This window comes from Triticum aestivum, chromosome 4B (genome assembly GCF_018294505.1).
Source record: "Triticum aestivum cultivar Chinese Spring chromosome 4B, IWGSC CS RefSeq v2.1, whole genome shotgun sequence".
Lineage (NCBI taxonomy): Eukaryota > Viridiplantae > Streptophyta > Magnoliopsida > Poales > Poaceae > Triticum > Triticum aestivum.
The window spans coordinates 481,521,198-481,593,286 of NC_057804.1; positions in this window are offsets into that span (position 1 = coordinate 481,521,198).

The window sequence follows — 72,089 nt, forward strand, 5'->3', positions numbered from 1 at the left end:
AATTAACAAGCGTTGCTTAACGCATATGAACAAAGCTTCAGCGTACAGGATAACAAATGCGAGTCTACTCAAAAATTACATCTTTGGAGCACTCATCCGCTATACGGCGGGCACCCTTCAGAACGCCATTATAATACATCTCGGGCGTACGATACTCCTTGCCCGGCGGTGGCGCGTCCGTCAACAGCTTCTCCGCGTCTAGCTTGCCCCAGTGCACCTTAGCACGGGCAAGGGCCCGACGGGCACCTTCAATACAAACGGAGCGCTTGACGACCTCAATCCACGGACACGCGTCCACCAGCCGCCGCACCAGACCGAAGTAGCTCCCAGGCATGACTTCTCCAGGCCACAGCCGAGCTATGAGGCCCTTCATGGCCTGTTCGGCCACCTTGTGGAGCTCGACCAGCTGCTTCAGCTGGTCGCTCAGGGGCACCGGATGTTCGGCCTCAGCATACTGAGACCAGAACACTTTTTCCGTCGAGCTCCCCTCTTCGGCTCGGTAGTATGCGGCGGCATCAGACACACTACGGGGCAGATCGGCGAACGCTCCTGGAGAGCTCCGGATTCGGGTAAGTAGCAGATAATTAACTTTTATATTTTTGCTTTGCATAAAGAATGCCTTACCCGCCGCTATCTTCTTCATCGCCTCGATCTCCTGAAGGGCCTTCTGGGCTTCGGCCTTAGCGGTCTTGGCACTCTCAAGAGCCAAGGCAAGCTCGGACTCTCGAGTCTTCGAGTCACGCTCCAAACTCTCGTGTTTTTCCACGAGAGCCTGGAGCTCTTGCCGCACCTCCGCCACCCGCGCCTCCTGCTTCTCTCGCTCGGTGCGCTCCAAGGCCGCACTCTTTTCGGCCTTGGAGACCGCCTCCTTCAGGGTCGCCACCTCGGTCGTGGCTCCTGCAACATTTACGTTGGTCCTGTTATTATTTTGCAACCAAGTATTTCTATATACATTTACAGGAGGTACTATGTACCCTCTTTATCCTCGAGCTGCTTCTTGGCACGGCCGAGCTCGCTCTCGGACCGCTCGAGGCTTTCCTTCAATACATTGACCTCTGCAGTGAGTGCGGCAGAGGTCAGCAGCGCAGCCTGCATTCCCATACGGACATATTTCTATTAGACTCTTGCGTATATCTTTTTAGATCCTCAGCTCGGCTTTTCTTTCCGAACACCGAACTGAGCATCAGGGGCTACTGTCTATGCGGTAATATTTTTTATATATGTTTTTGAACACATACCTCAAAGCCCGTTAACAGGCTTGTGCAGGCTTCCGTCAGCCCGCTCTTGGCGGACTGAACCTTCTGAATCACCGCACTCATAATAGTGTGGTGTTCTTCCGTTAAGCGCCTCCAGCAAATTGTCCGGTGCCTCTGGGTGGACGGAAGTCGCCGGCGTCGCAGGCTTGCCCTTCTTATGAAGGCGCCGCCTGTCGGACTCTGGAACCGCTGATGGTTCCGGAGCAGTGTCCGGCCCGGGGCCGGACTTAGATCCCTCCGGGGCTTTACCCCCTTTGGGCCTGGAGTCCGGAAGGTCACCCTGTGGCGCCTCCAGGACCACCTCCTCCTGGTTTTGTCCCCTACGGGACTCCACCTCAGCATCGTCTGTAGGGAGAGGGGAGGAGGCCGTCGGAAGTGAAGCGCTATTCACGTCCGACGAATTCAGAGATCCGCTCGACGAATCGCCAAGCTGAGCTCTGGGCGGACTGCATGATTAGCTTCGGCGTTAAAAGCTATCGAATAATAAAGGAGTGCAATAAGTCATTCGGGTAGCCGGACACTTACGATTTTGCCAGGGGCTTGACCCTGGATGGCTAGTCCCCCCTGCCGTCTTCGGCGTCGGGGGCGTAGTCCGGCAGAAGGGTCTTCCCCTTCTTGGACCCTCCGGCTTCCCCAGTTGGGGCGGCCTTTCTCTTCTTTCCTCCCCCCGTTGGAGGGGGAGAGGCATCTTCTTCTTCTTCCTCCTCCTCGTCTTCGGAGGTGGAGGGTGCGTTGGGGCCGTCGGGCAAATCCGACGACACCGGGTCCCGGGAACTCTTTCGGGTCCCCGTGGCCTTCTCCTTGGCCTTCTTCTCCGGCACCACGTGAGGTGCCGGAACCAGTAGCTTCGCTAAGTGTGCGTCTACTGGGCCTTCGGGCAAAGGGGCCGGACAGTCAAACTGTCCGGATGTCCTCTTCCAGTCCTGTCAAAGGAACGGGAGTTTAGATCCCACATAAAGTCACACTATGAAATTCGGGTATCCCGTAAGGGACTAAATGTAAGCTTACTTCGGAGGCTTGACGTTTGGCGCAGAATCCGCGATCCTCGGTGACGGGAGGGGAGACCTCGGAACTCTTGAAAAGCACCTTCCAGGCGTCCTCGTGCTTCGTTTCGAAGAGCCGGGATAGAGTCTGGTGCTGGGCCGGGTCGAACTCCCACAAATTGAAGTCCCGTCGTTGACACGGGAGGATCCGGCGGAAGAGCATGACCTGGACCACGTTGACAAGCTTGACCTTCTTGGTCACCAGGTCTCGGACGCAGGTTTGGAGTCCGGTCACCTCTTCCGGATTGCCCCACGACAGGCCCGTCTCTTTCCAAGATGTGAGCCGGGTGGGGATGCCGGATCGAAATTCGGGGGCCGCTGCCCATTTAGGGTCACGCGGCTCGGTGATATAAAACCACCCCGATTGCCACCCTTTGATGGTTTCCACGAAGGCACCCTCGAGCCAGGTGACGTTGGCTATCTTGCCCACCATGGCACCTCCGCATTCCGCCTGTCGGCCTTGCACGACCTTCGGCTTGACGCTGAAGATCTTCAGCCATAGGCCAAAGTGGGGCTGGATGCGGAAGAAGGCCTCGCACACGACGATAAACGCCGAGATATTGAGGATGAAGTTCGGGGCCAGATCGTGGAAGTCCAGGCCGTAGTAGAACATGAGCCCCCGGACGAACGGGTGAAGAGGAAAACCCAGTCCGCGGAGGAAATGGGGAAGAAAAACAACCCTCTCATGGGGCCTGGGGGTGGGGATGAGTTGCCCCACATCTGGAAGCCGGTGCGCGATGTCGTTAGACAAGTATCCGGCCTTCCTCAGGTTTTTGATTTGCCCCTCCGTGACGGAGGAGGCCATCCATCTACCTCCCGCTCCGGACATGGTTGGAGAAGGTTGAGGTGGGAAGTGCGGGCTTGGGCGCTGGAGCTCGAGCGCGCAGGGACGGATAAGCAGAGGAGGAAGAAGGCGTGAATGGAAAGGGCGGATTCTTATCCCCTTATATGGGCGGCCAAAACTACGAGCCCCCCACCGGCCTAATAAAACTCGCTTATCTCCCAAGCGCCGCGGTTAGTGGCGCGGTTGGGTTACCCACACCCGTATTGATGAGAATCCCGGAATAAGGGGACACGATCTCTGCTTTGACAAGACGTGCCAAGGAAACCGCCTCGCTAAACGCGCTGAGGTGGAACAATAAAATGAATAAAAGCCTGGCCGTGGCATGATGTCACGCCGCGGAATACGTCAGCAGATCCGATTGATACAAATATTATTCTCTCTACGATGGAATGTGGAACTTATTTTGCAGAGCCGGACACTACCCTGGTGTTCAACATCTTCTATGGAATATTCGGAGGAGGAACCCGCCTTGCAATGCCGAAGACAACTTGCGCGCCGGACTCGTCGTCATTGAAGCCTGGTTCAGGGGCTACTGAGGGAGTCCTGGATTAGGGGGTGTCCGGATGGCCGGACTAAGACCTTTGGCCGGACTCCCGGACTATGAAGATACAAGATTGAAGACTCCGTCCCGTGTCTGAATGGGACTTTCCTTGGCGTGGAAGGCAAGCTTGGCGATACGATATGAAGATCTCCTCCCATTGTAACCGACTTTGTGTAACCCTAGCCCTCTCCGGTGTCTATATAAACCGGAGAGTTTTAGTCCGTAGGATGAACAACAATCATACCATAGGCTAGCTTCTAGGGTTTAGCCACTCCGATCTCGTGGTAGATCTACTCTTGTACTACCCATATCATCAATATTAATCAAGCAGGAGTAGGGTTTTACCTCCATCGAGAGGGCCCGAACCTGGGTAAAAACATCGTGTCCCTTGTCTCCTGTTACCATCCGCCTAGACGCACAGTTCGGGACCCCCTACCCGAGATCCGCCGGTTTTGACACTGACAATCTTCATCATTATTTTCATGGAAACTAGAAGAACACGCCTTTATAAAGTTATCTTTCTTAGCACACAATCTAGCGGTTCTTTCTTTGCACTCGTCAATGGAAATTCTCATTACTTTGAGAGACTCATTGATATCAAGCTTAGGGGAAGAAGATCTAAGTTTAAGATAATCAACATCAAGCGAAAGTCTATCAACGTTCCTAGCCAAATCATCAACTTTGAGCAATTTTTCTTCAAGCAAAGCATTAAAATTCTTTTGGGAGATCATAAATTCTTTCACACTATTTTCAAAATCAGAGGGCATCTCATTAAAATTACCATAAGAATTATTGTAGGAATTACCATAATTATTAGAGGAATTACTAGGGAACGGTCTAGAATTAAAATTTCCTCTATAAGCATTGTTACCGAAACTATTCCTACCAACAAAATTCACATTCATAGATCCATTATTATTCTCAATCAAGGTAGAAAAAGGCATATAATTGGGATCAAGCGGATTATTTTTAGTAGCAAACATTTTCATAAGTTCATCCATCTTGCCACTCAAAACATTGATTTCTTCTATAGCATGCACTTTTTACTAGAAGATCTTTTGGTGTGCCATTGACAATAATTAGCCATAATATTATCAAGAAGTTTTGTAGCATCTCCTAATGTGATTTCCATAAATGTGCCTCCTACGGCCGAATCTAAGAGATTTCTATAAGCGAAGTTCAAACGGGCATAAAATTTTTGTATGATCATCCATAAATTCAAACCATGAGTAGGGCAATTGCGAATCATCAATTTCATTCTTTCCCAAGATTGGGCAACATGCTCATGATCAAGTTGTTTAAAATTCATAATATCGTTCCTAAGAGTGATAATCTTAGCAGGAGGAAAATACTTAGAGATAAAAGCATCTTTGCACTTGTTCCAAGAATCAATACTATTTTTAGGCAAAGATGAAAACCAAACTTTAGCACGATCACTAAGTGAAAACGGAAATAACTTCAATTTAACAATATTGTTATTCGTATCTTTCTTCTTTTTCATATCACACAAATCAACAAAGTTGTTTAGATGAGTAGTGGCATCTTCACTAGGAAGGCCGGTGAATTGATCTTTCATAACAAGATTCAACAAAGCAGTATTGATTTCACAAGACTCAACATCATTAAGAGGAGCAATCGGAGTACTAAGCAAATCATTATTATTGGTATTCGAGAAATCACACAATTTGGTATTATCTTGCACCATGGCAACAAGTAATCCAACACACCAACAAATAGAAAAAGGCAAGCGGAAAGAGAGGAGGAGATTGGGAAAGAGAGAGCGAATAAAACGGCAAGGGTGAAGTGGGGTAGAGGAAAACAAGAGGCAAATGACAAATAATGTAAATGCGAGGGAGATGGGTTTGTGATGGGTACTAGGTATGTCTTGACTTGAGCGAAGACCTCCCCGGCAACGGTGCCAGAAATCCTTCTTGCTACGTCTTGAGCTTTCGTTTGTTTTCCTTGAAGAGGAAAGGGTGATGCAGCAATAGTAACGTAAGTATTTCCCTCAGTTTTTGAGAACCAAGGTATCAATCTAGTATGAGGCTCCTCAAAAGTCCCAAGCACCTACACAAACAAACCAAGAACTCGCAACCAACGCAATAAAGGGGTTGTCAATCCCTTCACGGCCACTTGCGAAAGTGAGATCTAATAGAGATAGTAAGATAAGATAAATATTTTTTTGGTATTTTATAATATAGATGCAAAAAGTAAAGATGCAAATAAAATTAATTGGAAGCAAATATGATAATAGATAGACCCGGGGGCCATAGGTTTCACTAGAGGCTTCTCTCAAGATAGCATAAGTATTACAGTGGGTGAATAAATTACTGTCAAGCAATTGATAGAAAAGCGAATAATTATGAGATTATCTAAGCATGATCATGTATATAGGCATCACATCCGCAACAAGTAGACCGACTCCTGCCTGCATCTACTACTATTACTCCACACATCGACTGACTCCTGCCTGCAGCTAGAGTATTAAGTTCATAAAGAACAGAGTAACGCATTAAGCAAGATGACATGATGTCGAGGGATAAAATCATGCAATATGATATAAACCCCATCTTTTTATCCTCGATGGCAACAATACAATACATGCCTTGCAACCCTTTCTGTCACTGGGTAAGGACACCACAAGATTGAACCCAAAGCTAACCACTTCTCCCATGGCAAGAAAGATCAATCTAGTAGGCCAAACCAAACTGATAATTCGAAGAGACTTGCAAAGATAAGTCAATCATACATAAAAGAATTCAGAGGAGATTCAAATATTTCTCATAGATAAACTTGATCATAAACCCACAATTCATCAAATCTCGACAAACACACCGCAAAAAGAGTTTACATTGAATAGATTTGCACAAGAGAGGGGGAGAACATTGTATTCAGATCCAAAAAGAGAGAAGAAGCCATCTAGCTAATAACTATGGACCCGAAGGTCTGTGGTAAACTACTCACAACTCTTCGGAAGGGCTATGGTGTTGATGTAGATGCCCTCCATGGTCGATTTCCCCTCGGGCAGAGCGCTGGCGAAGGCTCCAAGATGGGATCTCGCGGATACAGAAGGTTATGACGGTGGAAATTGTGTTTCGGTGGCTCCCTGGATGTTTTCGGGGTACGTAGGCTTATATAAGAGGAAGAAGTACGTCGGTGGCTGTCGGAGGGGCCCACGAGACAGGGGGCGCGCCCTGTATGGGTGGGCGCGCCCTACCCTCTCGTGGCCACCTCGGCTGCTTCTTGACTTGCACTCCAAGTCCTCTGGATCACGTTCGTTCCAAAAATCACGCTCTTGAAGGTTTCATTCCATTTGGACTCCGTTTGATATTCCTTTTCTTTGAAATACTAAAATAGGCAAAAAAACAGCAATATGGGCTGGGCCTCCGGTTAGTAGGTTAGTCCCAAAAATGATAGTGTAAAATAAAGCCCATAAACATCCAAAAGGGGTAATATAATAGCATGGAACAATCAATAATTATAGATACGTTGGAGACGTATCAATCACACACAATTTTCCCTGTTAAATCGCTTGTGATGGCGTTCCCATCGCACACAATATAAAAAAAATTATTTGCTTGCATTATTGAATGCATCGCACACGGTGCGTAGAAGAAACTGTGTGGCAAAGGCTATCCATCACACACAGTTTTTATGCGGTAAACGTTTGCGCAAGGTGGCCTGACGCAAACAGTTTTGAAGAGAATGTCGTGTGTGATTGTTCATCGATCCAACACATTTTATTCCTAGAAACTGTGTGCGTTGCCTTAGGTCATCACCCGTGGTATTGTCTCAATAACCGTTTGCAATAGCAAAAACCAATTAGCAGGCTAATTCGCCATTAGTAGGCTAATTTCCCTATTATTAATAATCCATATATTAATCTAATTGACATTCATATTAAACACATAATATATTTCATTCCCATATTAAGGAAGCATGATTTCATAATTGAAATACATCAGAGTACAACATGATAGCTTCAGCACTCAGCTACCCCATTACACAACTGCACCAGCACAAAGTTTCACATGACCTTTCAAAATTAGCATCATAGACGGTACATAGACAGATGCATCTCATCAGGAAACTGTTGAAGCGGAAGGAGAGTATTGAGCCTTCATTGATGTTGAAGGTCTTTGCAACTTTAGGCCAGTGCCTGTGGATGATTGATCGTCCATCCTTCATCCTCTTCAGGAACACTTCAATATTGAACCATGGGTGTTGTATGAAAACCTTCCTCGCCTCCTGACCTGAAAACAAGGATGTGCATAAATATCTTCTCTATATTGGAAATGGGGCAAAGGAATAAAAAAAGGCAAGGTATAATAGTTAGTACCATCTTGTAGTGAACTGATGTCTTCTTCATTGTGCAGACAAAGATCTTGTTGTCTTTTGTCGCCAATTTCTTTATCCTAACAATCTTTTCTGAGTTTCTTGACTTGATTGATATTCGTGGTCAACTCATTTCCCCATATGCAAAAAGGGTCAAACAGTGGGTCAAACCTCCGACAGCAGGACCTACATGTGCAAGACCAAATTGTTAAAAACCTAAGTATTAGAATGGCTCCTGCAATTGCACAATAATGTGCTATTAGACAACGGACCATGCACATGATAACCACGATTGTAAACCTTAGTGCTTCCCATTATATTGTTTCCCTGCAACACATATAAGGTAGTTAGTCATCAGGTTAAGTAAGGGTTCGCATGCTATCAGTAAGATATGTTAATGAAAAATAAGCACATTGTAGATTCATCAGATTAATTCAAGCCACATGGAAAACCCATTTATGCAAACCAAGCAATATTAAGAACTAGGAAATATAGCACTTGTATACGTTTCTCATGTATTAACTGCAGCCAAATTCGATTTATTCCTCACATGCACAACAATACAAAATTCCAACCATGACAATTGGACATCGCATTGCAGAATTGAACCAAGCAGTTAACTAAACACCACAACAAATGAACCAAACATTAACTGAGCACCACATTGCACAATATAACATACTCCTAACAGAAGATCAGACAGTTAACCAAACCAAGCATGCTTAACAACTTGGAAATATAGCAATTGTATTTGTTTCTCATGTATTTAGTACAACCAAATTCAATTTACTTCTCACATGGTATACAATAACAGAATGCACCCACAACTATTGAACATCTCATTGCAGAATTGAACCAAACAGTTAGCTAAACACCACAACACAAATGAACCAAATGTTAATTGAGCAACACATTGCACAATGTACAACCAAACCAAGCATGCTTGACAACTTGGAAATATAGCAATTGTATTTGTTTCTCATGTATTTAGTACAGCCAAATTCGATTTACTTCTCACATGGTATACAATAACAGAATGCACCCACAACTATTGAACATCACATTGCAGAATTGAACCAAACAGTTAACTAAACACCACAACACAAATGAACCAAATGTTAACTAAGCACCACATTGCACAATGTATAACCAAACCAAGAATGCTTGACAACTTGGAAATATAGCAATTGTACTCAGTGGCGGAGCTTTGTGGAGAGCAACCTGGGCCATTGCCCCCCCAACCCATGAGAAAGTTAGCAAATATCCTCTAGTATTCAGCCCATATGTCGAGTTAAAATCAGCCTAAAAGCATGTTTCTTGCCCCTCCAGCCAATTTGCCCGTCCATAAATTCAGCTCAAGCTCCGCCATTGATTGTATTCGTTTCTCATGTATTTCGGAAAGATAAATTCGATTTATTACTCACATGGAAGACAATACAAAATTGCAGCCTGAATAATTGAACATCACATTTGCAGAATTGAACCAAACAGTTACGTGAAGACGCCAACTAATTAACCAAACAGTTAATAAGTGAGCATCACACTACACGATATATAGAACATATACACAGGAGCAATAGATTGCATGATAAAATTAGATAGCATAATTCACTAGAATTTGTTAAGGAAAGGCAGGAGCAGCACACGCAACGAGTAAACCGAGCATGCTTAACCGGTGTAGCTAGCAAATGTCAAGCGGCTCCTCCAAGATCTAGGGGTCGGCACGAATGGTAGCCATCATGACCTCATCCGCGCGTGCGGCCTCAATTTGCTTCTCCTCTGCCAAATGCACCTTGAGATCCTGGCTGTACTACATGCACGATGTCTTAGGATGGCACTTATTTGGTGTAGGGGTTGGTGATTTGGGTGGAAGGTGTCGCGCTCACACCGGCGGTCGGGGCATGTGGGATGTGGAAGGAGGAGGAGGACGGGGTTCGGGTGTGGATTACCTGCCTGGATAGGCGAGGCCAAGCAGCGTGAAGGAGGGTCGCCGATGAGGAGGCGGCGCTGCAAGCAAGGAGTGAAGGTTTCAACTTGGTAAGGAAGGCGGAAACAGGGGAAATCTGGCTTTTGGTAAGGGGGAGGGGGCGGGGAGGTACATATTTCCGCGGAAGCCGAAAATTTGGAATCGCTTCAGTGAAAAGCTAGCGCGCAAAGTGTCATCAGACACGGTCCCTTATTCAAAACTATGTACGATATGTGAACATCACAAATGGTTCGGATAGCTTAACTCGTGTGCGATGAGTTTGAACATCAAAATTTTTTGTTCCAATTTCCCTGGTTACAGTGCTCATCCACGTCATTGCATAATTTGGGTACACAAAGGAGTAGCTAGCCTAAGCATTACTCTAACAAATTAAAGACCGACGCTCTTACTTAAACAAAACAAAGAGTACTAGTACGGCTGGTGCTCGTCGATCTCTGCCGCCTCTTCGATGTCCAGCTCGTGCCCGACAGTCTCCAGGGGAAGGAGCTCCATGGTATCCATCGCACCATATTAGGCAAGCATCTCGCCATCCATGTCCGCCATCTCTTTGGAAAAGGATGCCATGAGCTGGGCGTGGGCGGCCTCGACATGGTCATGGGCTTGTATGGGATCCGTCGTCGCAAGGTATGCGATAGAGGAACGGACGGCTACTCGAACGCTCTCGGCAATTTCCAACTCTTCGACCGTGGGTTGCCGACCATTGTCGGAGAAGCCTTGTTCGATTTGTGCGGTGACCACCACAAGCTGGGCGTGGGCGGCCTCGACATGGTCATGGGCGGCCTCCATCAGGGCTAAGGCCGCCGCTGTGGAACGGACAGCTGCTATGCCGCTCTCGCCAGCTGCTATCCCCGAGGCAGATGTTGCCGCCGCCACCTGAGAAGCAACAACGGCCGTTTGGGTTGCCATGGCCGCCCGGTCGCAGATTACGGCCGCGCTCAAGTGATACGACCATTTTGCATCATGCTTTTATATTGATATTTATTGCATTATGGGCTATTATTACACGTTATGTCACGATACTTATGCCTATTCTCTCTTATTTTACAAGGTTTACATGAAGAGGGAGAATGCCGGTAGCTGGGATTCTGGGCTGGAAATGGAGCAAATATTAGAGACCTATTCTGCACAGCTCCAAAAGTCCTGAAACTCCATGAAAGTCACTTTTGGAATTAATAAAAAATACTGGCGAAAGAATCAAGGTCAGGGGGCCCACACCCTATCCACGAGGGTGTGGGGCGCCCCCCCTAGGGCGTGCCCCTGCCTCGTGGGCCACCTGGCAGCCTTCCGGTGACCATCTTCTGCTATATGAAGCCTTTTGCCCTGAAAAAAAAAATCATAAGCAAGCTTTCGGGACGAAACTCCGCCGCCACGAGGCGGAACCTTGACGGAACCAATCTAGGGCTCCGGCGGAGCTGTTCTGCGGGGGAAATCATCACCATCCTCTCATCGGGAGGGGGTCGATCTCCATCAACATTTTCACCAGCATGATCTCCTCTCAAACCCTAGTTCATCTCTTGTATCCAATCTTTGTCCCAAAACCTCAGATTGGTACCTGTGGGTCACTAGTAGTGTTGATTACTCCTTGTAGTTGATGCTAGTTGGTTTATTTGGTGGAAGATCATATGTTCAGATCCTTAATGCATATTAATACTCCTCTAATTATGAACATGAAATGCTTTGTGAGTAGTTACGTTTGTTCCTGGGGACATGGGAAGAAGTCTTGCTATTAGTAGTCATGTGAATTTGGTATTCGTTCGATATTTTGATGAGATGTATGTTGTCTCTCCTCTAGTGGTGTTATGTGAATGTCGACTACATGACACTTCACCATTGTTTGGGCCTAGAGGAAGGCATTGGGAAGTAATAAGTAGATGATGGGTTGCTAGAGTGACAGAAGCTTAAACCCTAGTTTATGCATTGCTTCGTAAGGGGCTGATTTGGAACCACATGTTTCATGTTATGGTTAGGTTTACCTTAATACTTCTTTTGTAGTTGCGGATGCTTGCAATAGGGGTTAATCATAAGTGGGATGCTTGACCAAGAAAGGGCAGTACCCAAGCACCGGTCCACCCACATATCAAATTATCAAAGTAATGAACGCGAATCATATGAGCGTGATGAAAACTAGCTTGACGATAATTCCCATGTGTCCTCGGGAGCTCTTTTCTCCATATAAGAACTTGTCCAGGCTTGTCCTTTGCTACAAAAAGGATTGGGCCATCTTGCTGCACCTTATTTACTTTCATTGCTTGTTACTTGTTACAAATTACCTTATCACAAAACTATCTGTTACCGATAATTTCAGTGCTTGCAGAGAAAACCTTACTGAAAACCACTTGTCATTTCCTTCTACTCCTCGTTGGGTTCGACAGTCTTACTTATCGAAAGGACTACGATAGATCCCCTACACTTGTGGGTTATCAAGACTCTTTTCTGGCATCGTTGCCGGGGAGTGAAGCACCTTTGGTAATTGGAACTTGGTAAGGAAATATTTATATAGTGTGCTGAAATTTACTGTCACTTGTTACTATGGAACATAATCCTTTGAGGGGCTTGTTTGGGGTATATTCACCCCGACCAGTAGAGCAAAGAGTTTCTCCTCAACCTACTGAACCTACTGAAAATGTTTACTTTGAAATTCCTTCGGGTATGATAGAGAATCTGCTAGCTAATCCTTTTATAGGAGATGGAACATTGCATCCCGATTTGCACCTAATCTATGTGGATGAAGTTTGTGGATTATTTAAGCTTGGAGGTATGCCCGATGATCAAGAAGAAGGTCTTCCCTTTATCTTTGAAGGGATATGCATTGACATGGTTTAGGCTATGTGATGATATGGATCATGGAACTACAAACGATTGAAATTGGAATTTCATCAGAAGTTTTATCCTATGCATCTTGTTCATCATGATCGTAATTATATATATAGTTTTTGGCCTCGTGAAGGGGAATGCATCGCTCAAGCTTGGGGGAGGCTTAAGTCAATGTTATATTCATGCCCCAATCATGAGCTCTCAAGAGAAATGATTATTCAAAAAAATTATGCTCGGGTTTCTCTCAACAATCGCTCCATGCTTGATACTTCTTGTGCTGGGTCTTTTATGATGAAGACTATTGAATTTAAATGGGATTTATTGGAAAGAATTAAACGCAACTCTGAAGATTGGGATCTCGACGAAGGTAAGGAGTCAAGTATGACACCTATGTTTGATTGTGTTAAATCTTTTATGGATACCGATGTCTTTCTTGAATTTAGCACTAAATATGGACTTGACTCTGAGATAGTAGCTTCCTTCTGTGAATCATTTGCTACTCATGTTGACCTCCCTAAGGAGAAGTGGTTTAAATATAATCGTCCCACTAAAGTAAAAGTAATTGCACCTATTAAAGTTGAAGAAAATAATATCACTTATAAGGATCCAATTGTTCCTACTACTTATATTGAGAAGCGACCTTTCCCTGTTAGGATAAAAGATCATGCTAAAGCCTCAACTGTGGTTCATAAGGGTAATACTAAAACACCTACACCACCTGAGTAAATTAAAGTTGAACCTAGTATTGCTATGGTTAAAGATCTCTTGGCTGATAATATTGATGGGCATGTTATTTACTTCTATGATGAAGCTGCTAGAATTGCTAGACCTGATGCTAAAAATAAACATAGACCTATTGTAGGCATGTCTGTTATTTCTGTTAAAATAGGAGATCATTGTTATCATGGCTTATGTGATATGGGTGCTAGTGCTAGTGCTAGTGCAATACCTCATTCCTTATATAAATAAATTATGCATGATATTGCACCTGCTGAGATAGAAGAAATAGATGTTACAATTAAGCTTGCCAATAGAGATACTATTTCACCAGTTGGGATTGTTAGAGATGTTGAAGTATTGTGTGGGAAAGTTAAATATCCTGCTAATTTTCTTGTTCTTGGTTCCCCACAAGATAGCTTTTGTCCCATAATATTTGGTAGACCCTTCTTGAATACTTTTAATGCTAAGATCGATTGCGAAAAAGATGTTGTTACTATTGGTTTGGGAGATATGTCTCATGAGTTTAATTTTGCTAAGTTTCATAGACAACCCCATGATAAAGAATTGCCTAGTAAGGATGAAATTATTGGTCTTTCTTCTATTGTTGTGCCTCCTAATGATCCTTTAGAACAATATTTGCTGGACCATGAAAATGATATGTTCATGAATGAAAGAAGGGAAATAGATGAAGTATTCTTTAAACAGGGACCTATTTTGAAACACAACTTGCATGTTGAAATCCTAGGGGATCCTCCTCCACCCAAGGGTGATCCCGTGTTTGAGCTTAAACCATTACCTGATACTCTTAAATATGCTTATCTTGATGAAAAGAAGATATATCCTGTTATTATTAGTGCTAACCTTTCAGAGCAAGAAGAGGAGAGATTATTGAGAACTCTGAAGAAGCACCGTGCTACTATTGGATATACTCTTGATGATCTTAAGGGCATTAGTCCCACTCTATGTCAACAGAAAATAAGATTGGAAGATGACGCAAAACTAGTTATTGATCACCAACGATGGTTAAATCCTAAGATGAAAGAAGTCGTAAGAAAGGAAATACTAAAGCTCCTAGAGGCAGGTATAATTTATCCCGTTGCTGATAGTAAGTGGGTAAGTCCTGTCCATTGTGTCCCTAAGAAGGGAGGTATTACTATGGTTCCTAATGATAAAGATGAATTGATCCCACAAAGAATTGTTACAGGTTATAGGATGGTAATTGATTTCCGCAAATTAAATAAAGCTACTAAAAAGGATCATTACCCTTTATCTTTTATTGATCAAATGCTAGAAAGTTTATCCAAACATACACATTTTTGCTTTCTAGACGGTTACTCTGGTTTCTCTCGAATACCTGTGTCAGCAGAGGATCAAGAAAAGACTACTTTTACTTGCCCTTTCGGTACTTTTTCTTATAGACGTATGCCTTTTGGTTTATGTAATGCACCTGCTACCTTTCAAATATGCATGATGGCTATATTGTCTGACTTTTGTGAAAAGATTTGTGAGGTTTTCATGGATGATCTCTCCGTCTATGGATCTTCTTTTGATGATTACTCTAGCAACCTTGATCGAGTTTTGCAGAGATGCGAAGATACTAATCTTGTCTTGAGTTGGGAAAAGTGCCACTTTATGGTTAATGAAGGCATTGTTTTGGGGCATAAAATTCCTGAAAGAGGTATTGAAGTTGATAAAGCTAAGGTTGATGCTATTGAAAAGATGTCGTGTCCCAAGGACATTAAAGGTATAAGAAGTTTCCTTGGTCATGCCGGTTTCTATAGGAGGTTCATTAAGGACTTCTCTAAAATATCTAGGCCTCTGACTAATTTATTACAAAAAGATATTCCTTTTGTCTTCGATGATGGTTGCGTAGAAGCCTTTGAAATACTTAAGAAAGCTTTGATTTCTGCACCTGTTGTTCAGCCACCTGATTGGAATTTACCGTTTGAAATTATGTGTGATGCTAGTGATTATGTTGTAGGTGCTGTTCTAGGACAAAGAGTTGATAAGTAACTAAATGTTATTCAATATGCTAGTAAAACTCTAGACAGTGTCCAGAGAAATTATGCTACTACTGAAAAGGAATTTTTAGTAGTTGTATTTGCATGTGATAAGTTCAGACCTTATATTGTTGATTCTAAAGTAACTATTCACACTGATCATGCTGTTATTAAATATCTTATGGAAAAGAAAGATGCTAAACCTAGACTTATTAGATGGGTTCTCTTGCTACAAGAATTTTATTTGCATATTATTGATAGAAAGGGAGCTGAGAACCCCGATGCGGACAACTTGTCTAGGTTAGAGAATGTTCTTGAATGAGCCCAGTTTTTCTTTTCTTCCAATAAAAAAGTATGCTACGTGGTGTCGGCTTAGTCAACAAACGATTGTGCCAACCTTGACCATTGGATTGACATTCAACGTTTATCGTGTTTCTTCAGTATCTTCTTCCTCCAGCCGCCAAAGCCAAACCAGTGCTAGCGGGACTGCCTGCTCCCGCCTCCCACGACTGGCTGCGCTGCCGCGCATACATCGCGGCCACATCGCACCCTAAAACTCTGTGCATCTTCCCTGGCTCCTGTCCGTTCCTATCTAAGGCCTCACCATCGTCCTCCGCCTTGGTTCATTCGCCGCGGCGCCACCATCTGGTGTTGTCAACATGGTCAACAACCAAGAGGAATAAGAAGATAACTGTACATGGTAAGGATGACAGTACGGACCTACCAAGATCATGGTAGTAGGCAAGCAAGTGCCTCCTTTATTACAAGAAAAAAATGGTTCGTCCAAATGGCTTCCTGACATCTGGGTTGCACAACATTGTCAATGTATTCAATAAGCGAGATAACTGCACAAGGAGCGGCTGACACCTAGGACCCAGCAGCTCGTGCAGTATTTTTTTGTTTTGATGACAAAGCAGGGTATCAACTGGGTTGTGCGGGAGCTGTAGCCCGTCTAGCCCATACTTTTATTTCATATGTTTACCACATGACTAGCCCAGTTTGTTTTTTCTTTCTAAAAATGGCTAGCCCAGCTATTTTGTTTTTTGCAGAATAACTAACGGAGGCCAACTTGCTTTTCTAGGCCCTGCTGGGCCTGAAATCTCTCAAGACAAGGAGGGATGCATTCGACTTGCCTAGAGAATGGGCTATAAGTAATAAAAAATGGGCTGCAAAATGAAAAATACAACAAACATGCAATTACTTTTTTCTTTCTGATTTTGATATTTTAAATTTCATTGTTTTTTTGTGCAGGTAAAATTTCATTGGATTTTACATTAATGTATGTTTATTTTTTAAATTAATTTGAATCTGGCTAAAAATTTCAGCTGTATGCTGTTTGGGACAGATTTGCAGGCGGGCTTGTGGATCTACAATGTTAACGTGTACAAAAGCTTTGTCAACCTAGTCCACAAACGATTCTAGCAGCAGTGACCATTGGATTGTTAATCCAACAGCCGTTCTGCTTCTTCAACCTGTGGTCTGCTTGCTCTAGCCGCCCAAACCAGCGCCGGCCGTACTGCCTGCTCATGCCTCCCGTGGCCGACTATGCTACTGCGCAGGCCTAACTGCCACACAGTACTCCCATCGCTGGCCTGGCCATCCCTCTACGCACCCACAGTTCCTGTTATTCTTTGGTGATGGCAGATGAACTAGTAAGAAACAACTGCCGAGTCTTCTCCGGCTCCGATTCCTTCCCTTCCTAGGCCTCATCGTCATCCACTTCCCTAGTGCTCTCGGCGTGGCGTGCTCAACACGGTCAACGAAAGACATCCATCGAAAGAGGACTTCGTAGAGAGGATGACAGCTGGGTCCACATCCACACGCAAGGAAGTGCCTCCTTATTACATGCAAAATAATGATTCCTCCACCTAACAGCTGGGACCCACCGGAAGTGCCTCTGTATTTCGCAAAAAAAGTTCCTTCCGCTGACAGCTCGGATCCGCTAGGCGCCAGCTATATCTTTGGACGCTAGTAAGTGCCTCTTTATTATGCACAAAAAAATGAATACTCCCCCTGCTAGTTGGGACCCACCATATTTGGAGGCTGACTTCTGGGCCTACTAAGTTGGCATGGACGCATGATTTGTCAACTTAATCAATATAAATGATTCTAGCTATAGTGATCGTACGATATCCATCCAACAACCGTCGTGTTTCTTCAACCTTTGGTTTTCTTGCTCCAGCCGCCCAAACCATCACAGGCCGTGCTGCCTGCTCCCGCGTCTCGTGGCCGGCTATGCTGCCACGCAGGCCTCGCCACCCCACCCTACTCCCATCGCTTGGCTGTCCATCCATGTACTCACACATACCTCCTGTCATTCTCCAGCGATGGCAGCCTCACACTACACCTGAACCAGTAAACCCTCATACCCCCGTCCAAGTGGGAAACAACTGCAGAGTCTTCCCCGGCTGTGGGGCATTCCCTTCCTAGGCCTCGTCGTTGTCCACTTCCTTGGTGCTCTCAGTGCGCGTGGTCAACATGGTCAAGGAACGACTTCCATCAGAATAGGACTGTATGTGGAGAGGCTGATGCTACCTCTTGAGCATGCGTTGGTTTTTTCCTTGAAGAGGAAAGGGTGATGCAGCAAAGTAGCATAACTATTTCCCTTAGTTTTGAGAACCAAGGTATCAATCCAGTAGTAGGCTACACTCCAAGTCCCTCGTACCTACACAAACAAACAAGAACCTCGCAACCAACGCGATAAAGGGGTTGTCAATCCCTTCACGGCCACTTGCGAAAGTGAGATCTGATAGAGATAATAAATATTTTTGGTATTTTTATGATATAGATTGGAAAGTAAAGAATGCAAAATAAAGTAGATCGGAAACTTATATGATGGAAAATAGACCCGGGGGCCATTGGTTTCACTAGTGGCTTCTCTCAAGATAGCATAAGTATTACGGTGGGTGAACAAATTACTGTCGAGCAATTGATAGAAAAGTGCATAGTTATGAGAATATCTAGGCATGATCATGTATATAGGCATCACGTCTGCGACAAGTAGATCGAAACAATTCTGCATCTACTACTATTACTCCACACATCGGCCGCTATCCAGCATGCACCTAGAGTATTAAGTTCATAAGAACAGAGTAACACATTAAGCAAGATGACATAATGTAGAGGGATAAACTCAAGCAATATGATATAAACCCCATCTTTTTATCCTCTATGGAAATAATACAATATGTGCCTTGCTGCCCCTGCTATCACTTGTAAAGGACACCGCAAGATTGAACCCAAAGCTAAGCACTTGTCCCATTGCAAGAAAAATCAATCTAGTAGGCCAAACCAAACTGATAATTCCGAAGAGACTTGCAAAGATAACCAATCATACATAAAAGAATTCAGAGGAGAATCAAATATTTCTCATACATAAACTTGACCATAAACCCACAATTCATCGGATCTCGACAAACACACCGCAAAAAGAGTTACATCGAATAGATCTCCAAGAAGATTGAGGAGAACATTATATTGAGAGTCAAAGAGAGAGAAGAAGCCATCTAGCTAATAACTATGGACCCGAAGGTCTGTGGTAAACTAATCACAACTCATCAGAGAGGCCTTGGTGATGATGTAGAAGCCCTCCGAGATCCATTCCCCCCCCCCCCTCTGGCAGAGCGCCGGAAAAGGCTCCAAGATGGGAGCTCATGGGTACAAAAGGTTGCGGTGGTGGAACTAGGGTTTCGTGGTGCTCCTGGATGTTTTCGGGGTACGTAGATATATATAGGCGAAGGAAGTCGGTCAGGGGAGCCACGAGGGGCCCATGAAGGTGGGGGGCCCGCCCTGGACCCTCGTGGCTGCCTCGGTTGCTTCTTGATGTCCACTCCAAGTCTCCTGGATTGCGTTTGTTCCAAAAATAATTCTCCCAAAGGTTTCATTCCGTTTGGACTTTGTTTGATATTCCTTTTCTACGAAACACTGAAATAGGCAAAAAAAAGCAATTTGGGCTGGGCCTCCCGTTAATAGGTTAGTCCTCAAAATGATATAAAAGTGTATAGTAAAGCCCATAAACATCCAAAACAGGTAATATAATAGCATGGAACAATAAAAAATTATAGATACGTTGGAGACGTATCAAACATCCCCAAGCTTAATTCATGCTCGTCCTCGAGTAGGTTAATGATAAAAACAGAATTTTTGATGTAGAATGCTACCTAGCATATTTCTCAATGTAATTTTCTTTATTATGGGTGAATGTTCAGATCCAAATGATTCAAATCAAAGTTCATATTGACATAAAAATAGTAATACTTCAAGCATACTAATAAGTAATCATGTCTTATCAAAATAGCATAGCCAAAGAAAGCTTATCCCTACAAAATCATATAGTTACGCTATGCTTCATTTTCGTCACACAAAATACTCCCATCATGCACAACCCTGGTTTCCGCCAAGCAATTGGTTCATACTTTTTAACGCGCTTCAACTTTTTGAACTCTCACGCGATACATGAGCGTAAGCCATGGATATAGCACTACAGGTGGAATAGAATATGATGATGGAGGTTGTGTGGAGAAGACAAAAAAAGGAGAAAGTCTCACATTGATGAGGCTAATCCACGGGCTATGGAGATGCCCATCAGTTGATGTCAACATGAGTAGGGATGTCCATGCAATGGATGCACTAGAGCTATAAACGAATGAAAGCTCAACAAAAGAAAGTAAGTGGGTGTGCATCCAACTTGCTTGCTCACGAAGACCTAGGGCATTTTGAGGAAGCCCATCATTGGAATATACAAGCCAAGTTCTATAATGAAAAATTCCCACTAGTATATGAAAGTGACTACATAAGAGACTCTCAATCATGAAGATCATGGTGCTACTTTGAAGCACGAGTGTGGAAAAAGGATAGTAACACTGTCCCTTCTCTCTTTTTCTCTCATTTTTTATTTTGGTGGGCTTCTTTGGCCTCTTTTTTTTATTTGGGCTTCTTTGGCCTCTTTTATTTTTCATAAAGTCCGAAGTCTCATCCCGACTTGTGGGGGAATCATAGTCTCCATCATCCTTTCCTCACTTGAGACAATGCTCTAATAGTGAAGATCATCACACTTTTATTGATTTACAACTAAACAATTACAACTCAATACTTAGAACAAAATATGACTCTATGTGAATGCCTCCCGCGGTGTACCAGGATATGCAATGAATCAAGAGTGACATGTATGAAAGAATTATAAAGGTGGTCTTGCCATAAATACGATGGCAAGTACATGATCATGCAAAAGCAATATGACAATGATGGAGCGTGTTATAATAAATGGAATAGTGGAAAGTTGCATGGCAATATATCTCGGAATGGCTATGGAAATGCCATAATAGGTAGGTATGGTGGCTGTTTTGATGAAGATATAAGGAGGTTTATGTGTGATAGAGCGTATCGTATCACGGGGTTTGGATGCACCGGTGAAGTTTGCACCAACTCTCAAGGTGAGAAAGGGCAATGCACGGTACCGTAGAGGCTAGTAATGGTGGAAGGGTAAGAGTGCGTATAATCCATGGACTCACATTAGTCATAAAGAACTCATATACTTATTTCAAAAATTTATTAGCCCTCGAAGCAAAGTACTACTACACATGCTCCTAGGGGAAGGGTTGGTAGGAGTTAACCATCACGCGATCCCGACCTCCACACATAAGGAAGGCAATCAAAAGAGCACCCCATGCTACAAATTTGTCACACAACTTTTACCATACGTGCATGCTATGGGACTTGCCAACTTTAACACAAGTATTTCTCAATTTCATAATTACCCAACTAGCATGAGTCTAACATTACCAACTCTATATCTCAAACCAATTATCAAGTATCAAATTTATCATAGTATTGAATCCACTCTATATGATAGTTTTTATTATACCCAACTTGGATGATCATCATATTAGGACAAATTTTATAACCAAAGCAAATACCATGATGTTCTAAAAGACTCTCAAAATAATATAAGTGAAGCATGAGAGATCAATAATTTCTACAAAATAAAACCCCCGCCGTGCTCTAAAAATATATAAGTGAAGCACTAGAGCAAAATTATCTAGCTGAAAAGATCTAAGTGAAGCACATATAGTATTCTAATAAATTCCAATTCACGTGTGTCTCTCCCAAAAGGTGTGTATATCAAGGATGATTGTGGTAAACTGAAAAGCAAAGACTCATATCATACAAGACGCTCCAAGCAAAACACATATCATGTGGTGAATAAAAATATAGCCCCAAGTAAAGTTACCGATAGACGAAGACAGAAGAGGGGATGCCTTCCGGAGCATCCCCAAGCTTAGGCTTTTGGTTGTCCTTGAATTTATCTTGGGGTGCCTTGGGTATCCCCAGGATTAGGCTCTTGCCACTCCTTATTCCCTAGTCCATCAAATCTTTACCCAAAACTTGAAAACTTCACAACAAAAAACTCAACAGGAAATCTCATGAGCTCCATTAGTGCAATAAAGCACACCACTACTTTAAGGTAATGTAATGAACTCATTCTTTGTTTATATTGGTGCTAAACCTACTATATTCCAACTTCTCTATGGTTCATCCCACCCGATACTAGCCATAGATTCATCAATATAAGCAAACAACACATGAAAAACAGAATCTATCAAAAATAGAACAATCTGTAGCAATCTGTAACTTTAGAATACTTCTGTAACTCTAAAACTCATACAAAAATAGGAAGTCCTAGGAAATTTTTCTATTAATCTACTTCAAAAAGAATCAACTAAAAAGCATGTTTGTGTTATTTATTAAAATTATTCTCGTGCACACAAAAGTTTCTGTTTTCAGCAGGATTAAATTAACTATCACCCAAGATGATCCTATAGGTTCTACTTGGCTATATGAATTATTTATTACTAAACCGGAGCAAAAAGCAAGGAACAAAAATAAAATTGGGTTGCCTCCTAACAAGCTCTATCGTTTAACGCCCCTAGCTAGGCATAAAAGCGAGCATAGATCTAAGAATTGCCATCTTTGGTATTCAATTCATAAGTGGCTCCCATAATAGATTCATAAGTTAATTTGATTTTATTCCTAGGAAAGTGTTCCATGCCTTTCCTTAATGGAAATTGTAATATAATATTTCCTTCCTTCATATCAACAATTGCACCAATCATTCTAAGGAAAGGTCTACCAAGAATAATAGGACATGAAAGATTGCAATCTATGTCAAGAACAATAAAATCTATGGGCACATAATTCCTATTTGAAAGAATAAGAACATCATTAATCCTTCCAATAGGTTTCTTAATAGTGGAATCCGCAAGGTGCAAGTTTAAAGAGCAATCATCAAATTCACGGAAACCTAGCACATCACACAAAGTTTTTGGAATCGTGGAAACACTAGCACCCAAATCACAAAAAGCATAGCATTCATGATCTTTAATTTTAATTTTAATAGTAGGTTCCCACTCATCATAAAGTTTTCTAGGGACAGAAACTTCCAATTCAAGTTTTTCTTCATAAGATTGCATCAAGGCATCAATGATATGTTTAGTAAAAGCATTATTTTGACTATAAGCATGAGGAGAATTTAACACGGATTGCAACAAGGAAATACAATCTATTAAAGAACAATTATCATAATTAAATTCCTTGAGATCCAAAATAGAGGGTTCATTGCTATGTCAAGTTTTGACCTCTCCAGTCCCACTTTTACCATTTTTTGCATCAAGATCTAAAAACTCCGAATCATTGGGACACCTTTTAACTAAAGTTGACTCATCTCCAGTCCCATTATTATCAAGATTCATATTGCAAAACAAAGATTTAATAGGAGACACAGCAATCACTTTTAGATCTTCATCATTATTATCCTGAAAACTAGAAGAACACGCTCTTACAAAGCAATCTTTCTTAGTACGCATTCTAGCGGTTCTTTCCTTGCACTCATCAATGGAAATTCTCATGGCTTTGAGAGACTCATTGTTATCATGCTTAGGTGGAATAGATCTATGTTTCAAAGAATCAACATTAGGAGAAATTCTATCCACGTTCCTAGCCAATTCATCAATCTTAGGCAATTTTTCTTCAAGCAAAGCATTGAAATTCTTTTGAGAGATCATAAACTCTTTAACACTAATCTCAAAATCAGAGGGCATCTTATTAAAATTTCCATAAGTGTTGTTGTAGGAATTTCCATAATTATTAGAGGAATTACTAGGGAACGGCCTAGGATTAAAGTTCCTCTATACGCGTCGTTACCAAAATTATTCCTACCAACAAAATTCACATCCATAGATTCATTATTATTCTCAATCAAAGTAGACAAAGGAATATCATAGGATCAATAGGAGCACTCTTATTAGCAAACAATTTCATTAGTTCATCCATCTTTCCACTCAAAACATTAATCTCTTCTATCGCATGAACTTTTTTACTAGTGGATCTTTCGGTGTGCCATTGAGAATAATTAACCGTAATATTATCTCGGAGTTTAGTAGCTTCTCCTAAAGTGATTTCCATTAAAGTGCCTCCCGCGGCCGAATCTAAAAGATTTCTAGAAGCAAAATTCAATCCGGCATAAAAATTTTGTATGATCATCCATAAATTTAATCCATGTGTAGGGCAATTGTGAATCATTAATTTCATCCTCTCCCAAGATTGTGCAACATGCTCATGATCAAGTTGCTTAAAATTCATAATATCATTTCTAAGAGAGATGATCTTAGCGGGAGGAAAATACTTAGAGAAAAAAGCATCTTTGCACTTATTCCATGAACCAATACTATTTTTAGGCAAAGATGAAACCCAAGTTTTAGAACAATCTCTAAGTGAAAACGGAAATAAGTTCAATTTAACAATATCATTATGCAAGTCTTTCTTCTTTTGCATATCACACAAATCAACAAAGTTGTTTAGATGAGTAGCGGCATCTTCACTAGGAAGGCTAGAGAATTGATCTTTCATGACAAGATTCAACAAAGCAGCATTAATTTCACAAGATTCACCATTGGTAAGAGGAGCAATCGGAGTGCTAAGGAAGTCATTATTGTTGGTATTGGAAAAGTCACACAATTTAGTATTATCTTGAGCCATCGTGACAAGCAATCCAACACACAAGCACACAAGAGGCAAGCTAAAAGAGGCGAACGGGAAAGAGAGGGCGAATAAAACGGCAAGGGTGAAGCGGGGGAGAGGAAAACGAGAGGCAAATGGAAAATTATGTAATGCGAGGAAGAAGAGTTTGTGATGGGTACTTGGTATGTCTTGACTTGAGCGAAGAACTCCCCGGCAACGGCGCCAGAACTCCTTCTTGCTACCTCTTGAGCATGCGTTGGTTTTTCCCTTGAAGAGGAAAGGGTGATGCAGCAAAGTAGCGTAAGTATTTCCCTCAGTTTTGAGAACCAAGGTATCAATCCAGTAGGAGGCTACACTCCAAGTCCCTCGTACCTACACAAACAAACAAGAACCTCGCAACCAACGCGATAAAGAGGTTGTCAATCCCTTCACGACCACTTGTGAAAATGAGATCTGATAGAGATAATAAATATTTTTGGTATTTTTATGATATAGATTGGAAAGTAAAGAATGCAAAATAAAGTAGATCGGAAACTTATATGATGGAAAATAGACCCGGGGGGCATCTGTTTCACTAGTGGCTTCTCTCAAGATAGCATAAGTATTACGGTGGGTGAACAAATTACTGTCGAGCAATTGATAGAAAAGTGCATAGTTATGAGAATATCTAGGCATGATCTTGTATATAGGCATCACGCCCGCGACAAGTAGATCGAAACGATTCTACATCTACTACCATTACTCCACACATCGACCGCTATCCAGCATTCATCTAGAGTATTAAGTTCATAAGAATAGAGTAACGCATTAAGCAAGATGACATGATGTAGAGGGATAAACTCAAGCAATATGATATAAACCCCATCTTTTTATCCTCGATGGCAACAATGCAACACGTGCCTTGCTGCCCCTGCTGTCACTGGTAAAGGACACCACAAGATTGAACCCAAAGCTAAGCACTTCTCCCATTGCAAGAAAGATCAATCTAATAGGCCAAACAAAACTGATAATTTGAAGAGACTTGCAAACATAACCAATCATACATAAAAGAATTCAGAGGAGATTCAAATATTTCTCATAGATAAACTTGATCATAAACCCAAAATTCATCGGATCTCGACAAACACACCGCAAAAAGAGTTACATCAAATAGATCTCCAAGAAGATCGAGGAGAACATTGTATTGAGATTCATAGAGAGAGAAGAAGCCATCTAGCTAATAACTATTGACCCGAAGGTCTGTGGTAAACTAATCACAACTCATTGGAGAGGATTTGGCAATGATGTAGAAGCCCTCCGTGATCGATTCCCCCTCCGGCAGAGCACCGGAAAAGGCTCCAAGATGGGAGCTCATGGGTACAGAAGGTTGCGGCGGTGGAACTAGGGTTTCGTGGTGCTCCTGGATGTTTTCGGGGTACGTAGATATATAGGTGAAGGAATTTGGTCAGGGGAGCCATGAGGGGCCCACGAGGGTGGGGGGCGCGCCCACCCCCCTTGCGCGTGCCCTGGACCCTCGTGGCCGCCTCGGTTGCTTCTTGACGTCCATTCCAAGTCTCCTGGATTGCGTTTGTTCCAAAAATAACTCTCCCGAAGGTTTCATTCCGTTTGGACTTCGTTTGATATTCCTTTTCTGCGAAACACTGAAATAGGCAAAAAAACTGCAATTTGGGCTGGGCCTCCGGTTAGTAGGTTAGTCCCAAAAATGATATAAAAGTGTATATTAAAGCCCATAAACATCCAAAACAGGTAATATAGTCGCATGGAACAATAAAAAATTATAGATACGTTGGAGACGTATCAAGCATCCCCAAGCTTAATTCCTGCTCGTCCTCGAGTAGGTAAAACAGAATTTTTGATGTGGAATGCTACCTAGCATATTTCTCAATGTAATTTTCTTTATTGTGGCATGAATGTTCAGATCCAAATGCTTCAAAATAAAAGTTTATATTGACATAAAAATAGTAATACTTCTAGCATCCTAACAAGTAATCATGTCTTGTCAAAATAGCATAGCCAAAGAAAGTTTATCCCTACAAAATCATATAGTTAGGCTATGCTTCATTTTCGTCACATAAAATACTCCCATCATGCACAACCCCGGTTTCAGCCAAGTAATTGGTTCATACTTTTTAACGTGCTTCAGCTTTTTTAACTCTCACGCAATACATGAGCGTAAGCCATGGATATAGCACTATGGGTGGAATAGAATATGATGATGGAGGTTGTGTGAAGAAGACAAAAAAGGAGAAAGTCTCACATTGACGAGGCTAATCAACGGGCTATGGAGATGCCCATCAATTCATGTCAACAAGAAGAGTAGGGATGGCCATGCAACGGATGCACTAGAGCTATAAACGTATGAAAGCTCAACAAAAGAAACTAAGTGGGTGTGCATCCAACTTGCTTGCTCACGAATATCTAGAGCATTTTGAGGAAGCCCATCATTGGAATATACAAGCCAAGTTCTATAATGAAAAATTCCCACTACTATATGAAACTGACAACATAAGAGACTCTCTATCATGAAGATCATGGTGCTACTTTGAAGCACGAGTGTGGAAAATGGATAGTAACATTGTCCCTTCTCTCTTTTTCTCGCATTTTTTTATTTTGGTGGGCTTCTTTGGCCTTTTTTTTATTTGGGCTTCTTTAGCCTCTTTTATTTTTCATAAAGTCTGAAGTCTCATCACGACTTGTGGGGGAATCATAGTCTCCATCCGGTTAATAGGTTAGTACCAAAAATGATATAAAAGTGTATAGTAAAGCCCATAAACATCCAAAACAGGTAATATAATAGCATGGAACAATCAAAAATTATAGATACGTTGGAGACGTATCAGCTTACAGCTACGTCCACGGCCACAGAAAGGAAGTGCCTCCTTATTACGCGGAAAATAATGATTCCTCCACCTGATAGCAGGGACCCATCGAAAGGGCCACCGTATCTTGCAAAAACAACGTTCCCCCTGACAGCTGGGACCCACCAGCTAAATATTGGCACGCAAGGAAGTGTGTACATATTACGGGCAAAAAATGATTCTCCCCCTGACAGCTGGGACCCACCAGCTATATCTTTGCACGCATGGAAGTGCCTCCTTATCCTCCCTCATAGCTGGGACCCACCGGGTCAAACCGTACATAGGGTTGTTTGTCTGGTCGCGAACGTGCATGTACATACTAGTCGATCGCTCTCTCTGAAGTGATGAACCGTAGCCGAGTAAGGAGATGCACGTGTTTTAGTAGAGGCGCCAACGTAGCATGTCACGCAGTGCCGTCTATATATATCATGTACATGTACGTACAACCATGCTGCAAGAAAGTAAATACGGCTAGGTACGTACATATGGGCGGGGTCACGAACATGCATGCGCGCATACTTACAGCCAGGGCTCATGTACATGGAGAGGCAACGGAAGGTAGCGACGTCGTCCTGTTCATCGGCAGCTAACCGGCTGGCTCAGAACGGAGGAAACAACATCGTTTTCACCAGGAGCCAAGTGACTGGGTCGAAACGCTTCATGTTCATCGAGAGCAAAGCCACTGGGTCAGAACGTGTCCTGTTCATCGGGAGGTGCTACTTCTTGAGCTTGTGTTGGTTTTTCCCTTGAAGAGGCAAGGGTGATGCAGCAAAGTAGAGATAAGTGTTTCTCTCAGTTTGAGAACCAAGGTATCAATCTAGTAGGAGACAACGCACAAATCACCGAATACCTGCACAAACAATCAAACAAACTTGCACCGAACGCGATAAAGGGGTTGTCAATTCCTTCACGGTTACTTGCAAAAGTGAGATCTGATAGAGATAAAGTAAATATTTTTGGAATTTTTGGTTTATAGATCGGAAAGTAAAATATTCCAAGAAAAGTAGATCGAAAACTAATATGATGGAAAATAGACCAGGGGGCCATAGGTTTCACTAAAGGCTTCTCTCAAGGTAGCAAATAATACGGTGGTTGAACAAATTACTGCCGAGCAATTGATACAAAAGCGCAAAGTTATGACGATATCTAAGGCAATGGTCTTGAATATAGGCATCATGTCCACGTCAAGTAGACTGAAACAATTCTGCATCTACTAGTATTACTCCACATATCGACCGCTATCCAGCATGCATCTAGAGTATTAAGTTCATAAATAATGGAGTAACACAGTAAGTAAGATGACATGATATAGATGAATTAACTCAAGCAATATGATGAAAACCCCATCTTTTTATCTTCAATGGAAACAATACAATACATGCCTTGTTGCCCCAACTATCACTGGGAAAGGACACCGCAAGATTGAACCCAAAGCTAAGCACTTCTCCCATTGCAAGAAAAATGAATCTAGTTAGCCAAACCAAACCGATAGTTTGAAGAGAATTACAAATATATCAAATCATGGATATAAGAATTCAGAGAAGTTTCAAATAATATTCTTATATAAGCTGATCATAAATCCACAATTCATCGGATCTCGGCAAACACGCCGCAAAAAAGTATTACATCGAATAGATCTCCAAGAACATCGAAGAGAACATGGTTTTGAGAATCGAAGAGAGAGAATAAGCCATCTAGCTACTAGCTATGGAATCATAGGTCTTTGGTAAACTACTCACGCTTCATCAAAAGGGTAATAGAGTTGATGTAGAAGCCCTCCATGATTGAATTCCCCTCCGGCAGGGTGCCGGAAAAGGTCCCTAAATGGGAGCTAACGGGCACAAAAGGTTGCGGCGGCGGAAAAGTGTTTTCGTGGATGCCTCTAGTGGTTTGGGTATATATGGGAATATATAGGCGAAAGAATTAGGTCAGGAGGGTCACAGGGGGGCCCACAAGGGTGGGGGGGCATGCCCTACCCCCCTGGGCGTGCCCTCCGTCGTTGTGGCCGCCTCGTATCTCCTCCAACTTCATCTCCAAGTCACCTAGTTGTCTTCAAGTACAAGAAAAATCATCACGAAGGTTCCATTCCGTTTGGACTCCATTTGGTATTCCTTTTCTGCGAAACTCAAAAACAGGGAAAAAGCATGAACTAGCACTAGGATCTAGGTTAATAGGTTATTCCCAAAAATAATATAAAATAGCATATTATTGCATATAAAACATCCAAAATAGATAATATAATAGCATGGAACAATCAAAAATTATATATACATTGGAGACGTATCAAGCATCCCCAAGCTTAATTCCTGCTCATCCTTGATTAGGTAAATGGTAAAAACAGAATTTTTTATGTGGAATGCTACCTAACATATTTATCCATGTAATTTTCTTTTTTGGCATGAATGTCTAGATCCATAAGATTCAAAACAATAGTTCAATATTGACATAAAAACAATAGTACTTCAAGCATACTAACAAGTCAATTATGTCTTCTCAAAATAACATGGCCAAAGAAAGCTTATCCCTAATCATATAGTCTGGCTTTGCTCCATATCCATCATACAAAATATTCAAATCATGCACAACCCCGATGACAAGCCAAGCAATTATTTCATACTTTTGATGTTCTCAAACCTTTTCAACTTCCACGCAATACATGAGCGTGAGCCATGGACATAGCACTCTAGGTGGAATAGAATATGGTGGTTGTCGAGAAGACAAAAAGAGGGAGATAGTCTCACATCAAATAGGCCAACGGGATATGGAGATGCCCATAAATAGATATCAATGTGAGTGAGTAGGGATTGCCATGCAATGGATGCACTAGAGCTATAAATTTATGAAACCTCAAAAAGAAAAACTAAGTGGGTGTGATATAACCCGCAAGTATATGGGATAGTTGTAGCCTCTTTCGATAAGTAAGGGTGTTGCACCCAATGAGGAGCTAAAGGTAGAACAAATACTCTCTCAAGTCCTATCTGCCACTGATACGACTTTACGCACGCTTGACGTTCGCTTTACCTAGAACAAGTATGAAACTAGAGGTAGTTTGTAGGTGTGATAGGATAGGTTTGCAAGATAATAAAGAGCATGCAAATATAAACTAGGGGCTGTTTAGATAAAGAAGCAATAAAGTAAATATAACGAGTGTGGAAAAGTGGTGGTAGGAGTTGCGAAATTGTCCCTAAGCAATTGACTACCTTACTAGACCGATAGCAAGTTTTATGTGGGAGAGGCATAAGCTAACATACTTTCTCTTCTTGGATCATATACACTTATGCTTGGAACTCTAGCAAGCATCCGCAACTACTAAAGATCATTAAGGTAAAACCCAACCATGGCATTAAAGCATCAAGTCCCCTTTATCCCATACGCAACAACCCCCTTACTCGGGTTTATGCTTCTGTCACTCAGGCAACCCACTATAAGCGAATCATGAACGTATTGCAACACCCTACAACGGGAATCCCTCACGCTTGCGCGACACAGAGGGCACAATAGGACAGCAACATAACCACAAGCAAATTAAACCAATCATAGCAATTCATCAATCACCGGTAGGACAACAAAAATCTACTTAGACATCATAGGATGGCAACACATCATTGGATAATAATATGAAGCATAAAGCACCATGTTTAAGTAGAGGGTACATCGGGTTGCGGGAGAGTGGACTGCTGGATATAGATGGGGGAAGGTGATGGAGATGTTGGTGAAGATGATGGAGGTGTTGGTGAAGATTGCTGTGATGATGATGGTCCCTGGCGGCGTTCCGGCGCCACCGGAAGCAAGGGGGGAGAGAGCCCCCCTTCTTGTTCTTATTCCTTGACCTTCTCCCTAGATGGGAGAAGGGTTTCCCCTCTGGTCCTTGGCTCCCATGGCGTGGGAGGGGCGAGAGCCCCTCCGAGATTGGATCTATCTCTCTGTCTCTCTCCGTTTCTGCGTTCTCAGATTCTGCCCCTTCACCGTTTCTTTTATATTCGGAGATCCGTAACTCCGATTGGGTTGAATCTTTCGCCCAGATTTTTCTAATAAAATTAGCTTTCTTGCGGCAAAAGAATAGCGTCAACTGCCTTGCAGGTGGCCCACGAGGGTGCTAGGCGCGCCCAGTGTCTCGTGGCCACCTCGGACACCGTTTCGCATTGATTCTTCCTCCGGAAAATTCCAAATATTCCAAAAATATTCTCTGTCCATTTTATCCCGTTTGGATTCCGTTTGATATGGGTTTCCTGCGAAACATTAAACATGCAACAAATAGGAACTGGCACTGAGCACTGGATCAATATGTTAGTCCCAAAAATAGTATAAAAAGATGCCAAAAGTATATGAAAGTTGATGAATATTGGCATCGAACAATCAAAAATTATAGATACGATGGAGACGTATCAGCATCCCCAAGTTTAATTCCTGCTCGTCCTCGAGTAGGTAAATGATAAAAAAGATAATTATAGATGTGGAATGCTACCTAGCATAATCTTGATCATATGTCTAATCATGGCATGAATATTAAGACACGAGTGATTCAAGGCAATACTCTATCATTTGACTTAAAAACAATAATACTTCAAGCATAGCAACCAAGCAATTATGTCTTATCAAATAACATAGCCAAAGAAAGATTATCCCTACAAAATCATATAGTTTTGCCATGCTTCATTTTCGTCACACAAAATTCTCCCATCATGCATAACCCTGATGACGAGCCGAGCAATTGGTTCATACTTTTTAACGCGCTTCAACTTTTTCAACTCTTACGCAATACATGAGCACAAGCCATGGACATGGCACTATATGTGGTATATGGTGGTGGTTGTGAAGACAAAAAGGGAGAAGATAGTCTCACATCAACTAGGCGTATCAACGGGCTATGGAGATGCCCATTAATAGATATCAATGTGAGTGAGTAGGGATTGTCATGCAACGGATGCACTAGAGCTATAAGTGTATGAAAGCTCAAACTGAAAACTAAGTGGGTGTGCATCCAACTTGCTTACTCATGAAGACCTCGGGCATTTGAGGAAGCCCATCATCGGAATATACAAGCCAAGTTCTATAATGAAAGTTCCCACTAGTATATGAAAGTGAAAGCATAGGAGACTCTCTCTATGAAGAACATGGTGCTACTTTGAAGCACAAGTGTGGTAAAAGGATAGTAACATTGCCCCTTCTCTCTTTTTCTCTCATTTTTTTTAAAAAAAATTCTCCTTTTTTTAAATTTTTTGGTGGGCTTCTTTGGCCTCTTTTTTTTATTTTGGGCTTCTTCAGCCTCTTTTATTTATTTTTAAAGTCCGGAGTCTCATCCCGACTTGTGGGGGAATCATAGTCTCCATCATCCTTTCCTCACTGGGGCAATGCTCTAATAATGATGATCATCACACTTTTATTTACTTACAACTCAATATTACAACTCAAAAGTATGACTCTATATGAATGCCTCCGGCGGTGTATCAAGATGTGCAATGATCTAGCGTAGCAATGACATCAAAAAACGGACAAGCCATGAAAACATCATGTCAGCTATCTTACGATCATGCAAAGCATTATGACAATGATGAAGCATGTCATAATAAACGGAACGGTGGAAAGTTGCATGGAAATATATCTCAGAATGGCTATGGAAATGCCATAATAGGTAGGTATGGTGGCTGTTTTGAGGAAGGTAAATAATGGGTGCATGATACCGGCGAAGGTTGCGCGGCATAATAAAGGCTAGCAAAGTGGAAGGGTGAGTGTGCGTATATCCATATACTCACATTAGTCATAAAGAACTCACATACTTATTGCAAAAGTCTACTTTCCCTCGAAGCAAAGTACTACGATGCATGCCCCTAGATGGATAGATTGGTAGGAAAAGACCATCGCTGGTCTCCGACTGCCACTCATAAGGAAGACAATCAAAGAAACACCCCATGCTTCAAATTTGTCACACAACGGTTACCATACGTGCATGCTACGGGACTTGCAAACCTCAACACAAGTATTTCTCAATTTCACAATTACTCAACTGGCACGACTCTAATATCACCACCTTTATATCGCAAAACTATTGCAAGGAATCAAACATATAATATTCAATGATCTACAAGTTTTAAGTAGGATTTTATGACTAACCATGTGAATGACCAATTCCTGTCATCTCTCTAAATATATATAAGTGAAGCAAGAGAGTTTAATTATTTATACAAAAGATATGCCCATGCTCTAACAAATATAAGTGAAGCAAAAGAGCATTCTACAAATGGTGGTTTTCTATGTAAAGAGAAACAGACAATCCAAACTTCAAATGATATAAGTGAAGCACATGAAGCATTCTATAAAGCCATACTCAAAAGATTTAAGTGAAGTGCAATGAGCATTCTATAAATCAACTAAGGACTATCTCATACCAGCATGGTGCATAAAATAAAAGTGAAAGCTAAATGCAAAAGACGCTCCAAGACTTGCACATATCGCATGAATGTAACGATTATGAAAACATACCGATACTTGTTGAAGAAAGAGGGGATGCCTTCCAGGGCATCCCCAAGCTTAGATGCTTGAGTCTCCTTGAATATTTACTTGGGGTGCCTCGGGCATCCCCAAGCTTGAGCTCTTGCCTCTCTTCCTTTTCCTCATATCAAGACACCCTCGATTAGACAATTCATCCACACAAAACTTCAACAGAAAACTCGGTAAGATCTGTTAGTATAATAAAGCAAATCACTACTCTAAGTACTATAGAAAACCAATTAATATTTTGCTTTTGCATTGTGTCTACTGTAATATAGCTTTTCCATGGCTTAATCCACTGATATAAATTGATAGTTTCATTAAAACAAGCAAACTATGCATCAAAAACAGAATCTGTCAAAAAGAGAACAGTCTGTATCAATCTGAACAATCACAATACTTCTGGTACCCAAACAATTCTACCAAAATTAGGACAAATAAAAAATTTATATAGAAATACATTTAAAAAAGAATCAGAACCAATTGACGTTCCAGTTACAAATGTAAAATCGCGCACTACAGCCAAAGTTTCTGTCCTGCACTGTACAAACCAACAAGCATTGTAAACATTCTAAAGGCAAACCTTGGCACATTATTTTTATAATACAATGGAATTCTACAAGGGGATAATTATTTTTGATGAAAAGTTTCTGTAGTTAAGATTCAAAAAGTTTTCGTGAGCATGAACAAAGTTCAAGGAGCTCTCCCACTTCAACAATGCTTGTCTCTCTCACTTTCACTTTTCCTTTTTGAAAAGTTTTTGGGTTCCCCTCTTTTTTTAAAATATATAAAATCACTCAACAGAAATAAATGACTCTCTAAAACTTCCGAGTTATCTCCCTGGCAGCGCTTTCTTTAAAGCCATTAAGCTAGGCATATAGTGCTCAAGTAATGAATCCACCTAGATCCCAAGGTATATCAAAGCCAATTTTAATTAACAATGATTAGTGATTTAGTAGTGAGCACAAAGTAACATATATCATGCAACAATGAAGACTAACTCTCTTCCTATGCATCGGCATGTCATAAAAGAACAATTCATGCACACATAGTAAAGGCCAACGCATAGTATAAGCAGTTTTTTGCAATTTTATCATATTGGAAACATAGAGAGGTGAAGATATAGTTCCTCTCATAATAATTGCAAGTAGGAGCCGCAAGCACATGCATATTATATCTACCAAAATCATCATGTGCAATGGTAAAAGGCAACCCATCAATATAATCCTTAATAAGCACAAACTTCTCTGATATAGTGTAGTTGGGAGAATTCAAAAAGATAATAGGACTATCATGCATGGGTGCAATAGCAACAATTTCATGTTTAACATAAGGAACTATAGCAAGTTCATCTCCATAAGCATAATTCATATTGGCATCATGGCGAAAAGCATAGCAAGCGTCATCAAAAAGGGATATTTCAAGAGAATCAATGGGATCATAACAAACATCATAGCAATCATCCTTCGGTAAAGCACAAAGGGAATTAAACAATGTATGAGTTGAAGAGTCACTCTCATTAGAAGGTGGGCACGGGTAGCTAAACCGCTCTTCCTCCTCTTGTTCTTCCCTCTCCTCATCATCTTTTTCATCTAATGAGCTCATAGTTTCATCAATTTCTTCTTCCATAGCTTCCTGCAAAATATTAGTCTCTTCTTGGACAGCGGAGGAGTCCTCAATATATAGTTTAACATAGGCATTAGAAGCATAATTATCACAACAATATTCAAGTATGGCAACATTTTCAGATTTGTAGAGAGTAGCATCAAACTTTAATCAAAGAAGCAATTTCATAAGAACCCTTAAAAACAACAAATTCTTCAATTTGTTGAACATCATAGTAATTATAAACACCCTTAGCATACGAAGATATGATTCCATTATCAATAAACTCACATTGGTAGGGAAGGTGTTTCTTAAGGTTTTTAGAACAACAATTAAAATCATAAATTTCACATAGATTCCAAGCATAGCATTGCAAACGATGAATTTGATCCAGTAAAAGTTTCCCTTTTTCAGATATACGGTGTCGCACATAACAACCATGCTCATCTAAAGATTTGCCCTCAACTAAGCTAGTGGGGGTTTCAGCACGAGCACAAAGGGATGGAAGATGATCCAAGTAGAAAGCTTCAGGAGTGTGATAGATTTTGAGTGGTTCTTCAACCATTGGTGTAGTAGGTACAACTAATTTTTCTGGTATTTTGCGTTTCCTACCCATAACTAAAGATAGAAAACAACTAAGAACAGCAAATAAAAATTACTTAGTGATAAAGCAAACAAGCACACACGAGAATATTCACCCCACGCTATGACTCCTCGGCAACGGCGCCAACAAAAGGTCTTGATAACCCGCAAGTATACGGGATAGTTATAGCCTCTTTCGATAAGTAAGAGTGTCGAACCCAACGAGGAGCTAAAGGTAGAACAAATACTCTCTCAAGTCCTGTCTACCACTGATACGACTCTACGAACGCTTGACGTTCGCTTTACCTAGAACAAGTATGAAACTAGAGGTACTTTGTAGGTGTGATAGGATAGGTTTGCAAGATAATAAAGAGCATGTAAATATAAACTAGGGGCTGTTTGGATAAAGAAACAATAAAGTAAATATAACAAGTGTGGAAAAGTGGTGGTAGGAGTTGTGAAATTGTCCCTAAGCAATTGACTACCTTACTAGACCGATAACAAGTTTTATGTGGGAGAGGCATAAGCTAACATACTTTCTCTTCTTGGATCATATGCACTTATGATTGGAACTCTAGCAAGCATCCACAACTACTAAAGATCATTAAGGAAAAACCCAACCATAGCATTAAAGCATCAAGTCCCCTTTATCCCATAAGCAACAACCCCCTTACTCGGGTTTATGCTTCTGTCGCTCAAGCAACCCACTATAAGAGAATCATGAACGTATTGCAACACCCTACAGCGGGAATCCCTCACGCTTGCGTGACACGGAGGGCACAATAGGACAGCAACATAACCACAAGCAAATTAAACCAATCATAGCAATTCATCAATCACCGGTAGGACAACGAAAATCTACTCAGACATCATAGGATGGCAACACATCATTGGATAATAATATGAAGCATAAAGCACCATGTTCAAGTAGAGGGTACAGAAGGTTGTGGGAGAGTGGACCGCTGGATATAGATGGGGGAAGGTGATGGAGATGTTGGTGAAGATGATGGATGTGTTGGTGAAGATCGCGGTGATGATGATGGCCCCCGGCGGCGTTTCGGCGCCACCGGAAGCTAGGGGAGAGAGCCCCCCTTCTTCTTCTTCTTCCTTGACCTTCTCCCTAGATGGGATAAGGGTGTCCCCTATGGTCCTTGGCTCCCATGGTGTGGGAGGGGCGAGAGCCCCTCCGAGATTGGATCTATCTCTCCGTCTCTCTCTGTTTTTGCAATCTCAGATTCTGCCCCTTCGCCGTTTCTCTTATATTCGGAGATCCATAACTCCGATTGGGGTGAATCTTTCGCCTAGATTTTTCTCATAAAATTAGGTTTCTTGTGGCAAAAGAAGAGTGTCAACCACCTTACGTGTGGCCCATGAGGGTGCCAGGCGTGCCCCCCTATCTCGTGGCCACCTTGGACACCGTTTCGTGTTGATTCTTCCTCCGGAAAATCCCAAATATTCCAAAAATATTCTTCGTCCGTTTTTATCCCGTTTGGATTCCGTTAGATATGGGTTTCCTGCGAAACATAAAACATGCAACAAACAGGAATGGGCACTGGGCACTGGATCAATATGTTAGTCCCAAAAATAGTATAAAAAGTTGCCAAAAGTATATGAAAGTTGAAGAATATTGGCATGGAACAATCAAAAATTATAGGTACGATGGAGACGTATCAGTGTGCATCCAACTTTCTTGCTCATGAAGACCTAGGGAAATTTGAGGAAGCCCATCGTTGGAATATACAAGCCAAGTTCTATAATGAAAAATTCCCACTAGTCTATACCACTGTATAGTGTATGAGTTTTTAATGGGTCCAGAGCATCGATCCTGGTCGTTGATATTCTCAATCTAACGGTTGAAAGCACTGGGATTTGCATGCACAGTACCCATCAGCTGCTTCCAAAGTACTCTAGAACCATCACGTTTTAAAAAGTGCATGCCGCTCAGGCCATGCTGCGGTTAGCAGGGACATGCTAAGTCGCTTGAGATGGGTCTAGAAAGAGAACAAGAAAGAGAAGAAATCTAAGTTAAACAATTAATGAATCTGACACTGCTGGTTATTTTCTTTTGTTTTTGACAATTCTGTCACCAATCAATTGGAATTACACTCTTCTAATATTCCTGTTTTACAACAATAAATATTCCTTAATGCATTCTTAAAGCATCTTATTCTGCATTTCCTTTTTGCAGCGTAGCCTAATGCTTTTTCTTTCACCAAAAACACTTAAGTTGACGTGCATTGCACGTGCGTACATACTAGTATATGAAAGTGACAAAATAGAAGACTCTCTATCATGAAGAACACGGTGCTACTTTAGAGCACAAGTGTGGAAAAAAGATAGTAACGTTGCCCCTTCTCTCTTTTTCTCTCATTTTTTTATTTTTATTTTATTTTTCTTTTCTTTTTTTCTTTAGCCTCCTTTTTTTCCTCACATGGGACAATGCTCTAATAATGATGATCATCACACTTCTGTTTACTTACAACTCAAAAATTACAACTCGATACTTAGAACAAAAATATAACTCTATATGAATGCCTCCGGCAGTGTACCAGGATGTACAATGAATCAAGAGGGACATGTATCAAAGAATTATGAAAGGTGGCTTTGCCAGAAATACGATGTCAACTACATGATCATGCAAAGCAATATGACAATGATGATGCATGTCATAATAATGAAATGATGGAAAGTTGCATGGGAATATATCTCGGAATGGCTATGGAAATGCCATAATAGGTAGGTATGGTGGCTGTTTTGATGAAGGTATATCGTAGGTCTATGGTAGGGTGAGAGTGTGTATAATCCATGGACTCAACATTCACTACTGCAGGATGGTGCTAACGCGACACTATGATCAGAGACCCTTCGAGAAACTGTGTGCGATGCAATAATCACAAATGGTGGTGTCAGAGAACCATCAAAAATGTCCAAAACGTTTGCGATGACCGATGAATCAAACAAGGTTTCGATTTTAGTTGTGTGTGCGATGCAAGGCATACAGTTGATCCAGCAGAACTGTTTGTGATGAGGAAGAACAACAGAAACAGGCAGCCATATCAATGCGTGTGTGAGATACGGCATACAGTTCCCTCCGATGAACTATGTGCTATTAGGGAATGCAACAGAAACGGCCAGCCAGATCAAGGTGTGTGTGATATATGGCATACGATTCACTTAGACAAACTATTTTTGATTAGGCAAGAGAATGGAAATGGTTCATCCTAACAAGATGTGTGTGATATGCGGCATTTGCGATCAGCCAAAAGAACACAACGATTCGTGTAAACCAGATGGTGTGATATGCAGCAAACAGCCCAGTCGAATGAACTGTTTGTGATGAGAAATTATAACACAGACGGTTACTGTAGTAAGTTCTTCTGTTTGTACCAAAAACTTTGAAAAATGCAAACTAGTTTCTTGTGTATAAACAATTATCAAAAAGTAATGACATAGACCTTCTTCAAGCCAATCAACGTGTGTTCAGAAAACAAAAAATGTCAAAAATTACAAAACAAAGACCTCGATATTAACTAGATGGGATGGGTTAGTACAAAGGTTTATAATACAAAGGTGTATAATAAACCTTTGGAGTTGCCCATCCAACTAGTTAATATTTAGTCCACTTCCCATCAGGTCACCCATCTCATGACTACTCCACCCTCAGCAGACTTAACTTGGGAGTTCTGTTAGATGAGCTATCGGTAGGGAAGCTGGTCCTTGCTACTGTAGACCTTGAGGCAAGGTCAACCAAGGAGTTCAGTTTGTTCTTGGCACTGCCCTAGACCTTGTAGTGGTCCTGGATGTTGACAAGATTCAGGCATTTCAAGCCCGAAACCTTGAGCACTTTTAGAGCGTTGGTTGTGTCCACCGCAACGAACTTTTAGTTGGAGCTCTTGATAGAACTGGAGAAACGCTCGCAAGGCCTTGTGGCTAGGTGGTAGTCGTAGACGAGGACGTCATGTCACACGCACAACTGGGCGACAACAACCTTCTGATCATGCCCGACATGACCGATGGTGTACTCGAGGTCGAAGCCGACCACTTGGTACTTGTCCTCGGCAAGGAACTGCACCATAGTTTGGATGGAGATCTCCACCGACACCGGTTCATTCGTGTACACCGCCGAGAGGCCATCCCCCTCGCGTGGGTGTCCACTACATGATGCATGGTGAACTGCCCGCCATTATTGTCCCCGGCCGCTAGGAGCGCCATTGGAGCCACGGGGATGGCCATTGGAACCGCTGGATGTCCTTCCTGTATGTGTCATCGTGGAGGTGCTTATTGTGTCGTGTGAAGCAAGAGATAAAGGTAAATGGCCGCAGGAATAAATGGGGGTCGGGCGGCCTAGATTCTCGGCGCGTTAGCATTGCAGTTTTTGCATCGGGTAACTGCATTGTGGAGCCGCTCCCGGTGCAACCGCATGCACACGAACGTGCGTGAACGTGCGCTGGCCCCAAACACTAGCAGCACGCGTGTAGGGACGAGGGCAGAGCACCCGGCGGGACGCGAGAGGGCAGAGCGCGTGCGGCGGGACGCGAGCAGAGCGCACCGCGGCCGCCTCAACCGCAAGCAACCACACACATAGAGCAGTTGAACACACAGGAAATGGTCGCCAACAAGCCGACCAACACTTGCGTTGCTGCATAGAGAGCGGCAGTGTGCTACTACCTCCGTCTTGGTCTGTAGTCCCCTTTATATTATGTGCCATACTTTGCCCTCAAATTTAACCAACAAAATGTTAATGCATGTTATAAAAATTATATAATTGGAAACTATGTTCAAATACGAATCCAACTATATAATCTTTGGTGACATGCATTCGTATTTTATTTGTTAAATCCTACTTATAAACCAGGACGGGTGTATAGTAGGTAATTCAATCACAAACTTTTTTATTACCCGTATGTGTACGTGGCCTTTCGTCCTCCTCTCGCACGTCTTGTCACCCCGCTGCCGCAGACGGCTTACAGCGCAAGTTTGCGCAGCGCGCGGGAGCGTTCTTTTGGCCACACGGTGGCGCCAATGAATCATCGTGAGCCCATTCCCGCGCAACCTCGTAGGTTCCCGCACAAGCTTCCCGCCCAACTGGGTGTAATCCCCCAAAATCCCAATGCTTACAAGCCTGCTATAAAAACCCTCATGGTCGGCGAGTCCTGCGTCGCATTTTCCCCTCCCTCCCACAATCGCCAATGGTACCGGTCCGTCGTGGTCGCTCAGCCACTCTGCCATCATCAGACGACAGCTCCAGCTGGGAGGCTACACCGCGGCGGCGGCGCAGTCCCCGGCGTACTGTAGTGCAGGTGGCATCCCTATTGGGTTTGCGCAGAACACCCACAACACGCTCCGCCGCCGGTGCCCGTCGGCAAATGTTGCTGGCCGCAGTTGCTGCCACACCACCATCGAAAGCCAGGGCCATCACCCGCTCCACCGCCGCAGCCTAAAGATGGGAGGTGGTCGTCATGGCCACCACCTCACTGCCGGCCACCGTGGCTCAAAGGCGGGAGGTGGTGGTCATGGCCGCCACCCCATCGTCGGCTGCCCTAGCGCCAGCCCACCGTCGACTGCCAAGGTCATCACCCGCTCCACCACCGCCGCCCGAAGCGGGAGGCGGAGGTGGATGCCCGCACACGCATTAGCGACCTTGCGCGCTACACCGAGTTCCTGCGGGAGGAGGACGAGCGCCTCTTCGAGCACGCAAAGAGCCTTACCACCACCGTGGCCACGGCACACACCGCCTCAGAGGCGAGGAATCAGGAGATCTACCAGGAGAACCACCGCTTCGAGAGGGATCGTCTGGAGCGGCAGTGGGCATTCGAGCTGGCGAGCATTGCCGAACGTGCAGCAGCGGCACGCACTGTATTGCATTTGTCTAGCTCGTCGGTAGGCTCCTCCTCCTTTGCCTCTTACTGAGCACGCTCGGCAGAGGATAGGCTGCCGGAAGTAGTACAAAGCCCCTCCATAGTAGTAGTACTAGTAGTAGTAGTAGTAGTAGTAGTAGTAGTAGTAGTAGTAGTAGTAGTAGTATTAGTAGTAGTAGTAGTAGTAGTATTTAGGGGCTATTTTGTTCAGTTCATCTGACTATAGATGTGGTGGAACTGTACAACGTACTTAAAATTATCTAGTATATAAAGTATTACTAGCTATTTTAGTACGTGGTTGGCAACAATTGGGGAAAAGTTTGGTCGGTTCAACTGTCAAGTTGAACAGTTTGTATAAATTAAGAACGACTGCTTAATCTATGAATGAAATCTATGCTTAATTACTGAATTTTAGTTGAAAAAATTAGATAGTGCTAGTGATTTTTAGCTGCATATTTTGATAAATCGCATTGTTACTAGGTTGACAAATGGCAATGTTACTAGATCAACAGATGTCAATCTTTCAAGTTTGACAAATGGCAACATACCCAATATGACAAATGCAAATCTTACCAAATTGTTTGTAAGTGGTTGCGCACGGGTCATCCAAAACAACTATTTGCATTGGAGATATGCACAAATCCTGCTCTTGCTTTGCATACATGTGTTCTACCTAAAATGTTTGCGATCAACCGCTGCACAAATCCTACTCGGCACATTTTCCCTTGGCTTCCTGGGGAATCTATCGGTTTGCATATGGGTATTCTAACTAAAACGTTTGCGATCGAGATACAATATTAAACCCAAGAAAAAAACCTATTTCCGGTGGTGGCGGAGGCGGCGTGCCGCATCGTCCTTTTGTCGTCCTCCGGGATGCCGTTGTTGAAGTCTTCAAGGCAGCTCATAATGTTCTTCACTTGTAAATCAAACATCATGTCATTGCGCGATCGACAGGCTGGGCGTGGGAGGACGGCAGTTGGCGGTGCTGAGAGGCAGTGGTCGACGATGGCGTCTCATGCCACTGAGGGGGGCACGTGCACGGGCACGGGCGCGGCGGGTGCAGCCAAACGCACGGTGACCGGCGCCGCGGTGGGAGGAGGGACGCGCACGGGCACGGGCACGGGCACTAGCAGTGGCATGTACACGAGCTCGCGCGGGTCCGCGGAGACCTCGGTGACGCTCGCGGCCTCCAGCTCTGCGATAGTCCTGGTGACCAGCCCGACAATGCTACGGGGATGGTCGTTGGCATGGGTGCGGGGATGGGAGCTGGGACGGGAGCGGGGGCAGCAACAGCCGCGGCCAGCTTGTTCTGGGCCATGTCCATGAGGCCCCATTCCTGCTTATTTTCTATCTCCTCCGGCTCGGAGTCGACTTCACCAAACTTGACGACTAGTGGCAGATGGTCCTTCTATGCCATGGTGTTGGTGGAGGTCTGCGGGACGGAGGGGAATGGGAGGCGAACAGTGGCCGCCCGTATTAAGCAGCGGCTTGGGCGCCATTAATGGAGAGGAAGGCAGGCGACCTTGAAAGTCAAAGGGCTTGATTCCCAGCGAGCCTGCATAGCATACAACTCGCACGGTTGCCAGTGATCCTGCGCATTGGAGGACAGCTTGCACGCCTTTCGGTCAGCCTACGCACCGGACTACGCTCGCACGCCTCCCGTTCAGTCAAGCAGCTGTCCGCACGACACCTCCTATAGCCATTAGAATGAAGACACGTGGCTTCACGTGAATGGTTAACATAACGCACACGATTTGAATTATACAAACGTTTGCAAGGCTAGAGTGGCAGCTATTTGTTTGAAAATGCCTTTGTTGGCTGTTATTCGAGTGCTTCTTCTCTCAAAATGGACATGAAAAATACCACAGCATGTCGGGTGCCATTCCATAATAGCATGCCAAGTTTGATGAATTTCAGACAAGTTTTGGATTTGCTAGAATTTAAAAACAAAGTATCTCAACATTTTGCCGGCAATCAGTAATGCCCTAGTGTTTGAAATTCATTCTATTTCTTGCATGGGACCTAAGCATGCACCCAAGGACAAAGATTTGATTTTTCAACCAATTTATATGCACTGGAGCATGTGCATGTAGTTCAAATTTGAATTATGCACATAAAATGCCTAGAAAACCCAATTACTGTATAAAAATGTCCAAACGAACCCCGAAAAAATGCAAAATTTAACACAACACTCCTGTTGTTCTATGTTGACACTCGAAAATTTTGAAATCAATAAGAGGCAGCGGATATCATTTCGTCCGCGAAGGTCGGACATTCCTACCGAAACCATCAGGCTTGTTGTGAGAAGCTCTGGTTTGTGAGAAGCTTATACCCAAACCTGTCCCAAATGGGACAAAAAAATTACCACGGCATGTCGATGCCGCTCCATGATAGCATGCCAAGTTTCATGAACTTCAGACGAGTTTTGGATTTACTACAATTTAAAAACCAGGAATCTCAATGTTTGTGGCCGAGTGACGGTGGCTGGGTATTTGACATTCATTCCCATTTCTTGCATGGGACCTAAGCATGCAACCAAGGACAAATATTTGATTTTTCATCCAATTTATATGCATTAGAGCATGTGCATGTAGTTCAAATTTGAATTATGCACATAAATGCATTGAAAACTCAATTAATGCATAAAAATGTCCAAACGAACCCCGAAAAATCCCAAAAATTGACACAACACTCCTATTGTTCTATGTTGACACTAGAAAATTTTTGAAAGAAATAAGAGGCAGCGGATAGCGTTTTGTCCCCAAAGGTGGGACATTCCCTACCGAAACCATCAGACTTGTTGTGAGAACCTTTGGTTTGTGAGAAGCATATCCCCAAACCTGCTCCAAATGGTACAATATTTTTACCATGGCATGTTGATGCTGCTCCATGATAGCATGCCGAGTTTCATGAATTTCAGACGAGTTTTGGATTTACTAGAATTTAAAAACTAGGAATGTTAATTTTTACGGCCGAGTGATGGTGGCAGGGTGTTTGACATTCATTCCCATTTCTTGCATGGGACCTAAGCATGCAACCAAGGACACATATTTGAATTTTCAACCAATTTATATGCATTAGAGCATGTGCATGTAGTTCAAATTTGAATTGTTCTCATGAATGCATTGAACATGCAATTGATGCATAAAAATGTCCAAATGAACCCCGCAAAATTCCAAAAATTGACACGACACTCCTATCGTTCTATGTTGACACTAGAAATTTTTTGAAAGCAATAAGAGGCAGCGGATATCGTTTCATCCCCAAAGGTGGGATGCACCCTACCGAAAACATCAGGCTTGTTATGAGAGCCTTTGGTTTGTGGGAAGCATATGCCCAAACTTGCCCGAAATGGGACAATATGTTTACCACAACATCATGATAGCATGCATAGTTTCATGAATTTCAGACGTGTTTTGGACTTACTAGAATTTAAAAACCAAGAATTTCAATGTTTGCGGCCGAGTGACAGTGGCAGGGTGATTGACATTCATTCCCATTTCTTGCATGGGACCTAAGCATGCTACCAAGGACACATATTTGAATTTTCAACCAATTTATATGCATTAGAGCATGTGCATGTAATTCAAATTTGAATTGTGCTCATAAATGCATTGAAAACGCGATTAATGCATAAAAATGTCCAAACGAACCCCCAAAAATCCCAAAAACTGGCACGACATATTGTTCTGACACTAGAAATTTTTTGAAAGCAATAAGAGGCAGCGGATATCGTTTCATCCCCAAAGGTGGGACGTACCCTACCGAAACCATCAGGCTTGTTGTGAGAGCCTTTGGTTTGTGAGAAGCATATCCCCAAACCTGCCCCAAATGGGGCAATATTTTTACCCTGGCATGTTGATGCTGCTCCATGATAGCATGCCAAGTTTCATGAATTTCAGACGAGTTTTGGTTTTACTAGAATTTAAAAACGAGGAATCTGGCAGGGGGTTTGACATTCATTCCCATTTCTTGCATGGGACCTAAGCATGCAACCAAGGACACAGATTTGAATTTTCAACCAATTTATATGCATTAGAGCATGTGCATGTAGTTAAAATTTAAATTGTGCTCATAAATGCATTGAAAACGCAATTAATGCATCAAAATGTCAAAACGAACCCCGAAAAATCCCAAAAATTGACACAACACTCGTGTTGTTCTATGTTGACACGAGAAACATTTTGAAAGTAAGAAGAGGCAACATATATCATTTCGTCCCCCAAGGTGGCACATACCCTATTGAAACCATCAGGCCTGTTGTGAGAGAAGCTCTGGTTTGCGAGAAGCTTATACCCCACACCTGCCCCAAATGGGACAATATTTTTACCGCAACATGTCACTGCCGTTCCATGATATCATGTCAAGTTTTATGAATTTCAGACGAGTTTTTGATTTACTAGAATGTTAAAAGCATGTATCTCAATGTTAGCGGCTGAGCGACAGTGTCAAGGTGTTTGACATTCATTCTCATTTCTTGCATGTGACCTAAGCTTGCAACCAAGGACAAACATTTGATTCTGCAACCCATTTTTATGGACTGGAACATGTGGTTTAATTTTGAATTGTGCATCTGAAATGCCTAGAAAACCAAGTTACCGTATAAAAATGTCAAAAGTAACCCTGAACAATTCCAAATTTTTATGACATACATATAGTTGCATGTTCACTTCAGATAAAAGGTCTAGCACCGTCCGTTGCCGATGTGACCCCATTCTGTAATTCAAATCAAAATTAAAAATCAAGTTGATCCCACACAGTTTATCATCACCAACCGTGTGAGATGCAGTACAAAATATCATGGAGCACCGTCGGTGTATAGTACGCTTATGGCTTACGCGAGAAGGTGCGTCGGCTCCAGTCCACAGCCGACGTCTCAAGCACACTACCTCGCTCCCCAAATATCATTTCGTTGTTCAATCGCCGCCAGTGAATGATGGGGACGTGAACCCGCGTCGTGAGGGCAACTTTGGCGGCCCACTCCAACGAGAGTGCGGCCGCAGCCGCCATGCATGTGCTAACAAGGTTCTTAATGATGACCCACAAGTGTAGGGTATCTATCCTAGTCCTTTCGATAAGTAAGAGTGTCGAACCCAATGAGGAGCAGAAGGAAAGGACAAGCAGTTTTTAGTAAGGTTTTCTCTGCAAGCACTGAAATTTTCGGTAGCAGATAGTTTTGTGATAAGGTAATATGTAACAAGCAACAAGCAATGAAAGTAAATAAGGTGCACCAATATGGCCCAATCCTTTTTGTAGCAAAGGGCAAGCTTGGACAAATTCTTATATAGAGAAAAGCGCTCCCGAGGACACATGGGAATTATCATCAAGCTAGCTTTCATCACGCTCATATGGTTCGCGTTCGTTACTTTGATAATTTGATATGTGGGTGGACCGGTGCTTGGTTACTGACTTTTCTTGGACAAGCATCCCACTTATGATTAACCCCTATTGCAAGCATCCGCAACTACAAAAGAAGTATTAAGGTAAACCTAACCATAGCATGAAACATGTGGATCCAAATCAGCCCCTTACGAAGCAACGCATAAACTAGGGTTTAAGCTTCTGTCACTCTAGCAACCAATCATCTACTTACTACTTCCCAATGCCTTCCTATAGGCCCAAACAATGGTGAAGTGTCATGTAGTCGACGTTCACATAACACCACTAGAGGAGAGACAACATACATCTCATCAAAATATCAAACGAATACCAAATTCACATGACTACTAATAGCAAGACTTCTCCCATGTCCTCAGGAACAAACGTAACTACTCACAAAGCATATTCATGTTCATAATCAGAGGAGTATTAAGATGCATTAAGGATTTGAACATATGATATTCCACCAAATAAACCAACTAGCATCAACTACAAGGAGTAATCAACACTACTAGTGACCCACATGTACCAAACTGAGGTTTTGGGACAAAGATTGCATACAAGAGATGAACTAGGATTTGAGAGGAGATGGTGCTGGTGAATACGTTGATGGAGATTGACCCCCTCCCGATGAGAGGATCATTGCTGATGATGATGGTGATGATTTCCCCCTCTCGGAGGGATGTTTCCCCGACAGAACAGCTCCGTCGGAGCCCTAGATTGGTTCCGCCAAGGTTCCGCCTCGTGGCGGCGGAGTTTTGTCCCGAAAGCTTGCTTATGATTTTTTCCAGGGTAAAAGGATTCATATAGCGGAAGATGGTCACTGGAATGCTGCCAGGGGGCCATAAGGCAGGGGGCGCGCACCCACCCTCGTGGACAGGGTGTGGGCCCCTGACCTTGATTCTTTCGCCAGTATTTTTTATTAATTCCAGAAGTGACTTCCGTGGAGTTTCAGGACCTCTGAGGTGTGCAGAATAGGTCTCTAATATTTTCTCCTTTTCCAGCCCAGAATCCCAGCTGCCGGCATTCTCCCTCTTCATGTAAACCTTGTAAAATAAGAGAGAATAGGCATAAGTATCTTGACATAACGTGTAATAATAGCCCATAATGCAATAAATATCAATATAAAAGCATGATGCAAAATGGACGTATCAACTCCCCCAAGCTTATACCTCGCTTGTCCTCAAGCGGAAGCCGATATCGAAAAATATGTCCACATGTTTAGAGATACAGGTGTGGATAAAATAAAATACGGAGATGAGGGAATCATGATCAATCTTATAACAACAATATATATATATATATATATATATATATTGTCATATGATTTCTTATGCTAAAGTAATAATCTATTCACAATGTCAAGTATGAATCAAAAACTTCATTGAAAACTAACAAACTACAATTCTGGTCATTGAAGCAATTGCAATTTATCATAACATCGGAAAGAGTCAATATAAGAGCTTTTCAGCAAGTCCACATACTCAACTATCATTTAATATTTCACAATTGCTAACACTCACACAATATTTATGGGTATGAAGTTTTAATCGGACACAGAGAAAGATAGGGGCTTATAGTGTTGCCTCCCAACCTTTTACCTCAGGGGTAATGTCAACAATAATAGTTCATGCTAACTTACATCCAATTGGATATATATATCAGGATCTTTCCAACACGAGGTGCTTGCCAAAGGATGAAATGTAAAAAGGAAAGGTGAAGATCACCATGACTCTTGCATAAGGTATAAGACAAAAAGTAAAAGATAGGCCCTTCGTAGAGGGAATCAGAGGTTGTCATGTGCTTTTATGGTTGGATGCACGAAATCTTAATGCAAAAGAACGTCACTTTGTATTGCCACTTGTGATACGGACCTTTATTATGCAGTCCGTCGCTTTTATTGCTTCCATATCACAAGATCATATAAAGCTTATTTTCTCCACACTAATAAGTCATACATATTTAGAGAGCAATTTTTATTGCATACAACATGACAACTTACTTGAAGGATCTTACTCAATCCATAGGTAGATACGGTGGACTCTCATGGCACACTGGGTTTAAGGATATTTGGAAGCATAAGTAGTATCTCTACTTGGTGCAAGGAATTTGGCTAGCATGAGAGGGAAAGGCAAGCACATGTTGGATGACCCACTATGTTTGCCAACTCTCAACAACTTTTATTCACCATACTCTTTATATGTGAAGTCATTACTCTCCATAAGATCAATATGATCTCTTTATTTCTTTTTATTATTTCTTTTATTCCCTTAAGATCATAGCGAGATAGAAAAGCCCTTGACTCAACACTAATCTTTATTATATATAGCTCATGGACTCGAGTACATAGAAGGATCATAAGGCAAAACTCAAAACTAAATCATACCAAAACTTTATTCTACTAGATCAAGATATTACTAAAGGATCGAACTAAGAAAAACTATAAAGATAGGAGTGTGATGGTGATACGATACCGGGGCACCTCCCCCAAGCTTGGCAGTTGCCAAGGGGAGTGCCCATACCCAAGTGTTTATGTCCCTTTGCTGGTGAAGAAGGTGGTGATGATGATGGATAGTCACACATCGAGCGTCGGAGCTCTTCCAATTTGCGGATAATGCCCTTGAGTGCGACGATATGATCCTTTAGCAAAATATTTTTACAAGTGAGATACTTGTTTTCTATGGGAGCTAACTCAATCATCTTGAAAGCTTCAATCTCAGTTGGGTTAAAGAGGTTGGATGTCTTCTTCTTCTCCAGCCGGAGCTTGATCCTCCATAACCTTCTTGATCCTATCCTCCTTGTTGATCTCCACGGGTTCTTCTCTCTTCAGCTCCACCTTCATCAGCCAAGCATCATTGTCTTCATTATTGGAGGAGGGTGACGACATGATGCCTGGCCTTGACAAATCTGACAGAAAATAGCTCGAAACAAGGACAGAGGATATTTGCGTGATACGATGGTCAAAACCTTCGGGAGATTATATAATGAATTTTTACCGACCAAAAGAAGTATCGTGCAAGAAAACGGAGTCTGGAGAGCACACGAGGTGCCCACGAGGCAGGGGGAACGCGCAGGGGGGTAGGGCGTGCCCTCCACCCTCGTGGACACCTCATGTCCTTCCCAGACTACTTCTCATTTTCCTATTTTCTTAAATATTCCAAAACGGAGAAAGATTACTATTGGAACTGTTTTGGAGTCGGTTTACTTACCGTACCACATACCTATTCCTTTTCGGAGTCTTAATGTTTGATCCTTTGACCGTTCAACATTTATGGGATTACCTGAGATATAATGTTTGATCCTTTGACCGTTCACCACCTTCGGATTTGTGCCTTTGAAGTTGTTGATTTTTATGGCACCGGAACGATAGACCTTCTTGATAACGTAAGGGCCTTCCCATTTAGAGAGAAGTTCTCCTGCAAAAAATCTTAAATGAGAGTTGAAGAGCAACACATAAGCACCTACATTAAACTCACGCTTTTGTATCCTTTTGTCATGCCATCTTTTAACTTTTTCTTTGAACAGTTTGGCATTTTCGTAGGCTTGGGTTCTCCATTCATCAAGTGAGCTAATGTCAAATAACCTCTTCTCACCTGCAAGTTTGAAATCATAATTGAGCTCTTTAATAGCCCAATATGCCTTATGTTCTAGTTCGAGAGGTAAGTGACATGCTTTTCCATAAACCATTTTATATGGAGACATACCCATAGGATTTTTATATGGAGTTATATAAGCCCATAATGCATCATCAAGTTTCTTGGACTAATTCTCTCTAGATCTATTTACAGTCTTTTGCAAAATTAATTTAAGCTCTCTATTACTCAATTCTACTTGACCACTAGACCGTGGGTGATATGGAGATGCAATTCTATGATTAACATCATATTTAGCAAGCATTTTGCAGAAAGCGCCATGAATAAAATGTGAACCACCATCAGTCATTAGGTATCTAGGGACTCCAAACCTCGGAAAAATAACTTATTAAGCATCTTAATAGAGGTGTTATGATCATCACTACTAGTTGGAATAGCTTCTACCCACTTAGTAACGTAATCAACAACAACTAAAATATGTGTATACCCATTAGAGGAAGGAAACGGTCCCATATAATCAAAGCCCCAAACATCAAATGGTTCAATAACAAGAGAATAATTCATAGGCATTTCTTGACATCTACTAATATTACCAATTCTTTGGCATTCATCACAAGACAAGACAAACTTACGGGCATCTTTGAAGAGAGTAGGCCAATAAAAACCAGATTGCAATACCTTATGTGCAGTTCTATCTCCAGCGTGGCGTCCTCCATATGCCTTAGAGTGACACTTGCATAGGATCTGTTCCTGTTCATTCTCAGGTACACAACGTCTAATAACACCATCTACTCCTTCTTTATAAAGGTGTGGGTCATCCCAGAAGTATTGTCTTGAATCATAGAAAAACTTTGAATTTAGCAACAATGTAATTAGCATAATCAGCATACCATGGAGCAGTATGAGAAGCATTTATGACAGCTAATTGTTCATCGGGAAAACTATCATCAATAGGTAGGGGGTCATCAGCCAGATAACATTCCCGAAATTGCCACCGTTTGATATTGCATCGCAAGTAAAACTGCCAGGAAAATGTGTTCGTTTTGCCGTCCTCCTCCCAGGGAACGTTCACCACATAACATTCCCTAAAATCAAAGACTAGGCATACAGAACAAGCTAGTGTACCAGTAAAGAGACTTTGCTGAGTTTTAGAAAAAAAGAGAGACGTGCTCCTGTAGCTGGTTCAAATCCAAACCTAGACTATGACTATATACAGTGATATGCTACTCTGCAAGTAATGAAACTGACATATGCAGCATTTGCTTCTCCTCTTCTCTAGTTACTCTGCCTAGCACCAGAAGCTTCGGTCGCAGCAACCATGTCCGCTGGGGGCTCGTCCACTTGCTCTTCAGTAGGCAACAACCAGATATGCGCCAAGTCATCACCTGTACCATCCCCTGTGGGTCTCATCACACCCCCGCCGGCACACTCACCGCAGCCGGTTGCTCATCTCAACCCACTGCCATTGGTGTGGTGCCACTACTGCAAATCACGCGGAGTCATCTGTCGCATCTCAACTACAATCCTCAACCCTGGCTGAGTCTTCTACAAATGCCCGAATCATGGGGTAATAATATGTTTAAGTGTTGTTCGCTTGCTTCTAGTTGCTGATTTTTTAATAGCTTCATTGATGATCTTCCAATTTGATTCGTGCAAAAAATGGAAGAATCGTGTGATCTGTATTTCTGGGAAGTTATTGATGTGGGGGAATGGAAGTACACTGATTATTTGGTTAGCCAAGGAATCCCAATACTAGTAGGTTGGGGTGTTGGACAAGTAACTGAAGGAACAAAAGACGAGGAAGATGCATAGCAGAAGGTTAGAGATGTAGTTCATCTGATCATGGCCAAGCAACAACTACTAAACGGCCTTGACAACAATGAGGAGATGAAAGAGCTTGTGAAGATAATGGGCAAGATCGTTGTGCTATGTAGGATGATTGTATCTTTATTTGCAGTGTATGTAGAACTCGTGATGTATTCAGTGGATATGACATGAGCACTTTGATGAAACTAGTAATAAATGAAACCTGTTTAGTAGGCTGGGCGTAGTGTTGTGAACATCTAATGATTTCTATTAATGGAAATTGGGGATATCCCGTTTTTCTCATAAATAAATAAATAGCAGAGGCCCTTTTGCTAATAAATAAATAAATTAGCAGAGGCCCTGTCGGGTTAGATTTGTTCCCATTCGAAGACATCGAGCAAATTGCAGTCCAACATCAAACCATGTCATCAAATACAAGTTTCACAACCAAATATGAGCACAAGTAAACAACAATGCCATCATGTTTTAGTCGTCATACTATCACCAAACACAAATCAACATACATAATAAGTGATGTACTCACAGCAAAATACTAAACAATAACTTTATCAGGTTTTTGTCATCATAGCAAGCACTATTTCACTTAGTAGATAAAAAGTCGTCTTCTCACAGGCAAATACAACAAAAGCAATCTAATCATCATCCGCGACAGCAGCGTCAACATCTTCGCTTTGTGTCTCAGTCTGAATCGCAATTCCCCCCCAGTGTCATCTTCTTCTTCATCCTAAATGTCCTCGAACGTTGGTGTCATATTGATCAACTCTCATATGTCCACAACCCGATAGGGAATCTTTTCACCAACATTATTGACATGATGGTTTTCAAAGATATTAGGAACATCTGTGGGATCTTCTACATCAGGAGCAGTGTAAGCATCCTCTTGTTGTGCAACTTCATTAAACGAATTCCTCTGCTCAATCCTTTGCAATACTCTCCAGTCTTTGCTACATGAATATGTGTCTTCCAAGAAAAATATATGTGTTTCTTGATTTGCCAAAATAATAGGCTCGTCGGTCTGGTATGCCGCCTTGACATTGATGGATTTGAAATAATCATCAGCTCTGGGTTTTGCGATCCTTGAAAACATGTTATACCAACAACATCACAACAGAATCACACACCGATGAACCTCGAAACTGGAGATATACTGCAACTGAACAATGTCTATTATGTTAGCATATATTTCAGTTGTCTCTTCGCCATACTTATCCGTGCTCATGATGGCACTGTTTTGTGTCTTCTTGCCTTCATGGCATGCAAGGGTGTTGTAGCGCACATCTCCAACAATGCAAGATTCATAATGTCTTACCCGAGTATCAGGACCCATTGCTAGTGCGTTAAGGGAATCATTAACTACATACACATCCTCCCGCGTCTTCTTAACCTATGGTTACAAAATAGACAAGCTGATCATCTTATGTACTCAACATTTTAAAAAAACTGAGAGTGCAATTCAAAAGCTTACATGTCTCTTGAACCATTTCGCAAATCCTGTCATAACCAGTTTGTCAATGTTTCTTGGATTTTGCGGCAGTATCTCCTTTTTGTAGATGCTGCACGACATAGTGATCGTATAAAACATCTAAATATATAAGAATGTGCCACAAGTTTAGTAGATTATGATGTATAAGCTGCAGTACTTCGCACTTACTCGATATAAGGTAGAATCTCACGACAGTTATTCAACACATACCAAACCATTTTGTCCAAATCTTTAGGTTTGTGGTCTTGTTGACTCTTCCCTGTAACTCGAACAGAACAATCGAAAACATTGAACTCGGGATTGTCTTCACCACCTCTTTGCTAAGTTGATCGGCTGTTTCAATGTATTTTGAGCATAATGTCAATGCTTCTGTAGCAATTTAGGCCTCTGCAATGGAACCCTCAGGTCTACCTTTGTTCCTAATATGGCCCTTGAAAGTGCCTAGCCGCCTTTCAATAGGGTACATCCAGCCATACTGTACTGGACCTCTAAGTAGTGCCTCATCAGGTAGATGAACAACCAAATGCACCATCACATCAAAGAAGGCTGGAGGATATATCTTCTTAAGGTCTCATAGGATAGTTGGTATCTTGTCTCTAAGATGCTCCAAAGCATCTATCCTGATATTTCTACTGTAGAGTTCCCTGGAGAATTGTCCCAACTCTACAACTACTCTGTATAAGTCAGGGTGGCCTAATCCTCTAAGTATACCAGGGAAAACCCTTCGAAGTAGGATGTGGCAGTCATGAGTTTTCAACCCTTGTACCTTGTTTCTATCTGCACTGACTCTTCGTTCAGGGTTGGAAGAAAATACATGTGGGAATCTGTCACGTGACAGGACGTTGTAGAATTTGTTTCTTTTTACCTTGTCTAAGACATATACAGCTGGTGTCATATCCCGTGATGCACCATCATCTTCCACCTGCAAATCCTTTCAGATACCCACGTATGTCAAATCAATCCTAGATTATAAGGTATTTTTCGTCTTGCCTTCAATATTAAGAAGTGTGTCGATAATGCTGTCACATATATTTTCTCGATGTGCATCACATCAAGATTATGCTACAGATCCAAATCTTTCCAATACTCCAAGTCCCACAAAGTGGACCTGCGGGTAAACAATAATATCTCTTCTGCCCTTCCACACTTCCTTTTCCCGCTACCATTATTAGGATGGTTTCTTGGTGTAATATGCCTGACCTTCTCTAATTCCACTTGCAACTCATCCCCGGTGAGCCTCTTTGGCGCATCATGATTTACACGCTTTGCATTGAACACATGTCTTCAGTATTTTGTAGGACACGGCTTGTCCTTGGCAAGGAAACGGCAGTGTCCAATGTAACAGATCTTGCTAAGTATTGCGTATGACAGCGGATTCTTGTCACAGTGAACACATGCTTTGTAACCATGTGTTGTTCTCCCTAACATAGTGCCCAAAGCCGGATAATCATGGATGCACCAAATTATAATAGCACGCAGAAAGAAATCAACTGGTGGGCTACTATATAGGTATCGAGTGACAACACCCCTCCATTGCTATTGGAGTACCTCCACAAGAGGCTCCATGAATAAATCAAAATCCTTTCTAGGACTTTTTGGACCCGGGATGAGAAAGGCCATCATGTAGTTTGATTCTTTGGTGTAGACATTTGGTGGCATGTTGTAAGGGATAACAAGCACTAGCCACATGCTATATGTGGCGCTCTAGTGGCCAAATGGGTTGAATCCATCTATAGCTAAGCCAAGTCTAATGTTTCTCGGGTCAGCAGCAAGCTTTTTATGTTTTTGATTGAAGCTTTTCCGTCACTACCATGAGATGGATGGATCATTACATTCTAATTTTTGTACTCCTGGTTCCTAGAATGCCACAATACTCCCGCTCTTGTTTAAGCATCATGAAACAACCTCTGCAATCTTGATATAATTTGAAAATTTCTCAGAACAATATGAGGAATCCTCTTCACAGCATCACCATCTTTCCATCTTGATGATTTGCATTTTGGGCATTCATTTAAGTTGGCATAATCCTTCTGGAACAGAACACAATTATTCTTACAAACATGGATCATATCATATCCAATTCCAACTGCACGAAGGAAATTCCTCATTTTACTGTAGGTGTGTGGTAGCTCAGATGCATCTGGGAAATATTTGCAGAAAGTAGCCAACATCGCATTGAATGATTTGTTGTTCATTTGCTCAGATGTCTTCACCAGAAGAAAGGTGACCATTGTCGGTGTCAAAACCGGCAGATCTCGGGTAGGGGGCCCAAGCTGTGCGTCCAGGGATCGATGGTAACAGGAAGCCAAGGGACACAGTGTTTACCCAGGTTCAGGCCCTCTTGATGGAGGTAAAACCCTACTCCTACTTGATTATATTCAAAGAGTATGAAGATTACAAGAGTTGATCTACCTCGAGATCGTAATGGCTAACCCTAGATGTCTAGCCTATGAAGATTCCGATGATGATAAAAGTTACCCTCCACAAACTAACCCCTCCAGTTTATATACACACCGAAGGGGGTCTAGGGTTTGTACAGGGTTGGTTTACCAAGGAAGGAAACCTCCAGACTCTATTCTTGCCGTCCACGTATTGAGAAGTCCCATCCGGACACGGTAGATAATCTTCATCTTGATCCCGTATGGCCCATACAACCCGGCCCATACTCCTAGGCCGGACCTGAGGACCCACGAATCCAGGACTCCCTCAGTATTCCCTAAACTTGCCTTCAATGATGATGTAGCATGTGGATGCAAGTCTTCGGCTTTGCAAGGCGGGTTCCCCATTATATTCCGGATTGACGATAGTCTGGCATCGGTTTTCTCGTCCAGTCTTTATGATTCCTCCCTGTCGTCGCCTTGATTTCCACGTGTCCGACTGAATGCAAACAGTCCATTATCCCTGTATTTTAATATTCCTGACAAGCACAAGCCACACCTATAAAACGATGCGAGAGCTTCAAAACTCCATCCCGCGTCACACCCAAAGCAACAGAGCAAGCCACGGAAAATTTCAGACCATCGCGAGTGCCCCTGGCTCCTCCTCGTGCCCTCATGGCCCTCTAGAATGGGACAAGCAGAGTTGCTCCGTACCCCACCTCCAGCTCAGTCGGCTCCAAATGCAAGGATATGTCCCTCCCTCGGATCTAGTCTCCGTACGAGCAGGGTTAACTACTATAGGTATTGATGCATTGGCGGAGAATTTCCCCAATCCCAGCCAAGGGGAGAGGGTATGCTTCACCTCATTCCTTTTGAGGGGCGTGGGATTCCCAATCCATCCCTTCCTTAGGGGCCTACTGGAACACTACGGGATCCAGCTGCACAACCTCACACCGGGTTCTATTTTACATCTCTCCGGTTTCGTCGCCCTTTGCAAATTGTATTTGGGTTATGAGGCTCACTTTGAACTATGGAAAAAGTTCTTCTGCCTTGTCCCCCGTCATTAGGGTATCGGGTCTATTTTTGAAGTAGGAGGTGAGGGAGTCCTGGATTAGGGGGTATCCGGACAGCCGGACTATGTACTTTGCCCGGACTGTTGGACTATGAAGATACAAGACTCAAGACTTCGTCGCCTGTCCGGATGGGACTCTCCTTTGCATGGAAGACAAGCTTGGAGATTCGGATGTTAGATCTCCTTCTTTGTAACTGACTCTGTGTAACCCTAGCCTCCTCCAGTGTCTATATAAACCGGAGGGTTTAACCCGTAGGGAGAGAACAATCATAATCATAGGCTAGCTCCTAGGTTTAGCCTCTACGATCTCGTGGTAGATCAACTCTTGTAATACTCATATCATCAAGATCAATCAAGCAGGAAGTAGGGTATTACCTCCATCGAGAGGGCCTGAACCTGGGTAAAACATCGTGTCCCCTGCCTCCTATTACCATTAGCGTTAGACGCATAGTTCGGGACCCCCTACCCGAGATCCAGCGGTTTTGACACCAACCGGAGGCGCCGAAGTATGGCGTATAGCTGGATCCGGCTACCCAGTCAGGACTCCGAAGAAGGGATCCGCCGAATGGTCTTCGGAATGGTTCTATATAGATGATGTACCCCTTCCGGACCCTGTTCGGTGCGGACTGCCAGAATTGTCCAGCGCCCCTTTGAAGAAACTATATAGCTGGCGTCCCAAGTCCCCTGCTCAAGAAAACAGTGCGGAAGTGATGAGATTGGTAAATAAGGTCAAGGTACTGACCCATTCTGTACTCACCATAGTGGAATTTATGGCTACTGCGATATAGAGATGCATCCAACCACTTCAATCTAGAGTAACTCCCTTATGGAGCTATAACGGGGAGGATGACGGATCCCTCTATAGGCGAAAGGGTTCGGATAGCCAAGCCGCATTGGCAGCAGCACTGGCCGACCTCTATAAAGGAGAAGAAGACTTCCTTCGTTTAAATTGCCGAGAGGCCTTCTCCATGTACAATCCCATTCCAATGGGTAAGTTTTCTAGCCGCTCAATACTTTTTTACTCATTGAGAACCGAATACCATGGTTGCTTTTTACATGGTCATGGAGGCAAATTGTCGAGAACATTAACTACCCCGCCCCTCAGCCAGAGGATCACGATCGCAATGAGGACCCTAGATTCCATGAGGATCCGGACATATTTGTGGAGTTTGGAGATGGAGTATACTATCAGGCGAGCCTTGATGGCTCGGAGGTGGCCATTGCGGCTGATTATCCCGACCTCTACCCTTTCATGAAGGTAAGTATTCAGAAATTGTATTCTCAGGGGAGAGAAATACTTCTACGCATCTCTTTATCCTCTGCCTTGGACCATGTTTCGCAGGATCGGCGCTCAGCGAACCGTACTCAGGGGCGGGCGACCAAGAGAAGGTCAGCAACTTCGCGGAAGGGCTATGCAAAATGAAAGGAAGTCGGAAGCACCACTGAACCTGCTTCATCACCAAAAAGGTATATTCCCCTTATATAATATTCGGGCGTGAAGCCGAATTGTCATTCGCATCCTTCTTCTATCATCGTAGGAGGGGTATACGACCAACCGTGAACAAGATCCCTGCGAGCCGAGCCGCGGCTAGTATGGCGTCGGAGATACCAGGTAGGACGGGGGTACATACTGATGTGGCACAGTCTCGTTCGCCTCATAGAGAGCCGGATGAGATGTCCGTTATTAACTCTAAAGTGGAAAGTGCAATGAATCATTGTTACTTGAAATAAGCCTTGCGCGCCCCTGCTTTGACGGAGCCAGAGTTTACCGCCCTAAGCACTGTAGGTGCACACATCCGAGCTGTCCGGGATGGACTCAACGGGGTTATTCGCCTGTTCTCAAAGGATATGCAGGTAAAAAATTTATGAAATTAGTGGATAGATAGTAGTAGCCCCCGAGACTTAAAGCCGGTGGACAATACCGATTTGAGGATCGTTTTATAACCGTAGGTTCTCAAGGAGAAGAACAACGCTTTGACCCAGGAGCTTGAGACAAGTCAGACATAGCTAAATGCCGCTGTCTCCGAGCTTGAAGAAATAAAGAGTGCCCCAATGTATTAGGGCAAGGATAAGAAACTAGAAGAAGAGGTGAAGAAACAGGCCAAAGAGATAAAGAGCTTGAAGGCTCAACTATTGGAGGTACAACAGGAAAACCAGAAGGTGAAGGGTGGCATATTCGGTATGACTTGTGAACCGTCTAAATTACTGATTTACTCACAATGCAGAATGTTATAGTTTGGTTGATACACGTATGTTGACCGGCCGCCCCGAAGAGGAAATGTCCGTCCTACAAAGTGACATTCTGAAGGAGCTGGCAAACCTGCACGAGTGTGCTCGGAAGGCTACAAAGAATATGGCCAAGGCCTTATGGCCAAGGCCTTATGGCCAAGGCCTTATGGCCTTCCGATGTTCCTCCAGAAAGTATGGAGGGGTTGGCTGGTCTATTCAAAGGTGCCCGGCGTCATTTCGAGTTGTGGAAGACGTCTAAATGCCGAGAAGGCACTCGAGAGACCTGGCCATGGTGAAGACACACTATACTTGTCTTGACCCGAACCACATGGCCAGGGTTGGACCGAGGAGACCTGACGGGAAGGAAATTCCCGTATGCCTGGTATACGACCAAGTAATGACAGCGGCAAAATTTTCGCAACACGATTGTAAATTAGATAGCCTACTAGATAGCGTAAAAAGGGAGTGAGCCTTCAATTCAATGTACCCATGTAATTTATGACTGAACATATCTCCTGCCGAATTGTATGAATTTTTTTCATCATAGACCTTCAGCTTCTACCTCTGAACCAAAAAGTTGGAGTGTTTCCGTGTACTATGTTTGTCTAAGAAACATTTAGTATTGTCAGAAACCAGGCAATCTGGCCATATTGCTCAAACAGACAAAATGTATTCGGTGGATTTATGTTATATTACTGTTTAACGTAAGAAACATCTTCCAAAAAAATAGTTTCGTTAGGGGTTCCTTTCCTTGGGCTGGGCTTGTATCAGAAGGACAGACAACCAATTTCATAACTTTTGCCAGAAACAACATGTTGTATATGTGCCGACCAGTTATTCCCTTAAGAACGCTAGCTTTCAGCTTCACCCGTTTGAGGTACAAGTTCGGATAACCCGGTTGTAACAATCGCAGAGGTGCTCCCTTTACACACTAGCTGAACAATCGGGAACGTAGGGTATAAGCACAGGAGCAAGGCAACCCAGCTTGGCAAAAATTTAAGTCATAAAGGTGCATATAATGGCAGAAGCAACAGATAGTACAGACAAAAGGAGCTTGTAAGCTTTTCAATAAAATGCTTCTTTTAAAAGAAGCCCCCATGTACGGTGGGGTGTATACATTTAAAGATGCGTACTCCCAACAATGTGGTTTATCTGGACATACAATTTAAGGAGAGAAGGAAAAAAAATTAAATGGGAGAAAAAATTAGAAAAAAACTAGTTTAAAAAGGTACCTAAGGAGGCCAAATTATGCGTAAAATCTTTAGAGCCAGGCGGCGTTCCATGGGTTCGGCTCAAGGAGATTATCCTCCGCATTGCGAAGGCGATAAGCTCCTCTAGTAAGGACTTCATCTATTATGAAGGGGCCCTCCCATTTAGGTTTGAGCTTATCTTTTTTCTTCTCAGGGAGGCGTAGAACAAGTTCTCCGACATTGTAAATTTTAGCCCGCGCTTCTCTGCTTTGGTAACGCCTGGCCTATTGTTGATAGAATGCAGAATGAGCCTTGGCAACATCGCACTCCTCTTCAAGTCCATCTAGGTTGTCCTGCTGATCTAGTTCGGCCTCTTTCTCTTCATACATGCATGCTCTAGGTGAGTCATGAATAATATCGCAGGGCAGTACAACTTCTGCGCCGTACACCATAAAGAAAGGTGTGTATCTTGTCGTTCGATTGGGCGTGATCCAGATTCCCCATAGTACAGAATCGAGTTTCCTCAACCCAGTGCTTATCTGATTCTTATAAAGAGTGCACTAGTCTGGGCTTAATTCCACTCATGATCAGACCATTGGACCATTCGACTTGGCCATTTGTTTGAGGGAGGTATACAGATGCATAGTCGAGTTTAATGCCCAACTTAGCACACCAAGTTTTCACCTCATCGGCGGTGAAGTCAGAGCCATTATCAGTGATGATATAGTGCTGGACACCATAACGGTGGACTACGCCGGATATAAAGTCAAACATTGGTCTGGCCTCAGCTGTTTTTATAGGTTTGGCCTCAATCCATTTAGTGAATTTGTCCATGATGACCAGCAAGTATTTCTTTTTGTGGCTTCCTCCTTTAAGGGGTCCAACCATGTCAAGCCCCCAGACCGTGAAGGGCCAAGTAATGGGGATTTTTCTTAATGTGGTGGGAGGCATGTGGCTTTGATGGCGAAAAGCTGTCAGTCCATGCATCGTTGGAGAAGGTCTTGAGCATCAGCTCGAGCCGTAGGCCAAAAAAAGCCCGTCTGGAATGCCTTGCTTACAAGGGCGCAGGCTGCAGAGTGATGACCGCCGAGACCAGCATGTATTTCTGCCAAGAGCTACCTTCCCTCTTCTTTGGAGATACACCTTTGAAGGACTCCAGTAGTACTTCTTTTATATAGTTCACCCTCATGCACTTTAAAGGCTTTAGAGCGCCGAACTATACATCACGCCTCGTTTTGATCATCGGGGAGCTCTTGCCTATTAAGGTAGACCAGGAATGGTTCAAGGAGCAATAACCGCCACGATTTCATGTGCGGAGGGTGTTATCTCGATATCCGTACTCCCAGCGTTGTCTATGTTGTGTTCGCCAATTGGGTTGTGATCAGGTCTGCATTGCCTTCTCCTTCTCACCCTGCCACACCACAAATGGCTTAAAAAGCATTTCCACCAAGGTGTTGGGTGGCATGGGGTCGCGCTTAGTGCCCAGACGAGCGAGGATGTCTGCTGCATGATTACTTTCTCGGGCGACATGATGGAACTCGAGTCCGTCGAACCAAGCTAAAAGTTTTAATATGGCGTTTTGATATGCCACTATTTTTGGGTCATTTGCATCGAACTCTCCATTGACCTGGGAAATTGCGAGGTTCGAATCACCGTGCACTTCCAAGCGTTGTATACCCATGGAGATAGCCATGCGAAGACCATGTAGTAGCGCCTCGTATTTGGCTGCATTATTAGAGTCCGTATACATAATTTGTAGTATGTAGTAGACTGTGTCCCCGGTAGGGGATGTGAGGATTACACCAGCCCCCAGTCCGGCCAGCATTTTGGAGCCATCGAAGTACATAATCCAATTAGAGTATGAGCTGTACTCTTTAGGGAGTTTGGCTTCGGTCCATTCGGCTAGGAAGTCGGCCAATACCTGGGATTTAATGGCCCGGCATGGCTTGTATGTGATTTCGAACAGTAATAGCTTGATGTCCCATTTGGCTATGAGGCCAGTGGCATCCCTGTTATTAATGATGTCGTTCAGGGGCACTTCTGATGCCACTGTGACCGAACACTCCTGAAAGTAGTGTCGGAGTTTGCGAGATGCCATGAAGACTGTGTAGGCTATCTTCTGATAGTGCAGGTATCGGGATTTGCAAGGTGTAAGGACCTCTGATACATAGTAGACTGGTTTTTGGGTGGGGAATTTATGTCCCTCCTCCCCTCGCTCGACGACGAGGACGGCGCTGACTACTTGGTTAGTTGCCGAAATGTATAATAACATAGGCTCTCCAACACCGGGTGCGACCAAGATTGGATTGCTTGCGAGAAGAGCGTTGATTTCTTCCAATCCGGTTGTGGCTGCGTTGGTCCATTTGAAGTTGTCAGTGCGGTGCAGTAGCTTGTATAATGGCAATGATTTTTCTCCTAATTGGGAGATAAATCGGCTTAAAGTCGCAACGTACCCAGCTAATTTCTGGACCTGCTTTAGGTCTATTGGTATGGCCAATTGTGATAGAGCACGGATTTTGGCTGGGTTTTCCTCGATTCCTCTATGGGAAACAATGAACCCCAACAACTTTCCGGCCGAAACTCTGAAGACACATTTTTCCAGATTAAGCCGGATGTCATATGTTCGGAGATTGTCAAAGGTGAGGCGGAAGTCGTCCACCAGTTACTCGACGTGTTTTGTCTTGATGACCACGTTGTCCATGTATGCTTCGACTGTTTTGCCTATTTTCTTTTCCAGGCATGTTTGAATCATGCGTTGGTAGGTAGCCCCGCCTTTTTTGAGTCTGAAGGGCACAATATTGAAGTAGAAGGGACCGTAAGGGGTGATGAATGCGGTTGCAGCCTGGTCCAATTCCTTCATTTTGATCTTATGGTATCCGAAATAGGCGTCGAGGAAACACAAAGAATCATGCCCTGCAGTTGCGTCAATGATTTGGTCGATGCGGGGCAATGGGAAGGGATCTTTAGGGCAAGCCTTGTTGAGGTCCTTGAAGTCGACACACAGGTGCCATGATTTGTCCTTTTTAGGTACCATGACCAGGTTGGCTAACCAATCTAGATGTTTGATTTCCCTAATAAACCTAGCCTCTAATAACTTGGCTTGCTCTTTTCCCATGGCCTGACGCTTTGATTATGTTGAGACTGTGTTCGGCCAGTCTTCATGGGATGCCGGGCATGTCTGAAGGATGCTAGGCAAAAATATCCCAATTCTCACGCAGGAATGCGCATAGGGCGGCGTCCACTGCTGGATCGAGCTGTGCTCTGATAGATGTTGTTTTATTAGGGTCCGTCGGGTGCACTTGGGATTTTACTATTTCTTTGGCTAGCTTGAAAGAGGTGGACTTGGATCTCTTATCAAGGATCGCATCGTCCCTATCCACCGTAGGACGTATGGTGGTTAATTCCTCTGTCGATAGGGCTTTCGATAGTGCCTCGAAAGCCAATGATATGGTTTTGTTTTTGGCACGAAGGGCTTTGTCTGGGTCGCTCAAGATTGTGATGATTCCATTAGGGCCGGGCATTTTGAGCTTCATGTACCCATAATGGGGTATAGCTTGAAAGCGTGAGAAAGCGTCCGACCGAGGATAGCGTGATACCCACTGTTAAAGGGTACCACATGAAAGAGCAACTCTTTGGATCTATAGTTCTCAGGTGTGCTGAACACCACATCCAGTTTGATTTTTCCCGAGCAGTGTGCCTGTCGACTGTGGATAATACCTCGAAAGGTGGTGTTGCTTTGCTTGATGCCTGACCTATCCATCTACATCTTGTCGAGCGTGTCCTCATAGATGAGGTTAAGTCCACTACCGCCGTCCATGAGCACTTTAGTGAGCCGAAAACCATTAACGATGGGGTTTAGTACTAAGGAGGTGGGTCCTCGGACTGACCAAGCCTTTGGTTCGTCTTCGACAGTAAAAGTTATCACCGTGTCGTTCCATGGGATCAGTATGGTAAATTGATGGACTTCGGCGAGGTTGCGGAGCGCCCGTTTGCGCCGGTTGTTAGAAGAGAAAGTCTCGACGACTGTTAGGACGTTAAAGTTGTCCTTCTCCGGTGAGTATCCTTTTGGAGTTGTGGTGAGGATGGCCTCTCCACTTTTTGCTACCTATCGAAGTACCCAGTATGCCCGGAGGCTATGTGTTGGGACTGTGTGTGGAGTGTTATGGATCAGGCAAGGTTTGTCCAATAGTTCGTCAAGAATGGGCATGTGTCCTGCGAAGGGCTTGTTCTTCCTGATCGTAGCCCGGTGGTTGGGTGACCCGCTCGGGTATGTTCTTTTAGCCCGGGCCACACACTACATCAAGGTGGTGAGCTCCAATTGAGTTTCCTGGGGCCTCCATATGCTTTCCATCGCACCGTACTTTTGTACTACATGCGATAACTCCGTGAAACTCTGTATGTGGCGACGGTCGAGGGAATTCAATATCCCTTTGTCTGTACAATTACGATGGAAGACCGAGACTACGTCATCGTCCGAGCAGTCCTTGATCCTATTTTTAATAAGCAGGAATCTGGCCCAAAAGTGGTGGACCATTTCCTGGGGTTGTTTCCGCACATACATTAGGTCATATATATTTGGAGGACCTGAGTTGCTTGGAGAGTATAGATTGTGGCGGGTGGGTGGATTAAATTTTGGATCCTGTCCCACGTCCGTGTTCAGAGCCGGTATGGCTTCCGAAGCAACCTGTTTGGGTCCGTTTAAGCGCAAAGGCTCTTGCAATCCTGCACCTGAACAAGAGTCAGGTGGGAGTAAAGTCCCTTCCGAAGGGGAAGTATCCGACTTAGGGGATTCAGGGACCCGAACATACTTGGTCCTTAATATGGGGAGGGAAGTGTCTGTGGTCGGTTCCTCGATGATCGCCACGAAGTGGGTGATCGGTGGGTGATTAATTTCCCTGTGATCGGGCTTGATCCCGATCCGATCATAGTCCGTTAAGACCCCTAGGGCGGCGATGTGGTCTAGCAGTTTTAAGGACGAAACATCTAACGGATCCAATTTTTTAGAGTACTTGGGGCCAATGCGAGGACGGTGTCTGACAGCCATGGGAGGAGTTGCGGGCTCGATGGCCGCGCGGGCCCTCATGGTAAAACCGCCAAACCGGAGGGTCTTCCCTGAATCCAGGAACCCTCCGGAAGTGATATCGTCGTTGATGACTAGGTGAGCCTTTGATCGCTTTTTGCAGACAGCACAACGGAGCTCTCAATGAAAGCACCAATGTCAGTGTCAAAACCTATAGATCTCGGGTAGGGGGGCCCAAGCTGTGCATCTAGAGATCGATGGTAATAGGAAGCCAAGGGACACAGTGTTTACCCAGGTTTGGGCCCTCTTGATGAAGGTAAAACCCTACTCCTGCTTGATTATATTCGACGAGTCTGAAGATTACAAGAGTTGATCTACCTCGAGATCGTAATGGCTAACCCTAGATGTCTAGCCTATGAAGATTCCGATGATGATAAAAGTTACCTTCCATAGACTAACCCCTCCAGTTTATATACACACGAAGGGAGTCTAGGGTTTGTATAGGGTCAGTTTACCAGGGAAGGAAACTTCCGGACTCTATTCTTGTCGTCCACGTATTGAGAAGTCCCATCCGAACACGGTAGATAATCTTTAGCTTGATCTTGTATAGCCCGTACTCCCAGGCCGGAAACTTGAAGACCCTCGAATCCAAGACTCCCTTAACCATAGCTGAGAATATTGTCAACTTATTTCCCGGTGTGACTTCCACGTTGCATTTTTCCAACATGCGGCCCCATCATTTTTCTTCTACAGGTGAAAGTTCACGAAATGCGCGAACATTTCGTAGCATTGTTTAAATGTTGGTCAAATCACTAGCTCCGCTTCCACCACCTCCTCCTCCTCTTCGACCTGAGCATTAGGCTGATCAAGATGGTGATCTGCTGCTTCCACATAGTCAGTATCATTGATGTTCACAGCTTCACCATGATGAACCCACCTAGTATATGTGACCAACATCCCATAGAAGTGTAGATGATCTTGCACAGTTGATTGGGGTCTTGTAACTGAACTCATACAACTGCTACACAGGCAGAGCACATCTGATTTCGGACCACTGTACTCAACTCTGATAAAGTTCATGAAGTTTTCAACCCCCTCGACAAATGCAACGGAGAATCTTCGAGCAGAAGTTATCCAAGTCATGTCCATCACATACAAATTAGTTCTTCTACTAGACATTACATGAAAAACATATATGCTTTTTTATAAAATCTAGAAAAATACCTAGGTTGATGTCTAAAGCTATGGTAAGATATTTGGACAAGCAGATCTAAGTAACAAAATATATGTAGAGCTAATTCAGTAAACATATTTGAGTGCTAAATTATGGCAGGCTATTTCAGCAGTCAATGAGGCCGAGCACACAGCCATCAAAGGCCATCTCAGCAACAAAGATCGAGTATAAAACGGTGTCAAGCTATTTCACCTAACAAGTTGGCTAGTAGACCATGGCAATCTACTTTACAATAAATATATGGAAGGATATTTTAGCAACTAATCGGGCATGGCATGTCATCTCAGCAAAGCAGATTGAGTGCAGAACAGGGCAAGGAAGCTTCTTAAGCAGAGCATATTGACTGTAAACTATTTTGGCAAACAGTGAGAATAACAGCATCTATCAGCTAACATTCAACGCTACTCCAACATGCACGGGGCCTCTGTCTAGAATCCTCGTACCGTGGGAGAAGCTGACTGTCGTGCGTCTCCACAAGAACGTCGCCAGCGGTGGCGACACGGCTGGAGGACGGCAGACTACGAGAGTGTACTATGGGAGCGAGAGGATCGTCGTGCGTCCCCTCGACGAACAGAGGCGCCGATGTATCAGCACGGCAGGGAGGGCGACTTTGGCAGAGTGAATGGAGTGGAGGGGCCAGGGGGTTTAGGGAATATTATTGGCTAGTTGGCCGAAGGGTAGTTGAATTTGGGATTTGGGGCGAATTTCTTGCGGTGGGCGGGGGAGTTTGCCGCATGGTCGGTTTCTCCAAATGCGGTCCCACGTGTCAGTGAAGAGGCAAGCCGAAGTGAGTTCGGTTTGCTTGAGCCATGTGCAGGATCAACCGTGTGAGGGGTGCACTACGACCGCGGCAGGTGTTATGTGAGTGTACCACCTCTTTCCTTTTAAACTTGGTGCTTCACGCGATCCATCGATACTACTAGTAGTAAACCGGTAATCCCGACTAAAACGGCACGGTCGGGTCTTTTCCCACGCGATATGCTGGGAGGTTGGCTTAGTTGTTTTTTAGGACTTTATTTTGTTAGTACAAGGCTTAGTTGGTTTGACAGATAGAGTGAGAGAAAGATGTGAGACGTGTGAATATGTAGTGGACGTACTATTGGAGTGCCTAAGATAAATTGTGTATGTATACATATTTGTTTATTTACTTCGCATGTTAGCTTTGTCTCGGGTCAAACCTTCTAAACTTAGACCAAGTTTATAACACAAAAACGAATCATCATTCTATATATTTTCATACAATATATCTTACTATTATTGCGCAAGTTCATATACAACGGACGAGATTCATGCAAACAAGGTAGATTTTCATTACATTTCGAACTTCTATAGGACAGAAAAACAAAAGAAACCTGACCCTAAACCTATTCTACGACAGCGACCGACATCCACTTTCATTTATACTTCTGCATCGGCAAAAACATCCTCCATCTGCCGTCTCCATGGATGGCGACGGGGTTAAAGACCGATGAAGTGAAGGTGTGGTCTCCGGTGAGGAAGAGTAGAACATGGGAGATGGACCGGCCAGTTGGCACACCATGCCCTGCCACCTCCCATTCCCTACTCATCCTCGCAGGAGTCCCTGATCTCGGCAGTGCCACTATACGTGAGGTCAATGATGATGGATGTGGACAGTCCGTCACTTGACCTGCCACATGCGCCATCAAATGTTGGATGGCGGCAAGAAGGACGCGCGGCTGGCGGTGCTCCCATCATCGGCTGCCAGTGTGGCCACCGCTTGTGCGATCGCGTCCGCGTCCGACGACACCGGTATTGTGTTGTGAGCGGCGAGTTGAGCGAGGGCGCCGACCTCGAGCTTCATCCCCGAGACAAGATCTCCCGCAAAGCGTTCCCGCTCGCGGTCATGGTGGATGTGGTGCCAGGTAGGAGGATGCGCTATGGTATGGAGTTTAGTTGGGTGTTGCCACTTTAAGTAGTGCATTCCGGTGAGGCCAAGCGTCCGAGTGTGTTAATAAGTCGCTGGAGTTGGTTCCTCTGGCAGAGAGCCTGCTTAATGATGACATATGGATGGACAACATGAATGTGGGTAGCTGGTGCAGGCTAGGAACGCACACGCGCGGCGGCACGAGGGGCGAGGGTTTTCTGTGTACCAGGATAGTCAGCTGCGGACGTGGCAACATTGGACATGCCCTTTGCTCCCATGCGATCCCACATGTCATTAAAAGGTGACTCAGCATGGTCTCAGGTCCTGGGGATGTAGTTGACCGTGCTAGAACACTCCATAGACGCGTCGCGATGCGCGCACACTTCGGCCCCCCGCATCCTTGACGAGTCGGGTGTTGATCTGCTAGTTGTGCCACAACGGTAGCACCACCCTCGCACCCTGAAGCCAAGCGTATCCAGCGGAGTTGAGTGTGTCACTCACTGCGGCCGTTGTGTCCAGAGGTCGTGAGGAAGCTACGCCACATTGCTGGCCCCCACAACCCACATGAACGGTTACCGGTGGCGAGGAGGTCGTGGGCCAGCTCCTCCATTAGACTAGTCTCCTCCACGTCATCCCGACAGGTATGCCCCACATGTCGGTTTCCCTGTTTTCCTGGCCAAATTCAAGCGTCAGTATGGCCTCATTAATAGTCGCCCGACCTCTCTCTCTTGTAGCTAGTAGTAAATGAGCTGTCAGGGGAGGGAAGGGACATTAGTTTGTTCTCAACTGTAGTCCCACAAGTGAGCGAAAACGCAAGATGAAGCGTGTTTCATTCGATGAGCGACGTGCAGGGTCCACCGTGCCAGGGTGCAAAGAGAACACGACAAGAGTGATGTAACTCCTTTTTTTGAACACAGTACAGATGCTAGCCCTCATACATGCGTGCATACACTCACCCTTATGATCGCACACACACACACACCCTACCCCTATGAGCACCTTCGAGAGACTGAGCCGTCATACCTCTATTCCTACTCTTATCTCTACTCTTGGTGATGATGGTGTGCCTGCCATCTTGCAATATAGACTGTCAGATCTATATCTGACGGATAGAAAGCAAACTATGGAAATTTTACAAAAGGATACCCGCACCTGTCCCGTTCATCGTTATCTCCCACAACTTCATTGTTGAGTAATTTAAAAAGGAAGCCTCTAGAACAATCTGGCATGGTGGCCGCTGTCGGCGTTGTCCATCCCCATGCCCCTCCGACCACCAATCACCACCATGCCCTACCTTATCTCTTATCTTTCAAGATATCGTTTTTCGACGAAATTCTCGAGATACAGTTTTTTCAATGAAATTCTCGAGATATCATTAGTTTTTACACATGGGATTACTCCTGCATGGTTCAATCTCAATAGGTGTTTTGTAAAAAAATGCGTCATGATGTTCCGTGCAATGCATGGGCATCTTGCTAGTCATCTTGAGATGTACAAAGTCACCGCCTCATCATCGACAGGAATGGTGGGGAGGTCCGAATGTCTGCCACGTGAATCTCTGAAGCTTTGGTCCCGTCCCACCCCACAACTCTCCAGGCTCCGGCCGTCCAGCTTTGCAAACTCCGCACGGTCAAAACCGATTGAACGGTCGTCACCAGAAACACTATTCATACCGGAACCTTCGTTGCTCCGCCAACGACTGCTACTTGCCGGCCGGTCACGCCCCAAAACCACACCTCCTCTCCATCCCATGCCCCCACCTTTTGATCCCCTAGCTTGCATCAGCCATCCCCTAGTTCCCCAGAAAGACATGGTGTGCCGCAAGATCACGTGCTACCATAAGCTGACGCCAGAGCGCCGCGCAGAAATCACGGTGGTGATCGGTGCCATAGACCTCCGTTCCCAAGCTCACTTTGAGGCGAGCCAATCCCTGAGTTCTCTGGAGCCAAGCTCCGAGGAGGAGGAATCCTATCCAATCTTCATGGCGGAGGTCACGGTGTAGAAGGACCCTGATGCGTATGAGACGATGGACACCGACTTCGTGCCGGCGTCCGGGTCCCCCATGGTGTAGGCAGACCAGCGGTTGAACCTGGCAATCCTAAAGGAGAACAGGGAGGTGGAGGCTCAACTCGACGCGGAGCGCGCGGATGCCGCTGGCATCGAGGCCCTCCTGCAGGTGAAACCGGATACCTGGATGTGAACTAGGCAGTGGAGGCTCAACTTGACACAGAGAATGCGGATGCTGCTACCATCGAGGCGCTCCTGCAGGCGAAACCGGACATCCTGGACTTGAACCGGGCGGCGGAGGCTCAACTCGATGCGGAGCGCGCGGACGCTGCTACCATCGAGGTCCTCCTGTAGGCCGAACTGAACATCGTAGACGTGAACCGGGCGCTGCTCACGCCCGTGCAGAGCGCCCGCACGCTCCACGCGAACGAGTAGTTAGACTCCGAGGATAACCATGGTGCGGAGACACACGTCGGCAGGTACGGCTCCTTCGCACCGGCAACCAAAGAAGACGAGGCCGTCTTGTTCCGTGAGCAGTGGTAGTTTTTCTTTATGTTGTTGTTTTTAGGGATCTTTTGCTATGTAAAAACATATATTTATGCAAGTCGCCCGACTTTCATCATTTGGGTCAGTCGACCATTTCAGGCGGTTGGATGAATATCCTACGTCTCCTAACCCTTCTTCTTCCTCACCTCTTCTTCTTCCCCAACAGACCACCGCGCGGGCCTCACGGATCTTCCCCAACATGCGGTTGGATAAACATATATTATGAATGAAAATTATATGTTAGTGGTAGGATGGCTGAGTTTGGTTCGATGACATGTGGTAGCATGTGTCAGTGAGGG